Source organism: Lolium rigidum, chromosome 7 (genome assembly GCF_022539505.1).
Source record: "Lolium rigidum isolate FL_2022 chromosome 7, APGP_CSIRO_Lrig_0.1, whole genome shotgun sequence".
NCBI lineage: Eukaryota > Viridiplantae > Streptophyta > Magnoliopsida > Poales > Poaceae > Lolium > Lolium rigidum.
The window spans coordinates 118,587,229-118,659,317 of record NC_061514.1 but is presented as its reverse complement, the minus strand read 5'-3'; the positions used below and the strand labels follow the sequence as shown (position 1 = coordinate 118,659,317).

At 43.7% G+C, this 72,089-nt stretch overlaps 4 protein-coding genes across 5 annotated transcripts in view; 2 read left to right on the top strand and 2 right to left on the bottom strand.

Annotated features, from left to right (window-relative positions):
* The window catches only part of LOC124674674 (agmatine deiminase-like), a 4,151-nt gene extending 1,931 nt beyond the window's left edge, over positions 1-2,220 (bottom strand). Inside the window, exons 1-4 of the mRNA XM_047210720.1 lie at positions 2,016-2,220; positions 495-608; positions 309-404; positions 130-214 (exon numbers count right to left, since the gene is read on the bottom strand). Coding sequence (XP_047066676.1) covers positions 130-214; positions 309-404; positions 495-608; positions 2,016-2,108 — 388 coding nt within the window. The 5' untranslated portion in view covers positions 2,109-2,220. The remainder of the gene's footprint in view (positions 1-129; positions 215-308; positions 405-494; positions 609-2,015) is intronic.
* Positions 2,221-6,441: 4,221 nt separating this feature from the next.
* On the top strand, positions 6,442-9,013 carry LOC124669402 (omega-hydroxypalmitate O-feruloyl transferase-like). The gene is made up of 3 exons (XM_047206019.1): positions 6,442-6,533; positions 6,651-7,121; positions 8,022-9,013. The coding sequence occupies exons 1-3, from the start codon at positions 6,531-6,533 to the stop codon at positions 8,886-8,888; spliced, it is 1,341 nt and encodes a 446-aa protein (XP_047061975.1). The 5' UTR covers positions 6,442-6,530; the 3' UTR covers positions 8,889-9,013.
* Positions 9,014-38,281: 29,268 nt separating this feature from the next.
* LOC124677072 (probable inactive ATP-dependent zinc metalloprotease FTSHI 3, chloroplastic) lies at positions 38,282-43,467 on the top strand. Of its 2 annotated transcripts, none has more exons than XM_047213067.1 (5): positions 38,282-39,312; positions 40,274-40,597; positions 40,682-40,982; positions 41,343-41,555; positions 43,021-43,467. In XM_047213067.1, the coding sequence occupies exons 1-4, from the start codon at positions 38,416-38,418 to the stop codon at positions 41,537-41,539; spliced, it is 1,719 nt and encodes a 572-aa protein (XP_047069023.1). In that variant the 5' UTR covers positions 38,282-38,415; the 3' UTR covers positions 41,540-41,555; positions 43,021-43,467. The 2 variants fall into 2 exon arrangements, with proteins under 2 accessions (XP_047069023.1, XP_047069022.1); XM_047213066.1 differs by having other exon boundaries at positions 42,967-43,467.
* A 4,221-nt stretch (positions 43,468-47,688) lies between these two features.
* Positions 47,689-48,241, bottom strand: LOC124670352. Its single transcript, XM_047206863.1, has one exon. It carries the CDS (start codon positions 48,114-48,116, stop codon positions 47,892-47,894), a length of 225 nt encoding a protein of 74 aa, XP_047062819.1. The 5' UTR covers positions 48,117-48,241; the 3' UTR covers positions 47,689-47,891.
* Positions 48,242-72,089: the final 23,848 nt, after the last annotated feature.

Below are 72,089 nucleotides of genomic sequence, written 5' to 3'. Positions count from 1 at the left end.
GTCCTCTATTGCTTTTGTTAAAACTATGGAACCGTTTGCAAATTACTACTGAGCCATTGGTATGGGTTGATAACTATACAATGTTTGTAAAGTACTGAACAGATATAGATATAACCTAAAACAACATACCTCCCCAGGCGTTAAATTCCCAATCAATTCCCGCTATTGTTTGCTCTGTGAGTCCTGGTTCTGGTCTGCCTTTACGGATAATAAACTTAAAAAAACAGGGATAGTATTAGCAACCCCAGACGCCAGACTTGAAATGGGTATAGAAGAAAAACATATACAAGAATATTTAAGTTACACACAGTGGGACCAGTATCACGAAACCAGGAATCATTCATGCTCATCTCGACCACCCTGATGTTCGGCTGGTGTTCCATCAGTTCGTGGACATGAGGATACTGCCAGAGACAGAAATGTAGAGCTGAATATCCTTGTGTCACACATGATCATGCATCAGTCTATAACATAGCTCATGTGAAGTGTGTCACCTGTTCGGCACTCGCACAAATGGTGACGGGCTCAAACTTTGATATGGCAATTGCAGTTCTTGCAAATACTATTCGAGCTGGACCAGCATTCTCCCGCCAGTTGTCTGGGCGCTCCTAAGATACAAACAAGTGGCGATGTTTATTATGATTATGTACTTTAAATTTTCAAGGCATGCTGAGGAGGCAGGAGGATACACAATGACAAAACGAAACTACAGAATGCTTCTAAGAAACTAGTACAACAATCTAATGTGCTTTCAAGTTTCAACGAATGAAAGATCATCCACATTAATAGTAAATGTATGACATGTTTCTGGTTCATAAGGGAATAAGATATCTTATAAATAGTTTATGACAACAACAACAACAACCATTCCAGTACTGTAGTCAGAAGGAAAGGTAAAGTTGAGTCAACACAATATTGATAGCTATAGATCATTGATAAAAGCACACCATGGAACTAGATATCGTGAATTGTGATAACTTTTCAAGTGTTGTGCTACATGACCCCAACATAGACAGATGGATAACTATAGATCATAGAAAACCAGGAGAAGCAATTGTGGTCATGCTCGACATATTGAGTTATTCAGGGACAAGAAAAATACAGTGCATAGTAGAGATTGAAGTTGAATGAAATTTGTATTGACAGCAAAATTACATTTATCGAGCTATACACAACCTTGCTGATACTTGTGGTTCTGAGTACAAATGCAACCTATACATGATTTACTCATAACCATCGTTCCTGCCCATTCTAAAGGAGAAAAATGGCGTCTCCTTGGAAGAATTTGTCTGCCTAATGAAATATAATCGATGTGCTAGGTGGTTGAACTGATATAAATGCTACGCGAGTCCAAATTAAGCATATATATTAATATATAGTACTGCCCCGGTTCAAAGATTCCACACGATAAGGAATAGACTATAGAGTAAGCTGACAATTAATCCAATATTGAATAACTTAACAATTGTTCATGCTGGCTGCTGCTGGATGCACCTACCATGGATCATACAGTTATCTGATGGAAAAATAATTTGTTTACCACCCTTTGGCTCTCTGCCATGCGCGCCCGGGACCCACTCGTCGGTGACTAACAGACAATACATCGGTTCTAGTGTGTTAATCTGGATATTTATTTGTCAGAATGTTTTCGTTGATAGCGGGGCGAAAGCCTATTTCGAGGAGAATGTTTTCGTTGATCGGTTCATCAGCAACTTCATGCCGAGATGAATCTCGGGGTGCGCAAACAACAGATGCAGCGGCAAGAAAGAACAGTGGAACCAACGGATGAACCGCCGCCGCCGCCGCCGCCGCCGCACCGAACAAGCCCCATCAGGCAACCGAACAAGCCAGACAAACCAAACATTTGCCTAGGTCCGATCGAAATCAGAAACTCCCGTACGGAATAAACAGAGTTAAGCTAGGACAGAGTAAAGCGAAGAACGCGGTGGGGACGTGTGGTCACGGAGGATCCAACCAAACAGAAGATCGAGGAGAGGGGAGGGAGGAGTACGTACGGGCCAGCCCATCCAGCACTGCTCGTGCGGCTCCCATTCCGCCGGCATCCGGAACCCCATCTTCGCCGGGCACCCCGCCATGACCTTCACCATCCTCCCCTCCTCCCTCGCTAAACCTGATTAATCTGACGGTGGAGTGAGATACCGATAAAGACCTACAGCCTAGGCGCCCCCTGCTTCAGATTTCACTGATGAGATGAGAGTCCGCTTATGTGGGAAGGGGAAGGGAGCGAGGGACAGAGTTTGGTAGGTCGGGTCTACCCAGAAAATCTCCTCCCAACCGAGAATTTTGGGTCATCCAGTGTTTGTTAGGTCGGGTCGGTCTATCTGGGCAGTGCCCACCTCATACGAAAAACGGCTTTCAGCCCTGCCCGGTTGCGAAGCCCGAATCGAGCTTCTCACCTCAGCTCGGTTGAGCTCGTTCCGCAAAAAACTGTAGCAGGCCACTGCCCCACCCCCGCACCCCCCCAACCCCCACCCGCTCTTCTCATTTGCCCCCCATCCTCCTCTCGGCCAACCAAGCGCACGGCCAACCAACCGCCGCCGGGGAGCGCCACGGGGACAGAGCGCCGCCTGCGAGGTCAACCACCCACGGCCCGACGCGCCGGAGCTCCTCTCGGCCAACCAAACGCACGGCCAACCAAGCGCTGCCGGGGAGCGCCGCCGGGGAGCGCCACGGGGACGAGGCGCCGCCTGCGAGGTCGACGCGCCGGAGCTCCGCCTCGGCCCGACGCGCCCGAGATCCGCCTCTGCCCGACGCGCTCGAGCTCGGAGACCAGCGCCGCCGGGGAGCGCCACGGGGACGGGCGCCGCCTGCGAGGTCGACGCGCCGGAGCTCCACCTCGGCCCGACGCCGGAGCTCCGCCTCGGCCCGACGCGCTCGAGCTCGGAGACTCGCGCCGCCGCTCTAGCTCGGAGACCTGCACTCGTGGCAACGACGCCCACTCCGGCCAGATGCGGTTGTCAAGGACCCGATTGCTTTTTTCTTTTTCTGTTTAGGGAGCTCTGTGTAAAATTTTAGATCTTGTTGTAATTTTATATCAGCACTAGGATGTAGATTGCAAGGAAACATATCTCAGGTCATACAAGTGCTACCAAACAACATCTTACCAGAGAATCTCTCAACATATACGGGCTACCAAACATGGACAAAATCTCACCTCATCCTATCTGAGCTCAGCATGTCTCTGGTGGGAAGAAGATGTTGGGGTGACCCGGGCTACCAAACACACCCTCAGTGACTGCTTCAGAAAGTCACAAGACGTGACTTCGCCTCGCGACCTTTAAATTATTCAAAAAAATTGAACAAAATTCATTAAACCATTATTTTCATCGTGTATTCTACGTAGGAAAGTTTAGCTTTGCAAGGTACATATGATCAATTATCTAAATAAGTTCTACCTTATATCCATCACTAAGTGTTGCTAATATTTTTGGCAATTGGTTTAATATATAGGTAGACTATAGGTTTAAGGTATTTATCAGCCTGGGAGCACTTGCCGTTATTTGATCATTTTAACTATGTAGCAATGATAAAGTGTTTAATGATAAAAATTATTCTCTTATGCAAGTTATTTATCGGTGCATCTGTTCTTGATTGTCTCTTCAGCATATGAAGAACCGCGACATGTTTACGAACATGTCTACACGGTTAGAGGACACAACGAGAAAGTTTATTACCTAACAAGGATACCAGCAAGATCTAAGATTGGTTTGTTGATACCTTAGGGGCCGATACAACAACTTGTTGTTTTATGTATCAAATCCTTTTTTTATCTTTTCAATGGATTGTGTGCGGCTGGGTGCATCTTAGTTATGCAAAGATCGGATGCTATGCTTAAGACTTTAAGTAATAAAATATTCTTTACCGAAAAAATTGGAATGAAGCTTTTTTGGAATACACAATGAAATGTACTTCCTCCGATCGATAAAAAAAATATTAGGGAGATACATTTTATGGATCAGAGGAAGTGTATGATTTATTAAAAGTTTTTCAATTTTTGGACTATTTGGATATAAAAATTTGTATCAACCTTGTCCATTATATTTTGATTGGATGACCTAGGCGAAGAAGCGCCAAGTCCCACCGTAATTTTGTTTCACAAAGTTCACAAATATATATCCTATAAATGTAGCCGGTTGAGAATTTCTGATTTGGAGGCTTTTGGGTGACTTTGAGTCGCTGATAGATGGACTTATTACTTAGTGGCTTGAACACCTCGCTTTGTAGCCTGCAAAGTCAGAAAATCCGTGCCGAAGGAGTCTGCTAATGCTTAGCCCCTATACCTTGTAGCGATGTACTATGACTTATCATATTTTGAGCTTACACCGGAAATAAAAAAACGATTTAAACGACCAAGATTATGTGATAAGTTAATTATTTTTTTTCTTAAATAGCGAGCTATTTTTATTTTCAGATATATAGCCTTTTCATATCATTCATTTTTTGTTTAGGCTATGTCAATTTGGTCCTGTGTTCTAATTGACCTATTGTATATCCACAAAACAGGGATAATTAAGAAAACCAATGCTTTCTAAACACCCTTTTAGCAAGACTTTGATCACAATGAGCAAATGTCAATAGTTCCAACCGAAGGGAAAGCATAAAAAGGTAGGTCTGACAACTCAATCAGATAACCTGACAGGATGTTCTTCAAATAATGTTTCCTCACACCACACCCACAATCTCTTCAATGACTAGGCATGATGAGACCCAAGAAAATTGTGATTCTTCAAGTGAAACAAGCATAGAGACTGGGTTTATATGATCTTTCACCACAAATGAGATAGCAAGGAGCCTGAAGTATGTAACTGTGAATCTTGATGTGCTGTTGTGTTTCCATTTTCCAGATTCTATTTAGGAAAATGATTAGATTCCCCCGGGGGCTACCACGCTCTGATCCCCCGGGTGCGTGGCCTTCCGATCTCCACGTCCAGACTAATCTGTTCCACTCGTTTTTCTCATCACGTGGGTAGGGACCACCTCTGTGAGCTTATCTTCTTACCCGTCGCGAGGGACGCCGGCCGGAGCTACCCCCGGAGCTCCCGAGCTCGTCCCCCACGCGCTCTCCGTCCCAAACTCCGCGCGCCTCCGCGAGGTTTCGCCATGGCGCCGCCGACGGCGACCTCCGATTCCACCTCTCCGGGAGCTCCACTTCGCCGGCCGCCGGTCAACCTCCATAGCGCCGCCTTGTTTCCTGGGGGGCCTCCGCCGACTTCCAGCAGTCGAGCTCCGCCTGGCTCGCGGACGTCCTCGACGTGTGCCCGCACCCGCTCACCTCTGGCCAGCTCTGGTTTCTCAGCGTCTTCCCCATGGCGCCCTCCTCCATGCCCCACCTTTGCAACGCGGGCCGACTGCTGCTGCTGCAGCTGCATACGCTGGTATGCAGTGCTGTCAGCGGGGAGCGGGGAGCGGGGTGCTGCAATTGTACTTTTTTTCTACAAGATTTCCGGTGATGTACTGATGTCTTCTCCGGCGAGTTTGATTTGAGCGGAGCTGGGATGATCTTGCTACATATTAATTTACTGTTTTGCTACATATTCATGTTTTTTTGCCACAATTATTATGCAATGTTTGCTAAAAAAGCATAAATATTTTGCTACAAGGTTTCCGGTGAGATCTCCCTTGGTGTCCTCGACGAGGTCTAGGTTCTATGGATTTTGCTACATATAAATAATTTTTTTGCCACAACTTTTTTGCTTCTTTGCTACAATAGCATAATATATTTGCTACGAGGGTCTCCGGCGAAGTTTTTCGGTGAGTTCTCCGGCGATGTCTCCGATGATTTTTATGTTTGCTACAACAACATAACTATTTTGCTACGAGCTCTCCGGCGAGGTCTCCGGCGAGATTCCGGCGAGCTCAGACGTTTTCTTTTATTTCATGGGGCGAACCGTTTTTTGCTACATGCAGTTGCTGCCGGGGTGTTTATTTTGCTGCCGGAGATATTTTTTTGCTACATGCAAATCTGACCGTACATGATGTTGATCTGACGGCTGGGGACCCGGGGGCTGGGGAATCAGATCCCCCGGGGGACGCCCAGCACTTTCCTTCTATTTATGACCAATTTTTCTACACATAACTATTGAACTTAGCAAGCGCGAGCTTGCCTAGTTTCCACTAAGAATGAATCTCGACATAATATCCACGAGTCATGTTGATGTACTGAAGCGTCTTTCATATGTTGGTAGGAGGACAAGCTGATTAAGAAAACAGATAGTGTTGCCTTTGTCCAGATTCTCCGTCACTACAAGTCAATTGATTAATTGAAGTCCCAGGCAAAACAACACTGGTTGTTAGGCAACCCCTCCAACCCCAACTGTTCTTGCATCAACCCCTCCTAACATTGACAACCTGAAGCAAGCTCCCCTTTCCTATATAAACACTTCGCCGCAACCCCATCTCTTCAGAACACACACAAACCCCACTCTACCCTCTCCGGTTTTCTCCGTCTAAATCCATCAATCTCTCTTCTCTTTCTCTCTGTCATCGCAACACCCAGAGAGATCATCAACATGGTGAGTGTGCAACGCCAACTTGATTGCTCCGTTCTGATTACATAAGCATGCATATGCTTGTATCTGTGCAAGTTGTGACATTTGTTGTTGCGTCACGCTATGCGTGCGCTCGTGCAGGGTGCGGAGGCAAAGCATATCAGCGTGGCCATGGCGGAGAGCAAGGCGCAGCTGATGTCGGTGAAGCGCGGCGAGCCGACGCTGGTGGCGCCGGCGTCGGCGACGCCGACGGGTGAGCAGTACTACCTGTCGAACCTGGACCAGAACATCGCGGTGATCGTGCAGACGGTGTACTGCTTCAAGTGCCCGTCGGGCCGCGGCCACGAGGGCGCCGCCGACGCGCTTCGCGCCGCGCTGGCCCGGGTGCTCGTGCACTACCACCCGCTCGCCGGCCGCCTCGGCATCAGCCCGGAGATGAAGCTGACCGTGGAGTGCACCGGCGAGGGCGCGCCCTTCGTGGAGGCCGACGCCGCCTGCGACCTGGCCGACGTCGGCGACCTCTCCACCCCGGACCCCGCCGCCCTGGGCCAGCTCGTCTACTCCGTCCCCGGCGCCAAGAACATCCTGGAGATGCCGCCCATCACGGCTCAGGTACGTGCGCCACAGGCATTCACTGCGTTCTGAGCGTCGCCCTCCATGATACGTTGCGCGCGTTGCATCTTTTTGGGGCGCTTTCCGGTGCCCGAGGCGGCCTTGCCGATCCCTGGTTGGGTTGCCCTGAGCTGCGCGTTTAATGGCGGCATGGTGCAGCGCGCCATTCCCTTTTGGTGAAAGGGAGAAGATAAAAGTTTTGTGGATGCACGTTGCACTATTCACTCCCTCGTGTTACTGTGCGTTTGCCTTGCACTAGCATGGAACGTTCGTGAGTCGAATAATTGGAGTTTGGAATTGGTTGGGGGTAGAGTAGTGTTAAGAGAGAATTGACCTGTGTTTGAAAAATGAATTCAATGCGGCACCTAAAAGATAATAATCCTACTACTATTAGCAACAGTAGGATAATAATTGACATTTCATTTCATTGAGATGAAATAAAATGATATAGTTGCCAAACGAGCTCTTAAAGAAATCAAAATATGCGTTTTTTCTTCATAGTTAGCCCAACTACTTCTACCTATAAATCAACCAAACCATCACCATCCGTTTTTCTTCTAGCAACCTCATGACATCTACATGTCATTCACCAAGTAATCCCATCATCCAGCATGTAGTACCAGTAGCTAGGATCCAAATTTCAGATCAAGATCAATTGTACACCTAATTAGCAGTTAAGCTCTGTACATCAAATTAGTCAAAGAGCGCTGCTACAGGTTCGACAAATATGTCCGATCTTTGAACAGGAACCCTAGACTGCACACCTAGGATGGCCCATCGTCTCGTCGTATACCAAAGTTGGACGGATACACATCTGCTGAAAATTTAATGAACTTGACTGCTCCAGTCAGTAGCACTAGCAATAACTAACTTCATTTACCTGGTCAATTTAACTCGCAGGTGACCAGGTTCAAATGTGGCGGCTTCAGCCTCGGGCTGGCCATGAACCACTGCATGTTCGACGGCCTGGGCGCCATGGAGTTCGTCAACTCCTGGGCCGAGATGGCGCGCGGCGCCGCGGAGCTCACCGTGCCACCATTCATGGACCGCACCGTGCTGCGCGCGCGCGACCCTCCGGTCATCTCCTTCCCGCACCGCGAGTTCGACGAGATCGCCGACGTCTCGGGAATGGCGGCGCTGTACGGCGGGCAGGAGCTGGTCTACCGCTCCTTCTGCTTCGACCCGGACAGGCTGGAGCGCGTGCGCGCCCTCGCCCTCGCCGGCGGCGACCTCGAGCGCTGCACCACCTTCGAGGCGCTCTCCGGCCTCGTCTGGCGCGCGCGCACCGCCGCGCTGGGGCTCGCGCCGGAGCAGCAGACGAAGCTGCTGTTCGCCGTGGACGGGCGCCGCCGCTTCGTGCCCCCGCTCCCCAAGGGCTACTTTGGGAACGGCATCGTGCTGACCAACGCGCTGGCGACGGCCGGTGACCTGCTGGCGTCGCCGGTGTCGCGCGCTGCCGGGATGGTGCAGGAGGCCGTGCGGATGGTGACCGACGAGTACATGCGGTCGGCGGTGGACTACTTCGAGGCGACGCGCGCGCGGCCGTCGCTGGCGTCGACGTTGCTCATCACGACGTGGTCGAGGCTCGCGTTCGACGGCGCCGACTTCGGCTGGGGAGAGCCGGCCATGTCCGGGCCCGTGATGCTGCCGGAGAAGGAGGTCATACTATTCCTCGCGCACGGCAAGGAGAGGAAGAGCATTAACGTCCTGCTCGGCCTGCCGGCGTCCGCCATGGATGCCTTCAAAGAGCTCATGGACGAGATATGATGAACTGCTGTGTCCGTGCCATGTTGGTCTTGGGGGCTTCGTTTATGTGTTAGCTGATTTGTGTGATACCGGTCAATGATTTTCTAAGTTTGCTTGCCAAACCAGTGATTTTACAGTCATATTGTAAGAAGAATTATTAATAGTAATCCATACTCTATTGGCAAAACAACTTATGAGTGACTAATTCTCCTTATAGTTAACTTTTTTAAAACAAAAGGCTTGAGCATAGCCCGGTTTTAAGAGATAACACATAAATCCAGCTAGTGCCCCAACACCTACCTGAACACCTAAGGCTGGTGCCAATGCACCGCCCCACTCTAGCCTCGCCACGTCGCACTTTTTCCTCACTCTCACCCCACTCTCACCCCACTCTCATCCCACCTTGCCAATGCATGGGCTATAGTGAGACCTCTCACTTCTCTCTCCTCCACATCAGCTTTTCTCTCTCCTCAACATTAGCTTTTCTTTTTCAGATTACAACATTAAAAATAATGCAAGGAAATTATTTTATTGAACTAAAATTGTAACCGATTACATCATAAAAATAAATTACATAAAAATTTGAAAAAATTATATAATCTATGCACTATGAGCCCACACATGCTCAATCAAATCTTGCTGGAGCTGTGTATACACCGGTGAGTCCCTCATTTCGTTGTCCATCTGAATCCTCGCTGCTAGGCTTGGTGGTGCATGGTGGTGTATTGCAGGGCCGACATTGGACTCAACGGTCTCATAGTTGTGCTCCAAATTTGTACCACGCTCATCGTCGATGATCATGTTGTGCAGAATGACACATGCACGCATGATCAACCCAAGAGTACGCCTCGAGAAGGAGCGTCCGGAAGCTGCTAGAATGTTGAACCTAGCCTTCAGCACTCCAAAGGCACACTCCACATCTTTGCGCCAAGCCGATTGAGCAGCAGTGAACATTCGCTGCTTTTCACTTTGTGGAAGAGTAACACCTTTCATGAACACCGGCCGGGAGGGGTAGATGCCGTCGGCAAGGTAGTAACCATAGTTGTACTCGTGTCCATTCACCGTGAAGTTCACTACGGGTGCTTCTCCCTAAGCACATCCGTGAACAACGGCGACTGGTTGAGTACATTGAGGTCGTTGTTCGACCCGGCCACTCCAAAAAAGGCATGCCAGATCCAACGATCATACGACGCAACGGCTTCTAAGATTATGGTAGGGTGTTTGATGTCTCCCCTTGTGAATTGACCAAGCATAAGCCACTCGGGCAGTTCCTCCACTGCCAATGCATGCAATCGATGCTCCCTAACATGCCCGGAAAGTCACGCTCCTCGGCTTTCGCTAACGGACGCCGAGTATCCTCGACGGTTGGTCGACGGTAAAACGTCTCCCGTAACGAGGCAATGATGCCTTCACGGAATCTATCTAGACAATCTGATGTAGTTTGTCTAGCTAACTTAAGCCACTCATCTATCGTATCTGCAGAGGCTCCATAAGCTAACAGACGCAAAGCCGCAGTACACTTTTGTAGGGGAGAATGACCAGGACGGTTGAGAGCATCAAATCTTTGGGTGAAATACGGAGAGTATTCACCCAATCTATCCACAATGCGCAGAAAAAGGGATCGCCTCATCCGATACCTTCGGCGAAAGAAGCTCGGAGGGTAGTTGCGGTCGTCGGCGAAGTAGTCCTCGAACAGCCGATCGTGGGCACCAAGACGATCACGTCCGATGACCTCTCGGCGGCGTCGCGGCCGTCTTGGCTCCTCCTCCTCCTCCTCGTTCAGCATCTCCTCCTCGTACTCCGCCCGGAATGCGACGATCAGCTCACCCTCTATTCCGTCGCTCGAACTGCTGGACGAAGACATGGCGTTGAGAGGGAGTGGAAATGGAGAGTGGAGGAGATCAAATGGGTGTGGAGTGATTGAAACCAGATGGAGGTATTTATAGAGGGGGGGCTGAAATTTTAGGGTTTTTTGAAGTACCAACGGCTACCCCAACGGCTAGCTGAGGTGGACGAATCAGATCGCGCCACTGAAAGAACATCTCTTGCATTTTGTTTTGTGTGTTTGATGTCAATATATGTGATACACTAATGTTTGATTAAGTGGTACAGGGATTACATAGTTTCATATTTGCGTGTGTTGGATTTGGTCGGTCTGTCAAAAGTTAACAGGAAAAGCTTGGCCAGGCCGGATAATCCGGGCCGGATATTCTTGAAATATCCGGCCCCCTGTTTTTGGCTAAGTCTTCGAGGAAAAGCAGCTCAGTAGGTGGGCCGGACATTTGGCCGGATAATGTCCCGGTATTGTATCAGGGCCGGATTATCCGGGCCGGATATTTTGGAAATATCCGGCCCCCTCGATTTTGGCTAAGGACTGGAGGAAATGTGAATCAGTACATGGGCCGGATAATTGGCCGGACAATGTCACACTTTTGTTCCGTAGGCCGGATTATCCGGGGGCGGATTATCCGGCCCTACTTACACCGGATTATCCGGCCCCCGGAAGCAACAACGGCTCAATTTCGAGAGGGGTATAAATACCCCCTTCTTCTACCTTGGTTGCTTGCTCAATCATTACACAAGAAATCTGTCAAGCCACCTCCATTAGAGCCACCTCAAGAAAGTCAAGATTTGCAAGATCTCCTTCCTCCCCCAACCAAAGCTCTTGATCTTTGGGGATTCGAAGGAGAAGACACCGATCTACATCCTCACCGAAGCGTTATTCATTTCCCCCTCTCTTGTTTGAGGGATCTCATGCTAGTGTTCCTATTTGGTTCCCTAGTCGATTTGTTGTTGATGTATTGTTGTTGATTGTTGTATTGTTACAGATTTGGGAGCCTCCAATTTGGTTGTGGATGTGTGCCCCAAGAACTTTGTAAAGGCCCGGTTTCCGCCTCGAGGAAATCCCTTAGTGGAAGTGGGCTAGGCCTTCGTGGCGTTGCTCACGGGAGATCCGAGTGAAGCCTTCGTGGCTGTTGGTTTGGCTTGCGTAGCAACCACACTCCTCCAAACGTAGACGTACCTTCTTGCAAAGGAAGGGAACTACGGGAATCATCTCCGTGTCATCGCGTGCTACACTCTCGGTTACCTCTATCCCACTCTATCTCCTATTGCGTAGCTATACCTTGCTTAGTTGATATCCTTGTCATATAGGTAAATTCACATAGTTGCATATCTAGAGAATTTACCTTTCGTGTCAAGCCTAAATTGAAAAAGAACTAAAAATTGGTTAGCACCTATTCACCCCCCCCTCTAGGTGCGGCATACGATCCTTTCAATTGGTATCAGAGCCTCGGCTCTTATTTCGGGCTTAACCGCCTAAGAGTATGCTGAACGAGGAGCCCTCGGAAGGGGCCGCCACGACGGTCTCCATGGAAGACTTCAATTCGTTGAAGTCCTCCATGGAAGCCCAAATGGAAAGCATGAAAAAGATGATAGCCGAGCTTTTGGCTCCGGTCCTTCCCAAGGCTCCTAGTCTAGAGGTAAAAGACACGGGTGCGTTAAATGAGGGAGAGGCTTCGGACTTACCCTCATCTACCAAACCCGTAGAAGGTGACAACTTAAACACTATCAAAGCTACAAGTGCATCTCCCAAGGGAACTAGTGAAAGTGAGAGCTACAATCGAGTACCTCCACCTTTCCTATCACCCGATATACCGGTTCCCATGCCTCATTTGAACATTCGGGTGACCCACCTAAGTTTTCCGTTGATAATTTCGATACTTGGAAATTTGAGTTCCGCTCTCATGTTTGTAGTGCCTCCAATGAACTATGGAGAATCATCTTGGAGGGATTCAAGCCATACAACCCCGACAAGTTGACTAGAAGAGAAGCAATTGATAGTCAACTCAACAACACCGCCCTACACATGATTCAAACTAGTGTGGGGACACCGGAATTGCATCGAGTCCGGAACTACACCACCGCCAAGGAAGCTTGGGACGGCTTGATCGCTAGTTGTATTGGAAGTGAGAGCACAAGAAGGAACAAGTATAATGCTCTTAAGAATAAAGCCGAAGGGTTCATGAGGCTACCGGATGAAGATCATGAACTCATGTATGGAAGACTTGTCTCGGTTGCCGATGCCTTCCGGCTTATTGGTGCCTCCCACATCAATGACTCTTGGATCAAGGAGAAGTACATTGAATGCATGATGCCATTTGTTCCCATTGATGTCAAGACTCTTGTGGGAAGGGAATGCTATTCCTCTCTTACTTCTCAACAAGTCGTGCACGAGATGCAAGCTCTCAAGGTGCTTGAAGAAACCTCTCATGATTCTCGCAATCGTGCTCTTGGAATGGCAAAAGGTTCCAATCTTGCCTTGGTGGTCAACTCCGGTGAAGAAGTGATTCCTCAAGAATCTTATAGGGCATTGATAACCCACAAGTATAGGGGATCGCAACAGTCTTCGAGGGAAGTATTACCCAATTTATTGATTCGACACAAGGGGAGACAAAGAATACTTGGAAGCCTTAACAACGGAGTTGTCAATTCAGTTGCACTCGGAAACAAACTTGCTCGCAAGAGTTTATCGATAGTAACAGCTTTTATAGCAGATAGCGATAGTGAAATAACGAGCAGCAGAGTAACAACGACAGCAGTAGTGATTATAGTAAACAGCAGGATTAAAATACTGTAGGCACGGGGACGGATAACGGGCGTTGCATGGATGAGAGAAACTCATGTAACAATCATAGCAGGGCATTTGCGAGATAATAATAAAACGGTGTCCAAGTACTAATCAATCAATAGGCATGTGTTCCAATTATAGTCGTACGTGCTCGCAATGAGAAACTTGCACAACATCTTTTGTCCTACCAGCCGGTGGCAGCCGGGCCTCAAGGGAAACTACTCGGATATTAAGGTACTCCTTTTAATAGAGTACCGGAGCAAAGCATTAACACTCCGTGAACACATGTGATCCTCACATCACTGCCATTCCCTCCGGTTGTCCCGATTTCGTCACTTCGGGGCCATCGGTTCCGGACAGCGACATGTGTATACAACTTGCGGGTAAGATCATAAACAACGAATATCTTCATGAATCAATAACATGTTCAGATCCGAGATCATGGCACTCGGGCCCTAGTGACAAGCATTAAGCATAACAAGTTGCAACAATATCATAAAAGTACCATCTACGGACACTAGGCACTATGCCCTAACAATCTTATGCTATTACATGACCAATCTCATCCAATCCCTACCATCCCCTTCGGCCTACAGCGGGGGAATTACTCACACATGGATGGGGGAAACATTGCTGGTTGATGGAGAGGCGTTGGCGGTGATGGCGGTGATGATCTCCTCCAATTCCCCGTCCCGGCGGAGTGCCGAACGGAGACTTCGGCTCCCGCGACGGAGTTTCGCGATGTGGCGGCGTTCGGAGGGTTTACGGCGACTTCGACTTCTCTCCGTGCGTTTTTAGGTCGAGGCGAATAAGTAGTCCGAAGGAGGGCGTCGGAGGCCGGCCGAGGGGCCACACCACGTGGCCGCGCGGGCCCCCCCGGGCCGCGCCGCCCTATGGTGTGGGGCCCTCGTGCCTCCACTTCAATTGCCCTTCTGGCTCCGTTAGTTTCCTGGGAAAATAGGACCTTCCGCATAAATTCCGAGGTTTTTCCCGAAAGTTGGATTTCTGCACAAAAACGAGACACCAGAGCAGCTTCTGCTGAAAACAGCGTTAGTCCGTATTAGTTGCATCCAAAATACACAAATTAGAGGCCAAACAATAGCAAAAGTGTTCGGGAAAGTAGATACGTTTTGGACGTATCAACTCCCCCAAGCTTAGCTTATTGCTTGTCCTCAAGCAATTCAGTTAACAACTGAGCGATAAAAGAACTTTCACGAACACATTTGCTCATATGATGTATATATTCTCATGATATGGCTAATACTTGAGCAGTTCATGATGAGACACATGCAAATAAGATCATCTAACAGCTATGTCAATCATGGAGAGGTACCAACAATTAATAATAAGCATCATGAATCATGTATATAAGCAGGATTGCAATGTTCATAAGAGAGCATGATAAAGTGGTATCTCGCTTGCTCGTATTTGATTGGCAAAACATAAATGCCCGGGCACCTTTGAAGTTCATAGAAAGACTAGAAGTAGTGATTGTCAAAGATAAAAGCATCAAAGTTATACCACAATCAATCATATTTTGAGACAAGCATATTATACTAAGAATGACAGTTGTGCTCTCAAGAAAGTACTCGAAGAAATAATGGAGACACAACATAAAAGTAAAAGATTGACCCTTCGCAGAGGGAAGCAGGGATTAACATGCGCTAGAGCTTTTCATTTTCATAAATCAGGAGTAAAATTATTTTGAGAGGTGTTTGTTGTTGTCAACGAATGGTAATGGGTACACTAACTACCTCGCCAACCGGACTTTCAAGAGCGGCTCCCATGAATTATTGCATATTTATTTGGCACTCCTTCCAACCTTTCTTACACAAACCATGGCTAACCGAATCCTCGGGTGCCGGCCAACAATCTCATACCATGAAGGAGTGCCCTTTTTATTTTATCTTTATTATGATGATGACACTCCCCCCAACCTTTGCTTACACAAGCCATGGCTAACCGAATCCTTCGGGTGCCGTCCAACAATCACAAACCATGGAGGAGTGTCTATTTAAGTTAATTAATTCGGGATCGGGAATCCCATTGCCAGCTCTTTTTGCAAAATTATTGGATAAGCGGATGTGCCACTAGTCCATATGAGAGTCCGTCAAAAGTAAATGACAAGGTTGAAAGCTAAACACCACATACTTCCTCATGAGCTATGAAACATTAACACAAATTAAGAAGCATTTTGAAGGTTTTAAAGGTAGCGCATGAGAATTTACTTGGAATGGTTTGAAATGCCATGCATAGGTATTTATGGTGGACACTTTTGGAACAACTTGGTTTTAGGTGTTTGGAAGCACGAGCAGCGTTCCCGCTCAGTACAAGTGAAGGCTAGCAAAAGACTAGGGAGCGACAAATCAAGAGAGCAGTAACTGTCATAATCATGCTTGCGGCAAAATAAATTAACCGAGGCATAAAAGTGATACAAGAACTCTGAAGCAATGTAAATCATTGAGGCTTAATTGACTCTTGTTCAGTCATATGCATGCGTGAGCATGTGCCAAGTCGATATAAATGAATTATTCAGAGGAGGATACCACAATGCCATACTTACTTATGAATAAAACAATGCAAGCAAACACCCATGACATGCTACTCAAATTAATAGATTGGAGCTAAACATGAGAGATCATAAACTACTAGACTTTCTCAAATAACATATACCTCACATGAACCAACTAAGCATGCTCACATGGATGAGTATATGTACAAAAATGAAAACAAATAGAGTTCATACCAGCCTCTCACCACAATCGGATTGTCGTAGATCGTCATTATTGCCTTTTCACTTGTGCAGCTTGGATAATATGAGATGAAAACCACGCTCCAGCCACCGAAGACCATTGAACTCATAAAGAACTTTACAAACCAAAGAAGAACATCAAATATTTTTGGTGTTTTCAAATTGCAAATAAGAACAAGAGGAAACAAGCAATCAAAGCAAAATCTTTTTGGGTTTTCTTATAGCAAACTAGCAATAGCAATTAAAGCGAAACAAATGCAAGAAACCAAAGCAAACAAATGGTGAAGAGAAACAACAGAAATATTTTTGGTCTTTTTGTGTTTTGGGAAAGAAACAAAGTGAAAGCAAGAAATAGCAAACTAAAAGAAACACGTAGAAAGCGAGATGGCAGAAATCTGCCAAAACTTGACAGCAGTACAGAAATCGATTTTTACAAAAATCTTACGTTGCTCAGTTCGAAAAGTGTTCAACTAACGAAAGTTAGATAACAACCTGGGTAACATGCACAAAAATTTGCAACTCAAAATACTGTTCTGGCTGGGCACACGAATTTTTACGGTAACAGCCCAGAATCTGTTTTCAGGCAGCACTTCCCCAAATATCATCTTCCTCTCATTAGAAAACCACTCAAAGAGACTAAAGCAAGTATATACAAGTATCCAGCAATCATAATATGCAAAGAATGAGTGATGCCGGTATACCTCCCCCAAGCTTAGGCTTTTGGACTAAGTGGAGTTCAACCCCATCGAGGGTCCGGGTTCCACGCCGGTGGATCATATGTGGAATAGTCATAATAAAGCTCCCGCGTAAGAAAAGCGTGGAGGCTCCGCATATCCATCATGTTGGCGCGAGGAACTTGCTGCATCGGATGATGAGTCGAGGTGCTCCTCGACCTCTATGTCGTCTCTTGCATGTTGGCCTCCTCTCTCTATATGTGCATCTAGTGCACCTTCCGTGACCGACCAATCTCCCCGGAATCAAGGTTAGACAAAACAGGCGCGAGCAATCTTACTAGTTTCTCGCTTTTCTTAGTTATTCTCCAAACTTTCTTATAAAATATCATCTTATAATACAGAGTTACCCAAGTTGGAGGAATCTGAAACAAATTCATGTTTAATCATAGAGGCTATGTCAAGTTTTTCCATGGGGAACGGAATATCAAAATGATGAGGTTCTATATTATGAAAAGCTAGTAAACGGGATGCGATGAGACCTCCACAAATTCCACCTTTCTCACGGTTAGTAGCAAGTCTATAAGCTATTAATGCCCCCAAATTATAAGACCTACTATTTTGCAAGTGCTGCAGCTAGAAAAGCCAAATCCGGGATAGAAAGTTTACCACCAATCCTTTTAGCGAGAACGCATTTGGTAATAAAATAGGCAAAGTAGCGGATGGCCGGGAGCTGAATACTAGTGATTTTACCACTTTCACTCGAGAAACTCCTTCCATCGCAAATCATCTTGTAAAGATCCGAGAGTTCTTGCGGCGATCCCCTTATCTTCTCGCACGACCCCCATTGCGGTATTCTAATTGCCGCACAAAAAGCACTAAATGGCAAGTTGACAGCTTTATTGTAAATTTTATACTCGGACCGTGGGGTTAGATCGCGAACAATTAAACTTGAAGTCCCGCACAAAAGCCATAGTTAATTTTACATATTGTCTTGGCTCTCCTTCAACAAAGTCACTCAGCCCTGCACGAGAAATTAGAGTTTGAACATCTTCAAATATCCCCGCGCTTCTCATGAAATCCGCGCATGGGTAGTAAGAGGGGTATACTCCCTCTTCACGATTGACTACCATAACTTGTTGGACTTCCAATTCTTGCTGGTTCAAGTGATATCTATTCCATTCCATTTTCTGAAATTTCAACAACCAATATAAAAGTTTGATTTGGTGACATATAATTGAGGGAAACTACCATAGGAACTTGCTAGAGTACTAATCATGCATCAAAACTAATTTCTACCAATTAGAACAAGCATGCAAGCTCACTAAACATGTTACCTACAGCAGCAAAATATTCAAGATATACTCAACCAAATGAAATTCTACTTGGATGGGTGGAGGAGTCACATACCGAAGAGCAAATGTGCCAAATTTCAGACAGAAATCTGGGCTGAGCAAAGAGATCGAAAAATCTGGAACTCTGGAGCAAAAACGCGAAAGAGATGAACTTGGTACGAGTTTTTTCGGGAGAGAGAAGGTTCTGGGCGAAAGAGATGACAAAGTGGGGCAGAGGGGAGCCCACACCACATGGTGGCGCGGCCACCTCCTTGGCCGCGCGGCCCAGTGGTGTGGCGCCCTCCGGTGCCCCACAGGTCATCCTCTCGGTGCTCCCGTGTGCCTCGTCGAAAAATAGGACCAACGGTATAATTTTCGCGAATTTTTGAAAACTTTAAAAAATGCACATTTTCTGGGTATTAAGTTTATTATTACTGGCCAGGAAATTTTTTGAAATCTTCAAATAACTAAAGAACTTTGCAAATTAAAAATGCTACAGCAACTAGAGCAAGTGGAAGAAAGAAAGAGATGTTGTTTACCTCCTCTATGCATATAAAAAGTATTTGTTAACAAGGTTGATCAAGTCTTGCCACCAAATAAATTTTATATAGCATATGAAGAAATAAACCTCAAATCAATCATGTTACCTTGAATTGTATTGATATGGATCCAATCACAAGAGTTTGATATTCTTCTTTAGGCTCATATATGGGACAATCAATAGTTCCCACTTTGATAGTTCTCACATGAGAGATAGTATTAACTCCGCACGCTTTTTCAATCCTCTTGGGGAAATAGACGGTGTGTTCCTTATCATCAACATTGAAAGTAACCTTTCCTTTGTTGCAATCAATAACAGCCCCTGCGGTGTTAAGAAAAGGTCTCCCAAGAATAATAGACATATTATCATCTTCAAGCATTTCCAACACAACAAAATCAGTTAATATCAAGCAGTTAGTAGTAACTTGAACAGGGACATTCTCACATATACCAACAGGAATAGCAGTAGATTTATCAGCCATTTGCAAAGATATATAAGTAGGTATCAACTTATCTAAGTAAAGTCTCTTATAAAGAGAAAAAGGCATAACACTAACACCGGCTCCCAAGTCACATAGAGCAGTTTTAACATAATTATTCTTAATAGAACAAGGAATAGTAGGTATACCTGGGTCGCCCAACTTCTTTGGAATTTTGCCATTAAAAGAGTAATTAGCAAGCATAGTAGAAATTTCCTCATTGGGGATTTTCCTTTTGTTAGTAACAATATCTTTCATATACTTTGAATAAGGAGGCAATTTAATAGCATCAGTTAAAGGGATTTGCAAGAATAAAGGTTTCATCCAATCACAGAATTTATTATAGTGTTCCTCTTCCTTTGATTTTAGTTTCTTAGCAGGAAAAGGCATTTGCTTTTGCACCCAAGGTTCTCTTTCATTACCATGTTTCTCAGTAATAAAATCTTCTTTAGTATACTTTTTATTTTTAGCATGCTTTTCAGGTTCTTCTTCAACCTCTTCTTTATCAGGAGTATCAATCTTATCATTATCTTTATCATTATCATGTTCATTACCACTTTCAGTTTCAGCATCAGAAATAGAAATACTATTAGGATCATTAGCAGGTTCAGAGGATTCTATAACATTTTTATGTTTCTTTTTCTTTTTCTTCTTAGAATGAGCACTAGTATCAATGCGTTGAGAATCTTGTTCAATTCTTTTGGGATGCCCTTCAGGATATAGAGGATCCTGGGTAGAGACACCACCTCTAGTTGTTACTTCATAAGCATGTTTCTCTTTAGAATTATTCCCTAACAAGTCATTTTGCACTTTAGTGAGTTGATCAATTTGAGTTTGAATCATTTGAAAATGTTTAACAAGCATCTTAACATCATTGGAGGTTCTCTCCACAATACCATGCAATTCACTAATAGCTTGAGAATTTTCCATTAAATGATTCTCTACTCTCATATTAAAATTTTCTTGCTTAACAATATAATTATCAAACTCATCTAAGCATTGCGCAGGAGGTTTCGAATACGGAATATCTTCCCTAGTAAAGCGTTGAAGGGAGTTTACCTCAATCATGGATGAAGGGGGAATTATCTCACATATATCTTCTATAGGAGGTAGATTTTTCACATCTTCAGATTTAATACCTTTCTCCTTGAGAGACTTCTTGGCTTCCCTCATATCTTCATCATTCAATTTAATTAAACCCCTCTTCTTCACTATTGGCGTTGGAGTTGGTTCGAGCGTATTCCAATCATCATAATTCCGGCCTATTTTAGCCAATAATTCTTCAGCGTCGTCCGGAGTTCTTTTCCGAAAACACAACCAAGCACAACTATCCAGGTATGCCCTAGAATCAATGGTTAGTCCACTATAAAATATATCAAGTAATTCATGCTTTTCTAAATCATGGTCGAGCAAAGCTCTAATAAGAGAGCAAAATCTTGCCCAAGCCTCGTGCAATTTCTCTTCATCTCCCTGATCAAAACTATAAACTCTTTGCAAAGCAGCATGTTGAGCACTAGCAGGAAAGTATTTGCGAAAGAAAACAGCAAGCAATTCTTTTGGACTTTTAATAGAACCAGGTGGCAAACTATTATACCAAGTTTTAGCGTCATCTTTCAATGAGAATGGAAATATTTTAGCAACAAAGTAAGTACGCTTCTTAACATCATCAGAAAACAAGCTACTCAAAGTAGATAACTCAGTCATGTGTTCAACAGCACTTTCTTTTTCGGTACCACAAAAGGGTGTTTTCTCAACAATAGCTATATGAGATAGATCAAGAGAAAAATCATAATCTTTATCCCTAATGTTTATAGGAGATGTGGCAAATTTAGGATCGGGAGACAGCTTTATATCTAACAAGTATGTTCTCGCAAGCAACTTTTTAATTTTTCTTGCATCAGTAGTAGCATTGCATTTTTCAATAAAATCATCATCAAGTTCCACATAATCTTCATCAAGATCATCACTAGAGTATTCAAGTTCAGGTGAACTAACAGGTGTAGTAACATCAGGAATTTCAGCATTTTCAATTTGTCTAGACCTAGCAATGGAAGCATCTAGAAAAGTTCCCAATGAACCACTATCATCAAGCACAGCAGAAATATTATCAGTATTATGAGAGTGTTCGGATTCAGCAGATGTACCCGCATGCGAAGCATGTGGCGGTGAAACAAGTTTATCAATCACAGATGGTGAATCAAGTGTAGCGGAGGTACTCGGAATTGTACCTTTTCTTGTAGTGGATGGTAATATGGCGATCTTAGTATCGCGAGGTTTACCCATGATGGAGAATTTGCAGCGAACAATATTAATCCAAGTGAACTTCCAAATAAAGCTATGCTCCCGGCAACGGCGCCGTAAAATAGTCTTGATAACCCACAAGTATAGGGGATCGCAACAGTCTTCGAGGGAAGTATTACCCAATTTATTGATTCGACACAAGGGGAGACAAAGAATACTTGGAAGCCTTAACAACGGAGTTGTCAATTCAGTTGCACTCGGAAACAAACTTGCTCGCAAGAGTTTATCGATAGTAACAGCTTTATAGCGATAGCGTAGTGAAATAACGACGAGCAGAGTAACAACGACAGCAGTAGTGATTATAGTAAACAGCAGGATTAAAATATCGTAGGCACGGGGACGGATAACGGGCGTTGCATGGATGAGAGAAACTCATGTAACAATCATAGCAGGGCATTTGCGAGATAATAATAAAACGGTGTCCAAGTACTAATCAATCAATAGGCATGTGTTCCAATTATAGTCGTACGTGCTCGCAATGAGAAACTTGCACAACATCTTTTGTCCTACCGTACCGGTGGCAGCCGGGCCTCAAGGGAAACTACCGGATATTAAGGTGCTCCTTTTAATAGAGTACCGGAGCAAAGCATTAACACTCCGTGAACACATGTGATCCTCACATCACTGCCATTCCCTCCGGTTGTCCCGATTTCGTCACTTCGGGGCCATCGGTTCCGGACAACGACATGTGTATACAACTTGCATGTAAGATCATAAACAACGAATATCTTCATGAATCAATAACATGTTCAGATCTGAGATCATGGCACTCGGGCCCTAGTGACAAGCATTAAGCATAACAAGTTGCAACAATATCATAAAAGTACCATCTACGGACACTAGGCACTATGCCCTAACAATCTTATGCTATTACATGACCAATCTCATCCAATCCCTACCATCCCCTTCGACCTACAGCGGGGAATTACTCACACATGGATGGGGGAAACATTGCTGGTTGATGGAGAGGCGTTGGCGGTGATGGCGGTGATGATCTCCTCCAATTCCCCGTCCCGGCGGAGTGCCGGAACGGAGACTTCGGCTCCCGCGACGGAGTTTCGCGATGTGGCGGCGTTCGGAGGGTTTCCGGCGACTTCGACTTCTCTCCGGGCGTTTTTAGGTCGAGGCGAATAAGTAGTCCGAAGGAGGGCGTCGGAGGCCGGCCGAGGGGGCCACACCACGGGGCCGCGCGGGCCCCCCCTGGGCCGCGCCGCCCTATGGTGTGGGGCCCTCGTGCCTCCACTTCAATTGCCCTTCCGCTCCGTTAGTTTCCCGGGAAAATAGGACCTTCCGCATAAATTCCGAGGTTTTTCCCGAAAGTTGGATTTCCGCACAAAAACGAGACACCGAGCAGCGTTCTGCGAAAACAGCGTTAGTCCGTATTAGTTGCATCCAAAATACACAAATTAGAGGCCAAACAATAGCAAAAGTGTTCGGGAAAGTAGATACGTTTTGGACGTATCAGGCATCTTGGAGTATGTCCTATCCGGAAGATTTGCAATGCCACTACCATGATCACATGGCCTTCCATGCAAAATCCTTTTGGGTTGATCCCTCCAAGGCCAAGGAAGACAACATCAAGAGGAACAACAAAAGTGGTTTCACTAGCTTTGGTCCAAAGACAAGATCTTGCTACAATTGTGATGACAAGCGCCACTTCATTGCCGAATGCCCCTATGAAAATAGAGAGCTTCATAATGGAAGGCTCATTCCCAAGGACAAGAGCAAGGACACCAAGGGCAAGTATTCAAAAGCCCCCAACAAGAAGTTCTACAACAACAAGACCAAGAAGGGCAAGAGGCCCTCAAGAGTTGTGCTAGTAACAAGGGAAGAATACTCTTCCGATGAAGTTGAAAGTTCTAGTGGTGATGAAGATGAAGAAAGCTCAAAGGAATTGGCCGCCATTGTCACCACCAACATACCCTCTTCATCCCTCTTTGAATCTCCCAATGAGAACCCTCCTATCAAGAATGCACATTGCTTCATGGCAAGGTCCTCCTTGGACACATCTATCGTGCTATCAACTCAAGAAGAGTATACCTCCGGAGATGATGATGTTGATGATGAAGAAGATGCATCTTCCAATGGATTGGTTGCTCTTGCCTCCCTCTCCACTAACTCTTCATCACCAAGTGAATCCCCCAATGAGGTCATCCTTGTGGAGGAAGAAAGTTGCCTCATGGCTAAATCCTCCGAGGTATCATCTCCTAACCCCTCTATGCCTAACATATCTAGTGAACTAGGGGTTGATGATGCTAGTCTAAAAGTGAAACAAGAAATGCTAGATTTTGATGATTTCATTCTCAACCTACAAGGTAACACTAAAAAGCATGTTTCAAACCTCATGATTCGTTTAGCTCAACAAAGTGCTATGCTTGAGAAAAAGGGTCAAATAGAGAGAGAAGACTCTCTCGAAATCCATGCTCTTAAAAATGCTCTTGAGGAATGTCAAGAAACCATATCTTCTCTTGAAGAGAGGTTAGAAAATATTGAAGAGCCTCAAGATAAAATTAACAAGCTCACTAAAGCTAGAGATCTTGCTAGGGCTAAGAATAAAGTGTTTACAAAGGAAAAGGCCCAATTTGGGGTTGATCATGAGAAACTTGTGAAGGATCTAGATGAACTAGACAAAGCTCACAAAGCTTTGAAGAGTGAATACACTCTCCTATCCAAGTCGTTTGAGCAACTTCAAATTAGGCTTGCTTCATATGATGTGCCTAGTTCCTCTACTCCTCTATGTGATCATGCAAACATTGTTGAGGAAAATGCTAGGTTGAAGGATGAACTTGCTAAGGCCTCCTCTCCCCAAAGTAAACTTTCTTTGGATGATCTTTTGAGTAAGCAAAGATCAAACAATGGGAAGGAGGGCCTTGGTTTTAATGCCAAGGCAAAGAAGGCAAACAAGCAAAAGGCCAAGCCCGCACAAGAAAAGAAGAAAGTCGTCACTAATGGTGAAGCCTCCAAGGGCAAAACCATGAATGATGATGATGCGGGAATTGCTAACCCTCACTATGTTTTATTTAAAGATTATTATGGTGATGTTTATGCTAAATATGTTGGCCCATATGATGGTTATGTTGCTTGGTCTATTTGGGTCCCAAAGACCCTTGTTGCTAACAAAAGAGGACCCATTGCAAAATGGGTACCTAAATCCAAGAATTGATCTCATGTAGGACTATGCCGCCGGAGGTTCAAAATGGGTACTTGATAGTGGATGTACAAGTCATATGACCGGCGGCAAGAACCTCGTCAAGGAGTTGAGGCCTAACATTAATGATATCACCGTCTCCTTTGGCGATAATTCTACATCCGAGGTATTGGGTTTTGGCAAGGTTGTGGTTGCACACAACATTACTCTTGTGGATGTCATGCTTGTCAAAACCCTTGGTTACAATTTGCTTTCCATTTCCGCCCTTGGCAAGATGGGTTTCGCCGTCTTTATTGATAATGATATTGTGGTCCTCTTGTGGAGCAAGACTCTAAAAGTCGCATTCGTTGGGTATCGCGAACACAACTTGTATGTGGTGGACTTTTCGGGGGCCACCACGTCAAGTGCGATGTGCCTATTCGGAAAGGCGGACGTGGGTTGGTTGTGGCATCGCCGCCTAGCCCATGTCAACATGAGAACTTTGCAAAGTCTTCACAAGGGGAACCATATTGTGGGACTAATGGAAAATGTGTCTTTTGCCAAAGATCGTGTTTGTAGGGCTTGTGTTGAAGGCAAAATGCATGACTCTCCGCATCCAAGCAAGACCATTATCTCTTCCAAGAGGATCTTGGAGCTCCTTCATGTGGATCTCTTTGGTCCCGTTACTCATGCAAGTCTTGGTGCGAAGAAACATTGCTTGGTGATTGTCGATGACTACTCAAGATACACTTGGGTCTACTTTCTCAAGACGAAAGATGAGACTCAACAAATATTCATTGACTTTGCTACCGAGGTGCAACGCCAACACAACCTCCTCATTATGGCAATAAGAAGTGACAACGGCTCCGAGTTCAAGAACTACACACTCAATGATTTTCTTAGTGATGAGGGGATTCGTCATCAATATTCCGCTGCTTACACCCCTCAACAAAATGGTGTTGCGGAGAGGAAGAACCGGACTCTTATGGATATGGCAAGGTCTATGATGGCGGAGTATAAATCCCGCTATAACTTTTGGGCCGAAGCCATCTCCACCGCTTGTCACTCCTCCAACCGGCTCTATCTCCGCAAGGGCTTGAACAAGACTCCATATGAAATACTCACCGGGAACAAGCCTAATATCTCATACTTCAAGGTGTTCGGGTGTAAGTGTTTCTACAAAATCAAAGGAGTTCGTTTATCTAAATTCGCTCCTAAAGCTTTGGAGGGTATATTTGTTGGTTACGGTGCCGAATCTCACACTTATAGAATCTTTGATGTATCCTCCAAGATTATCATTGAATCTTGTAGTGTGAAGTTCGAAGAAAATGATGGCTCCCAAGTGGGGCAAGTTGATGTTTGTGCAGGTGATGAAATACCTCAAGATGCCATAGTAAGAATGGGTGTGGGATTTTTCCGCCCCATTGAGGGACACGGTGTGGCGTCTCGGGAAGAACTATGCTCTACCACGGTGGAGCCCTCATCTTCTCAACATCAACAAACCTTACCTTGTGAAGCAAATGATGCACCAACCCAAGAACAAGAACAAGACTCTCCCTCTTATGTGCAAGATCAAGGACAAGATCAAGGTCAAGATCAACCTATCACTCACAATGCCTCCAATGAGGAACCAATCAACTCTTGCCCTTCTCCAAACATTGTTCAAGATCAAGCACATGAGATTGAGCAACCCCAAGCAATTGAGGAAGCTCAAGTTCAAGGTCAAGACGGGGACCCAAATGATCAAGTTGATCAAGTGACACCTCCAAGGCCTAGAAAGACCAAGGAGGAGATCGAGGCCCGTCGTCTAGCAAGGAGAGATAGGAACCTCGAGCTACGTGGACACACTCATGACAAGGTTCTTGGTGATGTTAGGGCAAAGGTTTCCACAAGAAGGCAATTGGCGAACTTTAGCCATCATCATGCTTATATCTCCTTAGTGGAACCCAAGAAAGTTTTTGAAGCCCTTGAAGATTCGGATTGGTTGGAAGCTATGCATGAAGAACTCAACAACTTCAAGCGCAACAAAGTGTGGACTCTAGTAAAGAAGCCTAAGGAGTGCCGCAATGTTATAGGCACTAAATGGATTTTCAAGAACAAGCAAGATGAGTTTGGAAATGTTGTGAGGAACAAGGCAAGATTGGTGGCTCAAGGGTTCTCTCAAGTGGAGGGTATTGACTTTGGAGAAACCTATGCTCCCGTGGCTCGCCTTGAGTCCATTCGTATCCTTCTTGCTTATGCTTCGCATCATAACTTTAAGTTACAACAAATGGATGTGAAAAGTGCTTTTCTTAATGGTCCTTTGCATGAAGAGGTTTATGTTAAGCAACCCCGGGGTTCGAGGATCTCAACTTTCCTAACCATGTCTACAAGCTTGATAAAGCACTTTATGGTCTCAAACAAGCTCCTAGAGCTTGGTACGAGCACCTTAAGGAATTGTTGGTAGACCGTGGGTTTGATGTTGGGCTAATCGACCCCACTCTTTTTACTAAGAGGGTCAATGGGGAGCTTTTCGTTTGCCAATTATATGTTGATGATATTATATTTGGATCTACTAACAAAGCTTTCAATGATGAATTTTCAAAGCTTATGACCGATAGGTTTGAGATGTCTATGATGGGAGAGATGAAGTTCTTCCTTGGTTTTGAGATCAAGCAATTGAGGGAAGGAACCTTCATCAACCAAGCAAAATATCTCCAAGACATGCTCAAGAGGTTCAAGATGACCGAGATGAAGGGTGTGGCCACTCCTATGGTTACCAAATGTCATCTTGCACTAGATCCCAATGGTAAAGAGGTGGATCAAAAGGTATATCGCTCCATGATTGGATCCTTGCTTTACCTTTGTGCATCTAGACCGGACATAGTGTTGAGTGTTGGTGTGTGTGCAAGGTATCAAGCTTCTCCTAAAGAGAGCCACATGATGGCTCTCAAAAGAATCTTTCGATATTTGGTTGATACCCCAAGATATGGTATTTGGTACCCCAAAGGCTCAAGTTTTATTCTCAATGGTTATACCGATGCGGATTGGGCGGGTGATAAGGATGATAGGAAATCAACTTCCGGGGCTTGCCAATTCCTTGGTAGGTCCTTGGTGTGTTGGTCTTCTAAGAAGAAAAATTGTATATCTCTCTCCACCGCCGAAGCCGAATATGTTGCCGCCGCAAGTGGATGCACTCAATTGTTATGGATGAGGCAAACTTTAAAGGAATACGGTGTCATTTGTGACAAAGTGCCTCTATTATGTGACAATGAAAGTGCCATCAAGATTGCCTATAATCCGGTGCAACATTCAAGAACGAAGCATATTGAGATCCGGAATCATTTCATTAGGGATCATGTTGCCCGTGGTGATATTGAGCTTATCTATGTTCCTACCAAAGATCAACTTGCCGATATATTCACGAAGCCTCTTGATGAAGCAAGGTTCTCTTATTTGAGGAATGAGCTAAATATCATTGATTCAAGGAGTATAGCTTGACCATCTTGCAAACACACTTTCGTCTCAAAACTTTATTTGGTTTAGATGTGGGCATGGAAATAGGGGGAGTGCGGTTTAAATTATTGAGCTATCCCTCCCCCCATAATGCCAACATTAAGAAATCATTCTCTTTATATCATATGTTGATATGTGAGCTTAAATGATGAGTAGTGGTTTGGACCCAAGATATATCTTCGCGGTGCCATGCCACAACACTCATATATGGTGGTCTAGGCCACCACACTCTTCTTTGTGAAGAGTTGGAGTTATTTGGATCTTATTGCCTCTTATTTGACAACTCCATGTTCTTATGGGAAATCACTCAAGTTTGGCCTTATTTGCTCATATCTTGCAAACTTGAGTGATCATGTACCATTAACAGCTTGAACCCTCTAAACCTAAGCCTAATCTCTCCAATAAGCCACTTCCATCTTGCTCATTTGTCATGTTTGGTAAAAACTTGGAGTTTGAGGTTTTTCGGTCGGATGATCTAGGGTGCTCCATCTTATTGGTAAATTTGCACCTTATATGTGACATGATGCTTTATTAAGTCATATATGGGTATTGCAAATAACCAACGAAAGATGGGCCGGATTCCCGTGATTCCGGAATTTTCCAACCCCGGATAATCCGACCCCGAGCCACCCCGGAATATCCGGCCCGGCCGGATTATCCGCCCGAAGATAGGGCCGGATTATCCGGCCTGGGCAGACCTTGAAAGGGTTGAGGTCGAGGGCGCAAGAGGCAAAACGGTTCGAACCCGCCCCCACGCGCCCCTCTCCTCTTTCTCCTCTCAAGGCCGCCGGATCTCCTCCTCCTCGCCGGAGACGCTCCATCCGCCCCTCTCGGAGTTCTTGGGTGGATCGGGTGGATCCCCCCCTAGCTACCTTCTCCTCCAAGCGGTTTCCACAATGGATGTGGGTATGATTCACAATCTCTATCCCTAGATGTTGTGTTTTATATGTGCTATTTTCTTGGTGGAATTGGTGTCTAGTTGTTCCAAATCGTGTGTAGTGTACTCCTCTTGCATGCTATGAGGCCGATCTAGTCTTAGACATGTTTTTTGATTGGAAATCTGCACATCTCGAAGGGCCGGATTATCCGCCCCCCGAGCCGGCCGGATTATCCGGCCAGGCCGGATTATCCGCCCCTAGGGGACCCCGGATTATCCGGCCTGGAGCTTCATCGCCGCTGCAGTTTGCTTCAATCTGTCATGTCTAGATTTGTACCGACTTATTTGCATGCTTCTCGAGTGTATTACTGTATCTTACATGACTTATGAGCATTACCTTCTCTTTGCTACCCGCCTTTGCTTCTCACAGGTGGTGCTTCTCGGGGTGGTCGGAGACGCCAGAGGCATGATCGATCTAGTGACGAGTTTGCACCCAATGCACCTCGCAAGTCCGTCTCCTCAAGGCGGAAGAACAAGGAAGCGAGGGAGAACTACAAGGCCATGGATCCTATTTCTTATTCAGCTATCCGCTTGAAGAACCGGTATGAAGACGTTCCAAGGGATGAAGAGATAGAGGGCAGGAGATATTGGTGCATGGAGCAAATGTACATCTACAAGGACATCTATGAACCAATGAAGAATCTGAGACCCATGCAAGCCATTGATGTGGACATTCTAGCTGAGAACAATCATTTTGAAGATGCTATCTGGGTTGTTGGAAGAATGGGCTTGAAAGATATCATGAAGATTCAATGTAACTATAGCCCAGATTTGGTGAAGCAATTCTTTGCCACTTTGGCAATCAAGACTGATGAGGAACGCACTATGGAATGGATGTCTGGCTCCACACACTGCACCGCCACTCTGCGCCGCTTTGCTGGTATCCTTGGAGTTTCTATTGATGAGGGTCGTCGTCTTCATGGACCTCAACAGACTGACAAGAATGCTCTTGCAAATCTCTATACCTCGACTGGAAGGATTGGTTATACTAAGGGGCTGCTCTCCATATACGTCAGCTGCTTCGGTTCTTTCGGGCAACCATTTGCCCAAGTGGTGGTAACAATGATGCTATCCGGGGAGTTCTTGTGGATCTTATGCACCTCGGCTATAAGTGTGCTCGTGATGGTGATGAGGTGCGGGACTACACTCTTGATATCATGGACTTTATCTTCCATGAGATCCGTGATGCCATGGTCTCCCGGACCACCATACCTTATGCCCCCTACATCCAGACTTCTCATCAACAACTCGTGTCCGTGAGTGAAGATTTGAGTGGGTATCCGTTAGTGCAGCACCATGTCAAGAAGGCCTACAAGCTCAAGCCAGCTCTCTTCAGCCGTACCCGCACCCGACTCTTTCATGCATGATGCTCGTTCTAGTGGTGTTGCTCCCGCTCGTCATCCTGATGTCCCGGCTCTGAGGAAGGAAGTGACTCGGCTTAGTTGGTTTCAGCGTCACATCCTTTGCATGAACGTTGAGATTCACAAGGAGAACTATGCAGCTAGCCGTGAGCGTTCTGAGATCAAGCATACTCAGGCGGTTATTCTACACAAGCTCAGTGGTGATCAAGGTCCCCCGCCTCAGCCTCCTGCTCACCCGGGTTACACTAGGTGGCACTCTGCACGAGTTCCATGGAGTGATCTTGATGATTGCCTTCAAAGGTCCAACACCTCTCGTCGCTCTCCGGATGCTCCTGACACTGATGAAGAGGAAGAAGAAGAAGAAGAGGTGCAAGAGTCTGATGATGATTATGCCTCCGAGTGATTGCCATGGGACGTGTAGCATCGCGCTTGTCCCCTTTTTGGCGTCTCGATGCCAAAGGGGGAGAAGTGTTCTATTAGGATTCTCCGGGATTTGCATGGTTTGGGCACAAGCATATGCGTTTATCATTCTTATGTTGCTTGTGTTCCCCTTTTAGTTGAACTATTTGGTTTGTTTGTGTGCCGTTCAAAACTATGTGCTATGTGGTGTGAGACATTGTTATGGTTTTCGGATTTCTATTTGTTGAGTTCAAGGATATTACATTGTGTGTGATGCTATATCTCCGCATTATATATCTACACATGGGTATGATTTCTTGCTTCCTATCTCAACTTCATATGTGTCAATGTCTTTTGTTAGAGCTCATGTTGGATATCTTTTATGTTGAGGCACCATACTCCTATGTGTTGTGTATTTGTATTCAAATGCAAATTACTTATATGCACACATGTAGGGGGAGTGCCTCTATGTCTTGCCATCATGCTTGTCTCTATTTGTGATTCCTTGGCAAATCAGTATATTGTCATCAAACACCAAAAAGGGGGAGATTGAAAGAACATCTCTTGCATTTTGTTTTGTGTGTTTGATGTCAATATATGTGATACACTAATGTTTGATTAAGTGGTACAGGGATTACATAGTTTCATATTTGCGTGTGTTGGATTTGGTCGGTCCGTCAAAAGTTAACAGAAAAGCTTGGCCAGTGCCGGATAATCCGGGCCGGATATTCTTGAAATATCCGGCCCCCGCTTTTGGCTAAGTCTTCGAGGAAAAGCAGCTCGGTAGGGGGCCGGACATTTGGCCGGATAATGTCCCGGTATTGTACCGGGGCCGGATTATCCGGGCCGGATATTTTGGAAATATCCGGCCCCTCGATTTTGGCTAAGGACTCGGAGGAAATGTGAATCAGTACATGGGCCGGATAATTGGCCGGACAATGTCACACTTTTGTTCCGTAGGCCGGATTATCCGGGGGCGGATTATCCGGCCCTACTTACACCGGATTATCCGGCCCCCGAAGCAACAACGGCTCAATTTCGAGAGGGGGTATAAATACCCCCTTCTTCTACCTTGGTTGCTTGCTCAATCATTACACAAGAAATCTGTCAAGCCACCTCCATTAGAGCCACCTCAAGAAAGTCAAGATTTGCAAGATCTCCTTCCTCCCCCAACCAAAGCTCTTGATCTTTGGGGATTCGAAGGAGAAGACACCGATCTACATCCTCACCGAAGCGTTCTTCATTTCCCCTCTCTTGTTTGAGGGATCTCATGCTAGTGTTCCTATTTGGTTCCCTAGTCGATTTGTTGTTGATGTATTGTTGTTGATTGTTGTATTGTTACAGATTTGGGAGCCTCCAATTTGGTTGTGGATGTGTGCCCCAAGAACTTTGTAAAGGCCCGGTTTCCGCCTCGAGGAAATCCCTTAGTGGAAGTGGGCTAGGCCTTCGTGGCGTTGCTCACAGGAGATCCGAGTGAAGCCTTCGTGGCTGTTGGTTTGGCTTGCGTAGCAACCACACTCCTCCAAACGTAGACGTACCTTCTTGCAAAGGAAGGGAACTACGGGAATCATCTCCGTGTCATCGCGTGCTACACTCTCGGTTACCTCTATCCCACTCTATCTCCTATTGCGTAGCTATACCTTGCTTAGTTGATATCCTTGTCATATAGGTAAATTCACATAGTTGCATATCTAGAGAATTTACCTTTCGTGTCAAGCCTAAATTAAAAAAGAACTAAAAATTGGTTAGCACCTATTCACCCCCCCCCCTCTAGGTGCGGCATACGATCCTTTCAGCCACCTCAGCCACTACCGCCCCTCTCCCGCCCCACTCCCGCCCGCTACCGCCCCACTCCCGCCCCACTCCCGCCCGCCTACCGCCCACTCCCGCCCGCCCTCTCGCCCGCCCCCCTCCCGTCCCGGCCCGCCAACGCGCCGCCCCGCCTCCCGCCCCGCTCCCGCCTCACTCCCGCCGCCAATGCGGGCGGTAGCGGGCGCTACCGCCGGGCGAGCCCGCCAACGCCTGCCGCTCCAGTCCCGCCTGCCTCCCGCCCGCCTCCCGCCCCGCCGCGGGCGGTACCGCCTCCACTCCCGCCCGCGTTGGCACCGGCCTAACCGAAGGTAAAAGACCCAGGTGAAGTGCAAGTCTCTATTGCCAAAAAATCTTGTGAGTGACTAATTCTCATTATAGTTAACTTAACTGTTAGTTAGTGACATCATCAAATCCAATTGCAACACATTTTACAACGGGAAAAGTGTGAGAGAGCAGGTGCGCTCTGCGCACCCTCACACTTTTTCCTTTTCTCTTTTTTATATCTCTCAAATTATGTAATATTTTGATTTGATTTTTTTTCAATTCACTAAAAAATATCAAATGGAGTGAGACAAAAATAGCTCGGAATTTTTTTGTGCAATTTCAAATTTCAAATTATTTAAAATTCAAAATAAATTCTTGAAATATATATTTACACAATGAAATAAAAAATCCAAAATATTTTTCTCATGTTCTAATTGTTATGTTTAAGTGATCTGCAAAAAGTTTTGTTCAAACAATGTGTGGTGCGAGAGATACAAAAATGAGAAATTGTTTGAGAGGGGAACAAAAAGAATTTGCACGAATCTTAATGCAGTATACATGGTATGGATACGGCTGCTCACCAAGCACCTGCTCCAAAAGTCCACTCTCTTTTACAACTTATAACTAGAACGAATTACTAACTAATAGTTAGTGACATCATCAAATCTAACAACTTGTGTTGTCTTTCTTAGTTGCAACGGATTTTACAATTCAAGAATATCACCACGAATCAATACATTAGCCCGAAGGCATTTTCCTCAGCTACAATTCTGCATGCAAGCCGGACCGGGAAAAACCGGGGCCATGTGCGAAACTTTATTAATGGCCCCTTTATCTCTAGGAAAATAGAACTAATAAATAATTATATGGTGTGTATATGTCTCTTATGCCTCTTATAGACGTTTAAATTGAAAAGCTAATGTCTAGATTCTAAACTTGTGGTAAGTTCATCTTAATATCTATTTTAATATGAACACATAGTTTCCAAAGCAAGTCTGACCACATCTAATGATTTTGATACAGTAAAACTGTTTGAATTTTAAAAGTAGAAAAAGAAATTTCTAGAATCTCAAAAGCTTATAGCATATAAGGCCATTCCAATAAGTATGTGTACATAGATAAATCTATTATAAGAACTATCCCCATAAGATCAATAAAATCAAATTTACATCACCCTCTGTAAATTAAAATGGCAGCTATTATTATTTAGATATTTCAAGTGAAGTGCAATTTTGGGATCACACACATCAATTAGAATTAGCAAAAAACTAAAGAAAATAAAATACACGAGCCTACAAAAGCAAGAATCGAACCTGGAATCACATGGTCAGAAAACGCCCATTCATTAGGTGGCAACCGACTGGGCTGTAATTTGTGTTTATGTTCCATATTTCAGCTATATAGAGAGAAATTCCAATATTTTGGGGTCCCAAAAAATTGTGGGCCCTGTGCGACCGCACGGGCCGCACTCCCATGGGCCCGGGCCTGAACTGTTTGTAAGTCATGTTACAACTCACTCATCTAACAATTAGCAAAACCGATAACTTGGCACTTTTTTTGCTCCTATTTTTTATACTCGTAATTGGGCGTAATGTTTTTTCTTTATTAACGTACAAGTTGTTGCCTCATTTTGATTGTCCATAATCATGCTGGCAATCATGGAATGAGGCTAAATGTTTGAACTTGAGCAAGTACGACACTTATCATGTTTTGTAAATATCTTTTTATTAAAGTTTTGAAAAGGCGCTAAGCGTAGACGAGGTGCTTGACATTCACCTAATGGCTAGGTTGTGCTTAAGCGCCCTACACGTGGCATAGGCGGAAGCATATTTTTACCATAGTGTGTTTCCGGTATATGGGTTATTATATGTAAATAAATATTAATTTATAACATATATTAATTTATACACTGAAATATGACTCATCCGGCTCATCAGTGCGATATGGCATGATTTCTTGTTGGAGAAGATATTTTTTAGTTGCCATGCTTAGACTTTCGCTTATGTCCTAGGCGAGACGTTTGTCCACCACCTAGTGTCTAAGCATGCTAAAACGTTACCTAGGCGTGGTCCTGTCCAACAAAGATTGATTATGAAAAAATTCGCCAATAATTATGAACTAGAACTGCTAGTTGTAAACACTGAATTTGTTCTCTTGTCATTCTCTTGAAACTCTCTCATCATGTTGTCTTTACCACATGTTTTAAAAATCTTACCACTTTAATTTGAAATCATGCTTATTTTTGAGCTGTGTCCTACCGTCGGTGTCAATCAACACCGGCCATTACATTGTAGCTCCGCCTCAGAAAGTATTATATTTTATAGCTTTGTTTTATACGTTTTTTTGAGAAAGCAATTACATCCAGCCTCTGCATAACCAGGATGCACACAGCTGTTCAAAGAGTCTGTAACCAACAATATAAAGGAAAACTAGGCGAAATACATATCGGAACGATGAATCATAAATCGCCTAAGGTGTGGGTGGTTCTGCAATCCGTAGACTATGCTGCCACTCATGTAGGGAAAAAGTATCCCTCGCCGTATCCTCCAACCGTGTACAGACCTCCGTAAATAGGTCTCGGTTCTCCATCCGCTGAAGAGGTAACCACAAACGGAGAATACCTGTACATCCGTAGATGACCCGCAACAAAGAACAATTTTTATCATTAAAAATCTTGTCATTTCTACTTAGCCGAGTGCCCGGATAACCGCTAGCGCCCCCACCCTAAGAAGCAACTTAAACCTTGAATCGATACCGTGGAGCCAATTGCCAAAGACATTGGCTACACTAGTCTGAGGATACGAGGTAGAAGCAACTCGGGATGACCGACCAAATAGATCTCGCAAAATGGCATTGAAAAAAAAGGTGTTTAATAGTTTCATCTTGTTGACAAAAAACACACCTAGTACTTCCATGCCAATTCCGCTTGACAAGATTATCTTTGGTAAGAATAACTCCTCGACGAAGATACCATCCGAATTTTTTTATTTTTAGTGGTATTTTCATCTTCCAGCATTTTCTTGTTATTATCAACCGGTATATCAGAATGGAGAATCGCATTGTACAAGGATTTGACTGAGAAAGTGCCATCTACATGAAGATTCCATCTAAATTCATCCGGTTCAGTTGATAATTGAATATCCCCCAACCGTTGAATTAAATCATTCCATGCAACAAGCCTTTGTCCAAGCAAAACCCTTCTAAATGTCACATTTGGGGGGTGAGGTAGCCATTACTGTGGCAATGGTATCACCTTTGCGACGAACAATACTATACAAGGCAGGATACTGCTCACTCAAGGAAGCATTGTCTAACCAAACATCTTCCCAGAAGCGTATCTGTTCTCCATTCTTAATAGAGAAAGTACCATGACGAAAGAAAACATTCTTAGTCGCCATTAGACCAGCCCAGAAGTGGGAATCCCCGGGTTTCCAAACCACTTAGGATAACGCCTTCGAGCCAATGTACTTTCTACGAAGAATAGTTTGCCAAATTCCATCCTCAGTAAGAAGCTTAAAAAGCCATTTACCTAGCAGAGCTGAGTTCTTAACCTCAAGGTCATGAACTCCAAGTCCACCTTGATCTTTGGGACTACAGACTACACTCCATTTAACCAGTCGATATTTCTTTTTCTCGCTGTCCCCTTGCCAAAAGAATCTGGATCGATAATAATCGAGTTTATGCAGAATTCCTTTTGGCAGCAGGAAGAATGATAACATGTACAGTACCATATTTGTCAAGATCGAATTAATGAGAACCAATCTCCTCCGAGGGACAGCAATTTACCCTTCCAACTACTAAGCCGTTTTTGTAATCTTTCTTCCACAATTTTCCATTCAGCAATTGTTAGTCTCCGATAATGAATCGGAATACCCAAATAGCGAATAGGAAATTGGCCTTGCCCACAACCAAACAACTCTGTATATAGAGTCATATCGTTTTGGGCCTCACCGAAACAGAACAATTCACTTTTAAGGAAATTGATTTTTAATCCCGACAACTGCTCAAACGCCGTCAAAATTAATTTGAGATTGCGAGCTTTTTCGAGATCATGATCCATAAAAAAAATTGTATCGTCGGCATATTGAAGGATAGATAAACCCCCATCAACCAAATGTGGGATCACACCTTCAATCTGGCCATCAGACTTAGCTCGCTCTATGAGTATTGCCAACATATCCGCTACAATGTTAAACAACATCGGTGATAACGGATCCCCTTGGCGTAACCCCTTTCGTGTTTGAAAATAGTGGCCGGTGTCATCATTAACCCGGATAGCCACACTACCTCCATACACAAAATCGTAAATTAGAGCGCGCCACTCAGGAGAAAAACCTTTCATCCTAAGTGTCTGCTGCAGAAAAGACCACTTGACCTTGTCATACGCCTTTTCGAAATCTAATTTTAAAATTACCCCGTTTAATTTCTTAGAATGCATCTCATGTACCGTCTCGTGCAACACTGCCACTCCATCAAGGATATTCCTTCCTTGCATAAAAGCGGTCTGTGAAGGTTGAACGACATGATCCGCAACCGTATTAAGTCTAATGGTGGCCACTTTCGTGAAAAGTTTGAAACTGACGTTTAAAAGGCAGATAGGTCTATATTGTTGAATCCTTTCTGCCTCATTAACCTCCGGTAACAAAATTACTTCACCAAAATTTAGACGAAATAATTCTAGTTGTCCTGTGTGGAGATCACCGAACAAATCTATTAGAACGACTATACATTAAAAAAAAGGGGATAAAACCTAACCACTGCATCGATTGCTGTATATAGTTGCATTATTTTAGTTCAGGTCTCAAAACAAGTACAACTTCTAAAAGCTATACACAAATATATATGACATGGCAATACAGTTAATTATACAATTGTTCTTACTCTAAGATGTTTGTGTATGAAAGACGGTGCAAAAGTCAAGCATTTGATTTTTTTTTTTTGCGAATCATATGCAACTTTGACTTTTATTCGTCCAATAAGTGACTGCTGCAGGAATTCGGTACGGCTGCTTCCTGGTCTAACGATTTCGTCGGTGAAGAATCAAGATACAACAACTCAGCAAGTCAGGGCATTTTTTTTTTGAGAATTCGCAACGAGGCCATGTACAACATGAGAGATTTACCAAGGCGCATGCACAAATATTTCGTGTCACAGGCCGCCCCAGTCGGCCTCTGTTTGTAACTATCAGAGCCCATTCTCATGGGGCAGCCAAAAGCCCATGGCCAGCAATTGCCCTTCCAGGATAAAAAAAAATCTGTTCGGCCATCCTCCGTCCACGCATCATCACCAGGCCAAGCCGGCACCACGCCAGTTCAGTAGTAGAGTACAGGCCAAGCTTGCTGCTTTCTTCTCCGACCAATTCCCTCGAGCACCTCGCGCGCGCGGTCGCTTCCGGCCGAATGGCGGCAACGAACTGAGCGAGGAGACGGGTCCGCGGCTCCCTCCAATGGCGTCTCTCCCCACCTTATCCGCCTCCCTCCCGCGGCCCCACGTCCGCTTCATGTTCAGGACCCCCGCTCCCTCCTGGGGCTGCTTCGCCGAGCACAATGGCCGCTGCGGCGGGTCGCTCGACACGAGGCTCCGGCTCCGGCTGCGGTGGAGGAGCCCGGTCCGCGCCAAGGCCGGCGAGGCGGACAAGGACAAGGGCGCCGCCGATTCGGGGCTCCGCGTGGACCAGCAGCGCAAGACCCTGCGGCGCCGCCTGCGGCTGCGGCTCCGGCCCCGGCTGCGCGTGCTGCGGTGGCGGATCCGGCGGCTGCTGTCGCCGCGTGAGCTCGCGGGCGACGCGGCGGCGGCGCTGCGCCGGGCCGCCCGCCGCGTGCCGCTCCCCGCCGCCGCGTCCGTCGTCCTGGGCGCCCTCCTCCTCGCCGCGCGGCTCGCGGTGCCCAAGAACGCGGCCCGGGAGGTCGCCTACTCGGACCTCCTCGCGGGGCTCCGCGCGGGCGCCGTCACCGCCGCCGCGTTCGAGGAGGACTCGCGCCGCATCTACTTCAGCAAGGCCGAGGACGTCGGCGACGACGAGGAGGAGCGCGAGGCCGGCGCCGGTGCGACGAAGTGGGCCTACTACGCGAGGAGGGTGCCGCACGACGAGGGTTTCCTGCTGGGCCTGATGCGGGACGGCGGGGTGGACTACCGGTCCGCTCCGAGGCCGGCGGGGAGGCTGCTGGTGGACATGCTCACCACGCTGCTCACGCTCTGGTTCTCGCTGCTGCCCATGATGTGGTTCATACAGAGGCAGATGTCCGCTGCGGGCAGCGCGGACAAGCGCCGCAAGCCCCGGAAGCAGCGAGTGGGATTTGAAGATGTCCAGGGCGTGGATGAAGCCAAGGAGGAGCTTGTTGAGGTGAATATGCCTTCTCTACTGCTTACTCGCGATTGTTTTTCTCTGATGTTGATGACATGCTGGCCACTAGACACTACACACTAGACATACTGGAAGAGGAACGGTAGAGTACATTACCATTGCAAGTTAGCAACACATCAATCAAGTACTATCAGGAATAATATCCAACTCAATTGTACTCAGGGTCTCACACTTGACTGCTCAACGGAGCCGTTGGATTGGATGGTTTAAAAAGGAAATGGAAATGAATTGATTATTTACTTTAGAGCTATACATAGAAAAATCGTACTCATGTATGGATCTTAGAGCATGGTCCAGTTTGGACTTAGAGTTAAGGAAACCTCTGTGGACTAAGAGTTAGCAGTTCTGTTATGAACATGCCAAAAACGCTCTATTCTTGCCAAGTAAACTTTGGTTGCCTTACCTCATGGCATTCTATTGAAAATGCAAATAGCAAGGGTATGATGAGGAATTTGAAATTCTACAATAAGATTGGATCAAAGTTTCATTCAGCAGCACTTAAGCGGCAAGGCTGCTTACCCTATTGAATCATTGTGGAATTACAGTGTGGTTATTGTAGGAAATCGTATGTTAGCTATGCTTTTACTTACAAAGCCCCATTTCAAGAAAATACCGGGAGCATGTCTGGAATATGAATACATATATGGTGGGTACTACCACACTGGAAGTCTAGGAGTAAGCATAATAATTGGTACTTTTATCTATCAAAGTATTTATTCTGCAGTATTGACATCTGAAGTTTGTCGGTACTAGGAATTATATTTGTTCTAGCCTTCCCCAACTTGCTTGGGAAAAAAAGGCTCTGATGTTGCTGTTGTTCACAAGTGTTTTGTTTTTATTCTTCATACATAAATTACTTCTGTAATCTGTACTTGTGTTGACTGAATATCAATATAAGACTAATAAGCTTTTTGTACAATATGAAAATTTCCTAATGTAGATAGTGAGCTGCTTGCGTGGTTCACTGAACTACAAGAAGCTGGGAGCAAGATTACCTAGGGGCGTTCTGCTTGCTGGTCCTCCAGGAACTGGGAAAACTCTGCTGGCCAAGGCAGTTGCAGGAGAGGCTGGAATTCCATTCTTCTCTGTTTCTGCTAGTGAATTTGTTGAAATGTTTGTTGGAAGAGGAGCAGCACGTGTCAGAGATTTGTTCAAGGAAGCAAAAGAAGCTGCCCCATCAATCATTTTTATTGATGAACTTGATGCTGTTGGTGGAAGCAGAGGTAGAAGTTTTAATGATGAGAGGGACCAAACTCTAAATCAGGTATTACTTAGCTCTCTCACTATCTTTTATTTTTTGTCAATTCATATTAACTGATGAAGATATTATTGCTTTATCTATGAACAGCTGCTTACTGAAATGGATGGTTTTGACTCAGACGTGAAAGTTATTGTCATGGCTGCTACTAATAGACCTAAAGCTCTTGATTCTGCTCTTTGTCGGCCTGGTCGTTTCTCAAGAAAGGTTTTTGTCGGTGTGCCTGATTTGGAGGGCCGCAGAAAGATTTTGGCTGTTCATTTCAGAGAAGTTCCTTTAGAAGAGGATTCTGAAACAATTTGCGATCTGATTGCTAACTTGACCCCAGGATTGGTTGGTGCAGATCTTGCAAACATTGTCAATGAGGCTGCTCTACTAGCTGCTCGAAGAGGTAGGTTAAAGTCATCTTATATCATCAGATACATACAACTACAGAGCAAGTCAGTTGGTTCCTTATGCTTAAAATATCATGTGTAATGCAAGAGAACTTAATTATTTGCTATTCTAAGGAATACTTGGAGTTCAACGTTGAGTGTAAAAACTGCCAATGCATTCTCCTACCATTGCCTTGACTCCACCATCTTATAAATTGTTACTGGGAAACAAACCATAATGTTACATACATTTACATTTTGTATATTTCCGTCTTTTTGAAAGAGAGTTCTTCTTTAGATGGTTAAGTTGATGAAATGTATGTTAATTAAGAAGTTATGTTAATGCAAGATTCTGAGCATGATTGTGATCTGTCCAGGTGGCAATACTGTGGCTAGGGAAGATGTTATGGATGCCATTGAGAGGGAGAAATATGGGGTCAATGGTAGACAAAAGAGTCCTGATTCTGAAAGACAAGGCCTTACCAAATTATTTCCATGGTTACCTAAACCTGCAAATAAACCACCAAACCCAGATGATTTCCAGGGACTTATGGGTTATCATACATTAAGCTAACTGGCGTTTTTGCAAGGTATCCTCAGATTTTGCCTATTCTGCCGATTTTGTTCATCAAATTGTTCCTTACAAATTCCAATAAGTAGCTTCACAAGCTGGTCACCTTTTGACTGAAACGGTATATGGCTAAAGGCAACAAAATTTAAGGTTGCTTCATTTTGCTGTCCTGCCGCCCGCTGTATGTCATGTTAAGCAAAAACATAAAATTGAATATCAAGTGGCTATGGAATAAATAAAATCTTCCTTTGTCTAGAAAAGTGCCACGGAAGCTATCATTTCGTTTTTCTCTAATGCTGAATTTAAGAGGACCCATTCAATTGATGCTTACATGGAAATGGAAGGTGTGAATTAATCAATAGGTTGGACATTTAGATATTTTATACAACAAGAAACTTATCCTTCCACTTGTCCTCTCTTAATGTGGGAAAATATTTCAATGATTAAGTATGTGTAGATACACATCATGTACCCAATATCCTCAAATTTACTCATTTTGTTTGTTCATGAAACTCTTCATGGTATTGAAACTTAGAGTTCTCAGTTTGAAATACACCTGACATGTTTTCTGAGAAAGTGATTTCTTGCACTCAATGTAAGGTATTGTGTTGAGATCTGGAGGTAAGGAGGCATCCAGATCCTGCCCGATTGCACGCTGTAGTTCTGGTTGATCCTATTAGTGAGGACACTATGAAGTAGGAGTAGATTCTCTCAACACATAATAAAGCTTTTGACCATGTTTTTGCGTGCAACTCAACATGATTCAGAATTGCTTGACATGTCAGAGTGAACTATTTAGAGTAAATTTTGGAATTATCCATTCCCATGCAGTGCACATATCTTAATTCTTCATACGGGTGGACCTGTGATTATGTTAACTTTGAGATATTATAAGACACCACACCATCCTGATATTTTCTATACCAAGACATTCAAGTTGGAACAAGTCAAATGTTCCTGCCAATTTTATACTAAAAGAACAACTTATGATGTTTCATAGTATCTTTTCTTTCCATAGAAAACTCGTAATATTCCATCTGATCAAATCTTATTGAATTAGTGAATTTCGCAACATTACTAGTTCAATATACAAATTATCTGAAAATTGTAGGTTTTGAAAAATAATTTCATAGAACTGCGGGCGTAAGGCCAATCATATATTCATACATCACAAAACTACATATTTAAAGACAATATCAAATTACAAGTTTAGGGACCAATAATATCACACAACTAGAGTTTGTGAATTCGGATGCATTTTCACAAAACCCAGGCCCTCCTAGCAAATTATATGATTGATCATAATATATGTGGACAATGTGGTTCTGTGAAAGTATATGTAGATTTGTGGTATTTTCAACATTGATTTTTTTCTATCAAAACTGCAATGTAACTATTTTTCATTTTGTTTACTCTTTGTTGATTCATAGGGGAGATAAGCATCAACTGACATGGTATTAAAATTGTCCGTGTACGAGGTGCAGGGTACAATTGTAAGGCAGCAAATATACAATTCAACTCTTACCTGTGAAGGAGACTGCACTGTTCACTAAGTGGGGCAGGGAACTGTGACGCATTACTTGATGAATTTTGATGCAATTCGATCAGCAGAAATCTGCTACAGATTATAATAGCTTCGCATGTGAATGTGCAACACAAGGTCCACGAATTTTCTAGTGACTCGGATTAATCTCGCGCTCCGTAATTTTGATACAAGCACTTGAACATGGTTTTTTGGGTAGCTCATATTGTTAATAGAATAGTCTGCGTTAGTTTACAAGATAGGGTCAACCCTGATTCTGATGTACATGAATTTGCCATTTGGTTCATTTTTTAGCATACATGAGCTCTGTGGCAGTTGGATCCACAGCAATGTGTTAGATTGGAAGTAGACATAATTACTTGGCAGCTCAGCTATTTTTCATGCCGTACCTCATTTCTGGTCATGCTATTTTCGTTGTCTGTTGCTTAGTAAATTCACTGTTATGGATAGATTTATTAGCTTTCAAATATGACAGCTTTCATCATGTTGATATCCCATGGTATAGTTATTTTTCTTCAACATTTGCCTGATGAGCCCTTGCTTGATTTGAAGAGTGAGGATTGGGCAAGAAGCCTGCTTGGTGCAGTAGTAAGTGGATTCCCTGACAGTTGGTCGGAGAACGACCTTGTCTGCTTGACCCAGAAAAGCAGCCTGCTGTCCGAGACACACATCCTGTCGCAAGCTCGCAACGCTGATATGACCTTAATAATTGGAAAGCCATACAGGGGCTGCAGAATCAGGACATATACCCGTTACATAGGGGAAGTTTCTTCTGCTCTTCTCCAGCAAGAGACTGGTTTGTCTTTTGGCGTTCCTTCTTCTGGGCTCTATGTGGTGTTGTGACCATGTTCTGCTTTGACGTGCTTGTCTGCGGGACCAAATCTCAGGCTTAAAAAAGGAAGGAAAGAAAGTATTTCTCCAACTGATTTGTTGCCTTCGCTCGTTTGTTCTTAGCATCTGTAGCTCTTGATGAATTTTACCTTCTGTTTCAAGGCAGTTTTGTGTCCGTCTCAGTTTGCAAAACTGGCGCAGTATGCCTGCTCGTCATATTCTTGCTGATAGCTAGGCGCATCATTAGAAATTCACAATTAAGGCTAGTAGTTGGAGAAGAGAGTCAATCTGGTGGTTAATACTGTAGTCTTTAGCTATGGCTTTTGCAGAACGGTTCCTGATAATGTCTTCGAACATTTACCCAGGTAGTTTCATGTTAATTTGCGCAGTTGCGCAGAGGAGCCGGGGAAATGCTTCTACGAACCCAGTATAGAGTAGATGCTACATCAATTACTCAATGAAGAGACTCGTATAAGTAAAGGTGATGCGTGTCATGTCACTTTTGCACTCCCAAGTTGCAATGCGCATGCTATGGATTTAGGATATGACCTGATGCTGCCACCATGGATGAGCACGATGTAATGTTAATTTCTGCAACTTCTCTCAAGCAATCGGAAACACCCAGAGGTCTCCAACCGAGGAAGGGCTTATAGCGCATGTCGCTAGGGTACAATACCAAATAGTATCTTACTAAAAGGACGTACCCAGTGCTAAGAGCTCCCGCACTGTGCGGGGTCTGGGGAAGGTGTTAGTGGCAAGCCTTACCCTCACGAAGTGCAATGTGAGGAGACCGCGACTCGAACCTGGGACCAAATAGTATCTTACTAGTTTGGTATATTTTGCACAGAATATCCAGACAAAAGACATACACACATGAATGACTATGGTCTCTGTTTCGTATCACATTACACCGAAAAGGAGGAGAGAAGAGATCGACGAGAATAAGGAAAAGACGAAGACGAGTGAGATGACGAAGAATATTTTCGAGACAACAAGATAAAAGCTAGAAGAAAGCATTGCATGCACTGACAAGTGACTTTCAGGAGCTGATCGAATAGTTGTAGCCTTATAGTTGAGTTGCTTTCCTAGCAAAAAAAAGGCTCATTCTCCCTATGTAGACGCCATTTGAAGTGATGTTCTCTCATCATCAAATCCTGGACCGATAGTCAGGCATAGGTATCGATAGCTGACGACGCAATTACGCACCAAACGCATGTACTAATTTATGTGTTTAGCTGTACCGTTCGAGCATGCGCCGTCTAGCCGTAGGAAAAATTCCCAATGATCAAATTCTAGAAATCAAACGACATGTACATATGAAACATTCCTAAGGGCTAAGGATCCAAAATGCTCCAAAGACCTGTGGAGTTCTTTTGAATTAATTGAAGCCTTACCAACTGAGATTAGCATGTTTATGCTTCCAACCAGTCTGTGGATAAAGTATCCGAGGGATAATCATGAATCATGGGTAGTTGTGTATCTGTACACCAAGAGTAATCATGCATTTGAGCTGAATCTACTGATCTCTCTTATTAACTCACCATGATAGGTTCATGGTTGTTGAACTGTGATACGTTGAACTCGTTTTGATTTAGTTTTGAGAAAAAGAAGTGCGATAAAAAAAAGTGTTGACCTGCCAAATGGAAAAACAATCAAAATAACTTCATACAAAACACGACAATTGTAACCCATCCCAATGCCGGACCATATATTTAGAGATGATGAACTCCAGAACACACGACACGTCCACGAACTAAAGCATATATATATGTAAGGCATATGCAAAGGCATGAGTAGTGTAACATCGGTTGGCTCTTCCTTTTGCCACACAGAATTACTGTTGGTGCGTGAAGGATATTGAATATAACCGGCTTAAGAGTTAGACTCTATGAATGAGAGAATCTTAAGAGTGGACTTCGGTGCCTTCGTACTCCATTTCATTTAATGCCAAATTGTTTTTTTTTGTAGAATTAGACACAATACACTGTTGTAAAAATAGTTTACTATTCTCTACATGGAGTGGAGACCGTAGAGTACATGAGTTCATGACTTGCTCTACTGGTCTACAGGTTATAAACATGACAAGCAAAAGAAAGAAGACCGAACAAACCAAAACACATGAGATACAAGCATTTTAATGTGGAAAACCCCTACATCAAGAGGAAAAAACCACGGTCATCAGCCATCAAATCTTCACTATACTGAGAGTGCTTACACAACACTGGGTTTTCAATGAAGCGATGAACCGTAGCCAACGTCTTACAAAAGCTATTTATAAACATGGGCAACGACCCATATACCGACGGGGTGGAGGGACCGCAAACATAGGGGGTAACATGTTCATAAAGAAAACAAGTCTTTAACGGAAAGCCACTTTTGATCTTAGGTGCATATGTTTCCTTTAACTATAAAAATGTTTAAATGCAAAAAAATCCAGAGAAAAACTATTTCACACATATCGACTTCTATGTGCACACACAAAGTTTTATGAAAAATTGACAACTTTATTGCCCCGCGTAAAAAGACAAAAAGTGTCACTTGTAAAAAGCCTTATTTTAGCACTGAATTTTATCTTTCTCACACAGACCACATAATGTTTTTCTTCATGAAACGACTTGGTGCACACAGAGTTTGTGAAGATGTCCAGTGTTATTTTTTTGGAACTTTTTAGCATTTCAAAATTAGTTGAAAATACATTTTAAACAAAAGGGAGCATATGCACCTAGAACCAAATCGTTGTTCCCTTTCTTATCTAAGATGCGCAACACAACAAGACACCTGCCATTTTATTTTAACAATGTGAACTCACAAAATTTACGTAGAAGTTGCAAACCGTCAAACTCTTAAGCCGGTATATATGAGTATATGACAATATGAGAAAGCATACTTCTAGTGTGATCGCAGAATCTCAGGACAAGATTGCATATCTGCCATTGCAAAAAGTGCACTTGTTCACTTAATACTGCAAGGGTCAAAATTGTTACGATAAATAATGCAAAAAGGAAATAAGTTTTGGTTGTTGCTGTTGTTCATGATGACACCATCATTCTGCTAGCCCAAAATTTGAAAACAGAAGTTCAGGCAACCTTTTTTTTAATTTGGAAGGGAAGTTCAGGCTACCTTTAAATGAAAAAAATGATGAGATAAAGTATAAGAACATATTAAAGGAGTTATGGAACTTTGCAAACATCCTGGATGTGCAAATTTCGAGATGAATGATGGACTCTGAATTTTGGGCAAAGGTGTGGCACAAATTTATACAAGACCGGAGCCGTAGGAGAGCTAAAAGCAAATGTGCATAATGTATGCAGTTCCTTTATTTACAATGCCGAAATGGATATATTTTTTCCCCAGACCTTCCATAATCTTACTTCGTTTGACAATCTGGACCTGCAATTTTTTTTTTCTAAAAAAACTTGGAGGTATTATACTGCATTATTGAATATCTTAAAACACACATTTTTGTGAAGGCAGTATAACCATGTTGATCATGGCCAAAAACTCTTCTCATAATCACATTCATTCCTCTACAATAAATTGTATCACATGTTCGCGTTGACAAATATACATTATACACCTTCTTTGCTAACTGCAAGTAGAGGTAGACGTGCAATACTTTTCCCTAGAATTTTGTTACACAAGAACTGAAGAACGCTTAAGCAACCACATGTATTTCAAGTCATACTCATTCATATATACGAATACAGCTCGTGCTACAGAAATAGTATCTCATCCCCGGCATGCATTATTTCACACATACGTACTCGTACACTGAACATATACACATACCACACAGCATACTGACACACAATGACACACTTATATATATGAGTCTACATAAATACTAGTTCATCGAGCAGAAGCTAGCTTATGTAGCTCCGGCCGATAGACCTTATTACGTACTATACGTAAACTGACGTACGTATACGTACGCCGGAAATAGCTCGTGGCAGCAACTCGGTTGTCGTCGTTGATACCGCTTCAGGCGACGAGGCTCCTCTGATGGAAGCTAGCGATGAAGTCGGCGGCCTTCTGGTCGACGTCGCGCTCGCCGACCCACCACCCGGAGTCCTCGTCGCTGGACCTGACCTTGCGCAGCGCCGGCGCCGGCGGCCACTCCCAGTCGCCCTCGTCGTCGACCTGGAACCGCCTAGACTTCCGTGAGAAGCTGAATATGGCGCAGAAGAACGACGATTTTCTTCCCATATACTAGCTAGCTCTCTCTTGTTAATTTAACTTGTTCTAGAGATAGAGAGGTATTGAGAATTAGCTAGAGAGGTATAGAGAATTAACTAGCTAGCTCTAGCGCTTAAGCAGTGGTTGGAGAGTGGCTGTCTCGCTTGGGCTTAAGGAAGGTGAGAAGCGGCCACACCTCTATTTATAGCCGGAGAGGCGACCTTGCATGCCATGGTGGCTTGTGCGTTTGCGGGGAGAGCTAACCCTAGACTGGTGGTTGCGAGTCCGCATGCGAGCTAGCTAAGGTTCTTCTGTTCTTCGCGATATAACCTAAAGGCCACCCGATCTCAGGAGATCGAGACCGGACGGCCCGGATTTACCTAACCCGATCGAGATCGAGATCAAACGGCCCAGGCTGCGCGATGTGATAAGATGCTAATATAAAGCGTTGTTCGTACATGTTCCATCTGTAGCGCATGATCGTGGTTGGTGAAACACTGAAACCGTCCTTGCAAGGGAAAGCGATGTGGGTTTGATCCCTCGACTCGGGGTATACGTATCTTTCCATCTCTACCTACACAAGGGGTGTTTGGTTAAGTACGTCACTACAACAGCATATCCCGCATGGGAGTACATGGTGTTTAGTTGTTGTTTGGATTCGTGGAAGACTGGGGTTATCGTACGGAAAGGTTTTAGGAGGATTTTTAAGAAGACTACAGGTTTGTTTGGTATTATGCCCGGTCTATGCATAACTAAGATGTATACAGCCGCACAATATCTAAAGTACAAATACGGAAAATACAAGAAATCGTGATACACTAAAAGAACATGCAACTGTAATGGCTCCTAAAGCGGTGGAGGTCCAGTCATGAGATCAGGGACGGAGACAAGGGGGACGAGGCGGGCAGCCCCCCCCCCCCCCTATGCTCATGATTTTTCTCTGAACATAAGCCATGACAACTTCTTATTTGTGTAATTTTAGCTTGTTCTGCCCCCCTCATATTAAGATTGCCCCCCTTATACTTCATTCCTGGCTCCGTCCCTGCATGAGATTATGTTGCCACCTATGTTGGATAATAAATTTTTCGTTGTATCCTCTAACCGTGTGGACACCTTAGTAAAAAGGTCGTTGTCCTCCATACGCTGAAGAGACGACCATGAATGAAGCAAAGTGGTGCATCGGTAGATTATCTGCATAAGAGAGGATATTTTATCATTAAAAATCTTATCATTTCTACATATCCAAAGCAACCAATAACGGGAAGCGTTAATTTCCATCCTAATAAGTATTTTAAACCTATAATCCACCCCATTAAGCTAATTGACAAAAATATTGACAACGCTATGCGAAAGTATCTTTACTATTAAATTGCAATAGGTGACCGCCTGGTGTCACAAACGGGCCAAATAATTTTTTTCCCGTCGGCCTATTTAGAATCTCATAGAGGCCCAGGTCGCCCTCGCACAAAACCATGTTATTGGAGGTTTCTCACACAAAACCATGTTATTGGAGGTTTCCGTCCGCTTCCTTGGATTTCCTTTTTCCGGGTGGTACATAGATTCACTTCAGGCACCTCGTGCGCTCCCCGATCACCCGCGTAAGGAAAAGCCCGAACGATGTGCATCCCGTCGTCCATCGTACAAGGTGACCATGCAATAAATTAGGCATGGAAACAAATTCATGGCCTGCCAGCCAGCAAAGTTTTCTTCGTCCTTCCAATCGAGTAGTACTGTGGTGGACGAGACCGGTCAAACTTGAGTCTCCCAACCAGACCCGACCAGGCCTCTTCTTGCTTCTCCAAGCCTTTAAATATGGTAGCCAACGATTTCCCTGCATCCTCAAATCGATTCATATACGAACGAAATCAACCATATGTTCGTCAATGCCGATCCTTCTCCAGGTCGTCGTATATGTGGGCGACAACAGCGATGCCGCAAGACCATCGAATCCGCCGGTCCCAGCCTAGGTGCTGCCTGATCCTACAGACGATCGTGTGAAAAATCAGGGAGCTTTTTCAGACATGAGCGAAAACGGCCATGCCGCTAACCATCGAATAAATCCAGTCTGATCAAGACAATGAAACCTCCAGTGAAGCTTTTCCAGATCGTTTGGGGTGGAGCGATACAGTGGAGAAAGTAGAATTGAGAAAGATGGCTCTGTACGCACGGAATCCCCGATTCTTCTTCAGTTTAGTTGCCTTCGTTCGGTTGGGTGCCAGCATATATATGAGCTAAAAGGAGGTGCTGACAGGGGAAAGAAACAACATAATCAAGCTGGGATTGTGTTCTCAGCGTGAAAGAATCAAGTTGGAGCTAACTTGAGCAGAACATGGACGCAATCAACAGCTAGGAGGCTGTGGCTCTTACACTCAATCACAAAAGGGAAGAGAAGTAAAGCTCAGTCATGTGATTTTGTAGGCTGAATCACGCAGCTAAGCACAAGCAAGAATTCTTAGTCACGTAGTACAATTTTTAAGGAGGACAAACAAACAGACCATCCAGTCGAATCTTTTATGACAAAGTGAAGAGTAGACTTCCCTCGGATCTTTTGCTGGCCAGCAACGATTTCTCTCTGAGGTCCATAGAGTCAACATGAAGCTACTTAAATAAATCATTTAATTATTTGTCAGCTAATTGAGTTTTTACACTCCGTCTAGAGTCATAATCAGTTGTTGTGCTTTTAATTCAAACTGGATCTGAGGGAGTATTTTTTTACTATAAAAAAGTAAACATGGACGTGATTTTTATATGAATAGAAGTAATTTTACCTCGGAAATTTTCTGAAACACCAATAAAAAGGACCTCAGAAAGCTTATGAAAAACTAAAAGAAAACCTCTCTACACTCTCGAAATTAATGTTTTGTGATTTTAAATTAATACTTGTGTGAAACTATAAAAGGTTGCACATTTGATTTGATTTTGCACCGTAGCAACGCACGGGCTTTGTGCTAGTAAGGTATAACATATTTAGATGATTGACCATATAGATCTTGCAAAATGACAATGAAAGATTAAGTGATTAATTGTCTCATCGTGATGACAAAATACACACTTGTTTACTTCCTTGCCAGTTATGCTATGCAAGGTTGTCCTTAGTGATAATAACCCCTCAAGGAATATACCATGCGAAAACCTTCATCTTCAATTGTATCTTCACCTTCGAATTCTTCTTATTATTAGCTACCGGCTCAATATGCTAGATCAATTCTCTATACATGGAGTCCACAGAGAATTTACCATTCTTGTTTAGGTTCCAACGAAACTCGTCCGCCCCTTGCGCCAAATGGACAAAAGCTAAACACTTAAGCAATGCATTCCATTATACAAGATAGGGTCCGACAAGGTCTCGTATGGACGCCAAAGTTGAGATGACTCCATCGCCTTAGCTAAGGTATCACCTTTGTGATGCACACTATTATACAAAGCTAAATATTGTTTCCGGAGCGTGGTATCTCCTAACCACTTATTCTCCCAGAACCTTATCTCGGATCCATCCTTAATACAGAAATAACCATATGGGAAGAAATATTTCTTCGTCGCCATTAGTCCAGCTCAAAAATGTGAATCCATAGGTTTCCAATAAACTTGGGATATCGCACGTGAGCCCACATGTTTTCTCCTAAGAATGGTTTGCCAAGCCCTCTCTTTGGTAAGCAGTTTGGCCAGTCATTTACCCAACAAGGCCATGTTCTTAGCCTCAAGATCATGAACTCCAAGTTCTCCTTGATCTTTTAGGTGGCAAACAATCTCTCTAGTAAGACGATACTACCTTTTCTCACTATCCTCTTGCCAAAAGAATTTTAATCGGATGTAATCCAACCGATGTAAGACTCTTTTGGGTAATTAAAAGAAGAAAATCATGTACGATACCATATTTGTAAGCACTGAATTAATGAGAGTCGTCTTTCACCCAAAGATAGTAATTTGCCTTTTCAGCTACTCGGGCATTTTTGCAGTCTCTACTCGACATGTTTAAATTCAACATTTGTAAGCCTCCAAAAATAAATCGGAATGCCTTAATAACTAACTGAAAACTGATTCAACCCACAGCCAAAAAAACTCAACATATAGGTTGACCTACTCTTAACCCGAAACAGAGCAATTCGAACAATTCACTTTTGTGGGTATTTAACACATGAGTGGGACGTTGTTTGATTTGGGTGCCTGCGTCAAAGTGCAGTTACTTGTGGCCTAGATACCAGCTAGCGGAGTGAGCTTGACCGTGGTGTGTGTAAGGCTGGCAATGGGTCGGGTTTGATCGGGTTGGACTTTCCCAGACCCATGCCTGAACACTATATCGGGTCAATCGCTTACCCACGACCCTACCGATGGGTTTATAATCAGACCCACGCCCAAACCCATTGGATCACCCTACCCTATCGGGTGCTCATTGGATCTGACATAACTCTTTTTTTTTTCTGCTTAGTTGTCCCTGTAGTTTTTTTTTGACAATCAATACCACGTATATTCATAGCAACAAATAGTACATGGTAGAGATACATGAACTGACTTCAACGATTACAAAATAAAGTCTAAAAGATAGTAACAAATCTTTGAGGTCTTCAATTTCTTTCTTCTTCCAGAACACAATCTTGTACTCTTCTGAAGGCAGCCAAAGATAGATAACGAACCATAAACCTATAGATACCGATGAAAGTTCTCCCATAATTTTTTGAGCCGCAATGCCAAGGCTGCGTGCACGCACGCAACCATTAAAGCAGTCATACAACATCGGCAAGAGTACCAACACCAGTAAGTCAGGGAATAATAACCGACTAGCTTTGTCGTCGTCGATGGAGAGCCGAGAGTACGAATCACCATTGTCGAGGACGTAGCAGCCGGGACAAAAACTGCAAGGATAATCCTCCTCGCGGCAACAACGACAAAAGATCCAAAATCGATCTGGCGAAGCAAGATCCGAAGGCTCATACCTAAAAAATTGTGATTGTTCAACACCACCATTGACGCCGGGAAGAAGATCTCGTCGTCGAACGAAAGGCCGAAGATCACTTATTGCAGATGATGCCATCTCCATTGAGGGGAAACCAACAAGAAGCGGCTACCAAAATTCTAACATAATCTAATGAAAACAATACTTTTATTCGAAATTCCACGCATAGATCGGGTTCCCCACTCCTCCCGACGCCGGCGAAGCCGACCGGAGGAGGGGGAACCAATCTATGGAGGAGGATGAACTGGATGCGGCTAGGGTTAAGCGGCGGCTGAGAGGAGAGACGGGGGGGAGATACGGGGCTAACTCTTGATATTCCAAAAAGTAATTTAGTTGTCCCTGTAGTTGCTTTGCACACTTCAAACTGGCTGCACGTCGGGGATCTCTACTCTTTTTTATAGGCAGAGCTTCGCCCCACTTTGCTTGGCTAGCCGAGGTGGTACTAAAGAACTGGCTCGTTTGACTCGTCGCGTACAAAAGGTAGCTCACGTCGTTGTTGTGAACCTTTACAAGCCCGATAGGCCATACATTGCCATGCCAAGTCCACTTAGGCCATTACTTGGTTAACGTGCAGGCCAAATCAATTCGCATCGATCAGCAAGAACATGATCCACATAAGGAATTGCATCAAGGTACATTAATATGCCCTAGTGTATTTTTTCCCTCTGGTTAGGGTTTTCGTATCTCTCCCGGCGACACCGTGGTTGAGCACTTTTGCCGATCTACCGCCTGTCTGTTGGTCTGCTTTCGTTCTCGGGCTGATCAAGGGGCGATCCTAGATCGCTGCCCGGCCTTGGTTCGTAGTAGAACGGAGGGAAGTAGGTTCGGGTTGATCGAGGGGAAACTCTAGATTGTCTGATTCCGATCATGGCGACAGATCCTGTCCAAGAGAAAACTGGAGGCAAAGAGGTTGGAGTTGAGGCAATGATGAAAAGGCTTGGGATCTCTGAAGATGATCTGGATGATGTGGTGTTTGAAGAGGAGGGGCCGCCTCCTCCGGAGGCCACTAGATGGCCGGAGATAGTGAAGGTATATACGGAAGGTGAATATTCCAACTTCTGGTTCTTCAAGAACATGCGTTCGGCCTGGGACCTTGCACATGATGTGAAGACCCGAACGCTCGAGGAAAATGTACACACGTTCCAGTTCGCGTGTCTGGGGGATTGGGAGAAAGTAATGGAGGGAGGGCCATGGAGTTTCCGAGGCAACCCTGTACTAATTGAAAAGTATGATGGGTTCACAAAGCCGTCATCTATTGAGCTGCATAAATTTGATATTTGGATTCAGATCCATGATCTTCCAACGGGCTACGCGCCGATGCTCAAGTCTCTGGCATCGAAGGTGGGACAGTTCATTGTTTCTGAAGGTTGTTCTAACGACTGTGAAGGCAACTTCTATGGGGTGAGAGTAAAGTTGGACGTAAGGAAGTGGCTGAAGATAGCAGTGTCCATTGTTCGCGAAGGCAAACGTGATCTTTTTCTGGTAAAGTATGAGAAGTTTCCTAATTGGTGTCAGGTTTGTGGGCATCTTGGACATGAGTACAAAGAGCATGGCGATGGCATTCACCCTCCTCAAGATTTAGTATTCAAAGATCTGCACTCTATACCTGGAGTTTGCGTACGAGTGTCAGGCCAAATAGGGGAAGAGGGCGTGGTCGTGGAACTGGGAGAAGTGACTTTGGTCAAGCTAGGGGAGGCTGTTTGGGACCCCTATATTCAACTCTGAGTTCAGAGATGAGGATGTGGACATGTCAGGGGATGAGTCCGAGGGAGGCAAAAAAAGAGGCGCTTCAAGCTCAGAGGTTGGTGTCATAAAACCACCGCTTCCGCGCATGGAGGGTGCTATCATTCCTATTGAGAAGGGAACTATGGTGGGAGAGATGGTCAATCAGTTTGAACCACTTGCTCCACCGAGCCCAAATCCTGTGAGAGACCCGAAGAGGAAGAAGACTGATGAAGAAGAAGTAAACAATGGTGCATTGGCGGGCTCCGCTCCGGGGCTCCGCCAAGCCCAATGAGTCTCTTCAGTGTGAACTGTCGAGGAGCGGGCAATGCCTCGACAGTCAGGGAGCTACGTGATTTTGTAATAAAGTTTGCCCCGTTAATTTTTTGTATTCTTGAAACTCAAATAAGTAAGGATAGAGCTGAGTCTTTAGCTGGTACATTAGGCTATGATAGAGCTTATGCCGTTGGCAGTAGTGGAAGGAGCGGAGGCTTATGTTTATTTTGGAACAATGAAATAAAAGTTGACATTTTAGGCTACTCTCGGTATCATATTGATGCTTCTATCCAGGGAATTGGAGACAGCACGTGGAGATTAACAAGTGTGTATGGGGAGGCTAAAACCCAAGAAAGATTCAAGACGTGGGATATGTTAAAGGACATAAGCATCACAAGCATGTTACCTTGGCTCTGTATAGGGAATTTCATTGAGGTGCTCCGGCCTGATGAACACAAGGGAATTGGGCATCGAAGCCAAGCACAGATACAGGGATTCCGAGATGCGGTGGATATTTGTGAGCTTATTGATCTTGGTTTCAAGGGCCATTTTTGGACTTGGGAGAAAAAAGTAACAGGAGGTTCTTACACGCGTGTTCGTCTGGATCGTGCTTTAGGCTCGACGGAGTGGGGCGCTCAGTTTCCTCTAGCATGTGTAAGCCATCTGGAGGTGGCCACTTCTGATCATTCAGCTCTACTTCTCAAATTGTCTGACGATACCTCAACGAACACCAGTTCAGGACATCAATTTCATTACGAAACGATGTGGGATACACACGCATAGCTGAAATCAACGGTGATCTCTGGTTGGACTGAGGACGGTCCTGCACATTCAGTCCAGGATGTCTGTAAAAAATTATTGTCTCTATCTGATGGACTGGGTAAGTGGGGGAGAGATACTTTTGGGAGTGTCCGAAAAGAAATAAAACAACTAAAAGCTGATCTTGAGGTAATGATAAGTCTACCAGGGCATGTTGGTCCTAGCCATGCTGAGATAAAAACAAGTGAGAGGCTGGTTGAACTCTATCATCGGGAGGAGATAATGTGGCGCCAGAGATCGAAAATTGAGTGGCTTTCTGCGGGAGACAAAAATACTAAATTATTTCATCAGCGGGCCAGTATGAGAAGGAGGAAGAACTTGATTAAAACATTAACATGTGCTGATGGCCGGATCACTGAGGAAAAAGGGGAGATGCAGAATATGGCTTACAATTTCTACAGGAACCTTTATACTTCAGAGGGCGTCCAAAACATGAATGAAGTTCTAGATCATGTGACTAGAAAGGTAAATGCGGAGATGAATGCAATCTTAACAGCACCTTATGAGCCAGCTGAGGTTAAAACAGGGTTGTTCCAAATGTTTCCACCCAAAGCACCTGGACCCGATGGTTTTCCAGCTCATTGATACGTCTCCAACGTATCTATAATTTCTGATGTTCCATGTTTATATTATACCAATTGCTACATGTTTTATATACACTTTATATTATTTTTATGCATTTTCCGGGACTAACCTATTAACAAGATGGCGAAGTGCCAGTTCCTGTTTTCTGCTGTTTTTGGTTCTAGAAAATTACTTCTGCGAATATTCTCGGAATTGCGCGAAACAAAAGGCCATGTCCCTATTTTTCCAGAAGCTTCACAGAGTCCGAAGGAGAGACGAAGGGGGGCCACGAGCTGGCCACCTCATAGGGTGGCGTGGCCCCACCTTCTGCCGCGCCGCCAGGTGGGGTGGGCCCCTCGGGACTCCACCGACGCTGCCCCTTCGCCTATATATTGCCCCAGATGCGAAAACCCTAAATAATCCAGTCATATTCCACCAAGGGTTCCGCAGCGCCGCCGCCATCGACGACAAGTTTCGGGGGACAGAATCTCTGTTCCGGCACGCCGCCGGGACAGGGAATTACCCCCGGAGTCATCTCCATCGACACCACCGCCATCTTCATCGCCGCTGCTGACTCCCATGATGAGGAGGGAGTAGTTCTCCCCCGAGGCTGAGGGCTCTACCGGTAGCTATGTGGTTCATCTCTCTCTCCCATGGTGTGATCTTTATGTGATCATTGATGTCTACGTGTGCTTCTATTCTTGTAGACAGTGTTGGGCCTCCAAGAGCAGAGGTTTGTAGAACAGCAACAAGTTTCCCTTAAGTGAATCACCCAAGGTTTATCGAACTCAGGGAGGTAGAGGTCAAAGATAGTCCTCCCAAGCAACCCTGCAATTAAGATACAAGAAGTCTCTTGTGTCCCCAACACACCTAATACACTTGTCAGATGTATAGGTGCACTAGTTCGGCGAAGAGATAGTAAAACACAGGTGGTATAGATGGTGGTAATATTGCAGGAAGTAAAGATGCGATAAAACAAGTAAACAAGCGATGTTTGCGGTATTTGGAAACAAGGCCTAGGGATCATACTTTCACTAGTGGACACTCTCAACATTGATCACATAATAAATAAATAACTTCTCCTCACTTGTGCTACATACACTCTCTTGTTTGATAACAAACACCATTCATTGTGTAGGGCTACAAGAGCTTCCTCAAGCCGGAGTTAACAAGCTCCACAACATTCGGCATTCATATTTAAGTAACCTCTAGAGCATAATAGACCGTTGCAATTTAGACCGAGTACTAACATAGCATACACACTGTCACCTTTAAGCTATGAAAGGAGGAATAGATCACATCAATACTATATTAGTAATAGTTAACTCCATAATCTACAAGAGATTACAATCATAACCTACGCCAAGTACTACATGATGCACACACCGTCACCTTTACATCATGGAGGAGGAATAGACTACTTTAATAACATCACTAGAGTAGCACATAGATTAATAGTGATACAAAGCTCATCATATGGATCTCAATCATGTAAGGCAGCTCATGAGATCATTGTATTGAGGTACATGAGAGAGAGATTAACCACATAGCTACCGGTAGAGCCCTTAGCCTCGAGGGAGAACTACTCCCTCCTCATTATGGGAGACAACAACGGCGATGAAGATGGCGGTGGTGTTGATGGAGATGGATTCCGGGGGCAATTCCCCGTCCCGGCAGCGTGCCGGAACAGAGACTTCTGTCCCCCGAACTTGACTTCGCGATGGCGGCGGCTGCGTAACTTTTCTCGTCCCGTGGCTTATGTTTTTAGGGTTTTCGAGGCGGAGAGACTTTATAGGCGGAAGGGCGGCCTCGGAGGAGCCAGGGGTGGCCCCCCATAGGCTGGCGCGCCTAGGGGCCAGGCCGCGCCGCCCTGTGGGGTGGGGCCCCCAGGGCTCCCCTCTGGTCCCTCTCTGGCTCTCTGGAAGCTTCCGTGAAATATAAGATCGTGGGCTTTTGTTTCGTCCAATTCTGAGAATATTTCCTGTGTAAGATTTCTGAAACCAAAAACAGCAGAAAATAGGAACTGGCGCTTCGGCATCTTGTTAATAGGTTAGTGCCGGAAAATGCATCAAAACATCATAAAGTGTGAACAAAACATGTAGGTATTGTCATAAAACTAGCATGGAACATGAGAAATTAAAGATACGTTGGAGACGTATCAAGCATCCCCAAGCTTAGTTCCTACTCGCCCTCGAGTAGGTAAACGATAACAACAATAATTTCTGAAGTGACATGCTACCATCATAATCTTGATCAACATTATTGTAAAGCATATGAGATGAATGGAGTGATTCAAAGCAATAGATTGCTAACAAAGAGATAATGACTAAACAACTGAATCATATAGCAAAAACTTTTCATGAATAGTACTTTCAAGACAAGTATCAACAAGACTTGCATAAGAGCTAACTCATAAAGCAATAGATTCAAAGTAAAAGGGTTGAAGCAACACAAAGGATGATTAAGTTTCAGCAATTGCTTTCAACTTGTAACATGTATATCTCATGGATAATTGTCAAAATAAAGTAATATAACAAGTGCAATAAGTAAACATGTAAGAATCAATGCACACAGTTGACACAAGTATTTGCTTCTAGGATAGAAAGAAGTAGGTAGACTGACTCAACATAAAGTAAAAGAAAGGCCCTTCGCAGAGGGAAGCATGGATTACTATTTTTGTGCTAGAGCTTTTATTTTGAAAATATAGAAACAATTTTGTCAACGGTAGTAATAATTCATATGTGTTATGCATAAAACTTCCTACAAGTTGCAAGCCTCATGCATAGAATACCAATAGTGCCCGCACCTTGTCCTAATTAGCTTGGATTTGCATGGATTATCATTGCATAACATATGTTTCAACCAAGTGTCACAAAGGGGTACCTCTATGCCGCCTATACAAAGGTCCAAGGAGATAAATTGCATTTGATTTCTCGTTTTTAATAGATCTCAACTTAGGACATCCATACCGGGACAACATAGAAAACAGATAATGGACTCCTCTTTAATGCATAAGCATTCAACAACAGATAATATTCTCATAAGATATTGAGGACGAATGGCCAAACTGAAAACTTCCACCATGATACATGGCTTTGGTTAGCGGTCCAATGTTCTTCTCTAACATATGCATACTCAAACCATTTGATCATGATAAATCACCCTTACTTCAGACAAGACGAACATGCATAGCAACTCACATGATATTTTAACAAAGGTGTAAAAAGTTGATGGCGTCCCCAGAAACATGGTTACCGCTCAACAAGCAACTTATAAGAACTAGAACACATAGCTACATATTCATCACCACAATAGTTTTTAAGCTATTTTCCCATGAGCTATATATTGCAAAGACAAAGGAATGAAATTTTAAAGGTAGCACTCAAGTAATTTACTTTGGAATGGCAGAAAAATACCACATAGTAGGTAGATATGGTGGACACAAATGGCATGGATTTTGGCTCAAGGTGTTTGGATGCACAAGAAGCATTTCCTCTCAGTACAATGCTTTGGGCTAGCAAAGTTGTTTCAAGCAAACACAAGTATGGACAGGTACAGAAAAACTTACACAAGAACATATTGCAAGCATTATAAGACTCTACACTGTCTTCCTTGTTGTTCAAACACTTTTACCGGAAAATATCTAGATCTTAGAGAGATCAATCATGCAAACCAAATTTCAACAAGCTCTAAAGTAGTTCTCCACTAATAGATTTAAACTACATGATGCAAGAGCTTAAACATGATCTATGAGAGCTCAAAACAATTGCCAAGTATCAAATTATTCAAGATCATATGAAGCATTTTCTGATTCCAACCAAATAGCAATCAACGAAGCAGTTTTTAGCCTTCGCCATGAACATTAAAGTAAGACTAAGAACACAAGAGTTCAAATGAAAAAGCGGAGCGTGTCTATCTCCAATACAAGGATTGTGGGATCCAAATTTATTAAAAAAAACAAAAACAAAAACAAACAGACGCTCCAAGTAAAGAACATAAGATGTGACGGAATAAAAATATAGTTTCACTAGAAGTGACCTGATAAGTTGTCGATGAAGAAGGGGATGCCTTGGGCATCCCCAAGCTTAGATGCTTGAGTCTTCTTAAAATATGCAAGGATGAACCACGGGGGCATCCCCAAGCTTAGACTTTTCACTCTTCTTGATCATATTGTATCATCCTGTTCTCTTGACCCTTGAAAACTTCCTCGACACCAAACTTAAAGCAAACTCATTAGAGGGTTAGTTCATAATCAAAAATTCACATATTCAGAGGTGACATAATCATTCTTAACACTTCTGGACATTGCACAAAGCTACTGAAAGTTAATAGAACAAAGAAATCCATTCAACATATCAAAAGAGGCAATGCGAAATAAAAGGTAGAATCTGTCAAAACAGAATAGTCCGTAAAGACGAATTTTTCAGAGGCACTTAACTTGCTCAGACGGAAAAACTCAAAACTAATGAAAGTTGCGTACATATCTGAGGATCACGCACGTAAATTGACAGATTTTTTTGATTTTTTTACAGAGAGATCTACGTAAATTCGTGACAGACAGCAATTCTTTTTCTGCGCAGTAATCCAAATCTAGTATCAACTTTACTATAGAGACTTTACTTGGCACAAAAACATGATAAGGAGAGGTTGCTACATTAGTAACAACTTCCAAGACTCAACAATACAGTAGCAAAATAAAGACATGGGTTATCTCCCAAGAAGTGCTTTCTTTATAGCCATTAAGATGGGCTCAGTAATTTTAATGATGCTCGCGCAAGAAATAAGAGTTGAAGCAAAAGAGAGCATCAAGAAGCAAATTTAGAACACATTTAAGCCTAACCCGCTTCCTATGCATAGGAAACTTGTACGCAAATAAATTCAAAAAGAACAAAGTGACAAGCATAGGAAGATAAAACACGAGTAATTTCAAAATTCTCAACATAAAGAGGGGAAACTTAATATTATTAAGATGCATATAACCGTGTTTCCCTCTCTCATAATAACTTCCAGCAGCATCATGAACAAACTCAACAATATAACTATCACATGAAACATTCTTATCATGAGCCACATGCATAAAATTATTACTCTCCACATAAGCATAATCATTACTATTAATTGTAGTGGGAGCAAATTCAATAAGATAGCCATCATTATTATTCTCATCACCATAATCATCATATATAGGAGGCATATTGTAATCATAATTAATTTTCTCCTCAATAGTAGGTGGACTGAAAATATCATATTCATCATTGCAAACATCATATATAGGAGGTAAAGTATCATCAAAGTAAATTTTCTCCTCCATGCTTGGGGGACTAAAAATATCACGCTCCCTCCAAACCAGCTTCCCCAAGCTTAGAATTTTCCATAGCATTAGCAACAATGCTGTTCAAAGCATTCATACTAATAACATTGCCATTAGCATGCATATAAAGCTCCATAGTTTTTTAATTTTCTCTTCAAACACCTCATGTCCTAACTCAAGATAAATACTATAAAGATCTCTAATTTTTTTTGTTGTTTTCCATTAAGCCTAACTAGTGAAAATAAAAACAAGAAACAAAAAGATTTAATTGCAGAATCTAAAGGAGATAGCTTCGAGCACTCACACACCGGCAACAGTGCTAGGAAATAGCTTAGTAGTCGGAGGATGTGAATACCTTTTACCTTACCTCCCCGGCAACGGCGCCGTGAAAATAGCTTGATGCCTACGTGTGCTTCTATTCTTGTAGATAGTGTTGGGCCTCCAAGAGCAGAGGTTTGTAGAACAGCAGCAAGTTTCCCTTAAGTGGATCACCCAAGGTTTATCGAACTCAAGGAGGTAGAGGTCAAAGATAGTCCTCTCAAGCAACCCTGCAATTAAGATACAAGAAGTCTCTTGTGTTCCCAACACACCTAATACACTTGTTAGATGTATAGGTGCACTAGTTCGGCGAAGAGATAGTAAAACACAGGTGGTATAGATGGTGGTAATATTGCAGGAAGTAAAGATGCAGTAAAACAGTAAACAAGCGATGTTTGCAGTATTTGGAAACAAGGCCTAGGGATCATACTTTCACTAGTGGACACTCTCAACATTGATCACATAATAAATGAATAACTTCTCCTCACTTGTGCTACATACACTCTCTTGTTTGATAACAAACACCATTCATTGTGTAGGGCTACAAGAGCTTCCTCAAGCCGGAGTTAACAAGCTCCACAACATTCGGCATTCATATTTAAGTAACCTCTAGAGCATAATAGACCGTTGCAATTTAGACCGAGTACTAACATAGCATACACACTTTCACCTTTAAGCTATGAAAGGAGGAATAGATCACATCAATACTATATTAGTAATAGTTAACTCCATAATCTACAAGAGATTACAATCATAACCTACGCCAAGTACTACATGATGCACACACCGTCACCTTTACATCATGGAGGAGGAATAGACTACTTTAATAACATCACTAGAGTAACACATAGATTAATAGTGATACAAAGATCATCATATGGATCTCAATCATGTAAGGCAGCTCATGAGATCATTGTATTGAGGTACATGAGAGAGAGATTAACCACATAGCTACCGGTAGAGCCCTTAGCCTCGAGGGAGAACTACTCCCTCCTCATCATGGGAGATAGCAACGGCGATGAAGATGGCGGTGGTGTTGATGGAGATGGATTCCGGGGGCAATTCCCCGTCCCGGCAGCGTGACGGAACAGAGACTTCTGTCCCCCGAACTTGACTTCGCGATGGCGGCGGCTGCGTAACTTTTCTCGTTCCATTGCTTATGTTTTTAGGGTTTTCGAGGCGGAGAGACTTTATAGGCGGAAGGGCGGCCTCGGAGGAGCCAGGGGGTGGCCCCCCCATAGGCTGGCGTGCCCAGGGGCCAGGCCGCGCCGCCCTGTGGGGTGGGGCCCCCAGGGCTCCCCTCTGGTCCCTCTCTGGCTCTCTGGAAGCTTCCGTGAAATATAAGATCGCGGGCTTTTGTTTCGTCCAATTCCGAGAATATTTCCTGTGTAAGATTTCTGAAACCAAAAACAGCAGAAAACATTAACTGGCACTTCGGCATCTTGTTAATAGGTTAGTGCCGGAAAATGCATCAAAACATCATAAAGTGTGAACAAAACATGTAGGTATTGTCATAAAACTAGCATGGAACATAAGAAATTATAGATACGTTGGAGACGTATCAATCATGAGCTTTGTAATCTAGTTGAATATGTAGATGTTACTCTTGTCTATTATGCGCTCTAGAGATTACTTTAATATGAACTCCGGAGTCACTCTCCACGGTGTGATGGTGACAGTGTGCGCATCGTGTGTGATTCCTTTATGACGTTGTGGAGCTTGTTTACTCCGGCTTGAGGTGTGCTTTTGCAGCCCTACACAATGAATGATGTTTGTTATCCAACAAGAGAGTGTTTGAGAGTAGCATTTATTTATTCAATTATGTGATCATTGTTGAGAGTGTCCACTAGTGAAAATATGATCCATAGGCCTTGTTTCTAAGCATTGAAATACCGTTTCCAACAAGTTCTGCTACATGTTCGCTTACTGCCATTTTTATTTCAGATTGCAATTACTACTTATAATCATCCATATTACTTGTATTTCACTATCTCTTCGCTGAACTAGTGCACCTATATGACAAGTGTATTAGGTGTGTTGGGGACACAAGAGACTTCTTGTATCTTAATTGCAGGTGTCGTTGCCTAATCGACGATACCTCGGAGGAGGGATCCTCACGAGGGGGAGAAGAAGTAGGGGCCATAGGGCGGAGTGCACACGGGACGGTGGTACGCGAGTTACCCAGCTTCGGAACACCTGCTCGATGGCAGGGCCTACTGCTGCTTGTCTGGAATTATCTGGGCGCTTGCGCGTTGTTACAATGGTTGTAGTTGTGCCTCTAGGGCTCCCGGGATCCGGCTTATAAAGGCGCACGGATCTAGGGTTTACATGGAGAGTCCTAGCCGGAATACAAGTTGCCTAACTACGGTACAATATCTTGCCGTGTCCGTCAAGGATCCGCCTTCCTTATGGCCGTACTCGGATCCGGATACTTTATGGGCCTCCACGGATCCGGCCTCCTTCGTAGGTCGGTTAGGATCCGGCTCCGGGTTCCTGGGCTGGACTTCATCCTTCTTGATCAACGAGCAATCGGGCCGCCCGATGGGCCCCATGCCACCATCACCGCCTGTGGGCCACCCGGGCTTGCCGGATCTAGGCCATGTCGTTGATATACCCATAAAGTATACCCACAACAGCAGGGTTGCTTGAGAGGGATATCTTTGACCTCTACCTCCCTGAGTTCGATAAACCTTGGGTGATTCACTTAAGGGAAACTTGCTGCTGTTGTACGAACCTCTGCTCTTGGAGGCCCAACACTGTCTACAGGAATAGAAGCGTGCGTAGACATCAAGCTATTTTCTGGCGCCGTTGCCGGGGAGTTAAGGTAAAAGGTATTCACATCCTCCGACTACTAAGTTATTTCCTAGCACTGTTGCCGGTGTGTGAGTGCTCGAAGCTATTTCTTTTAGATTCTGCAATTTTATTTTTTTGTCTCTTGTTTTTATTTTCACTAGTTAGGCTTAATGGAAAACAACAAAAAAATTAGAGATCTTTATGAACTTTATATTGAATTAGGACATGATGTGTTTGAAGAGAGAATTAAGAAACCCATGGAACTTTGTTTGCAAAATAGTTGTAGCAATGTTTTTAGCATGAATTCTTTGAACACTATTATTTTTAATGCTATGGAAAAGTCTAAGCTTGGGGAAGCTGGTTGTGATATTTTTAGTCCCCCAAGTTTTGAGGAGAAAATTTTCTTTGATTATACTTTGCCTCCCATTTATGATGATTATAATGATAGTGGTATTTTGGTGCCACCTACTATGGAGGATAAAGTTTATTATGATTATACCATGCCTGCAATTTATGATGATTACAATGATGGTTGTGATAGTTTTACTCCCACTATTACTAATAAAATTGATTATGCTTATGTGGAGAGTAATGATACTTTTATGCATGTGGATCATGATAAGAATGCTTTATGTGATAGCTATATTGTTGAGTTTATTCATGATACCACTGAAAATTATTTTGAGAGAGGAACGTATGGGTATAGAAATCTTCATGTTACTAAATTTCTTCTCTTTATGATGAATGTTTTGAGCTTTCTCTTGATTTGCTTTTATTTGCTGGGTACTTTAAGACCTACTGGTCCTTATGAGAGAGGGAGACACGATTTCATATATCACAATAATATTAAGTCTCCTCTCCTTGTGTTCAAATTTTTGAAGTTACACTTGTTTTGTCTTCCTATGCTACTCACTTTGTTCTTCATTGACTTGTTTTCTTACAAGGCTCCTATGCATAGGAAGAGTGTTAGATTTAAACATGTTTTATATATGCTTCTTGATGCTCTCTTTTCAACTCTCATCTTTATGTGAGCATCATAAAAATCACTATGCCTAGCTAAAAGGCGTTAAAGAAAAGCGCTTATGGGAGACAACCCATCGTTTTTATTTTCTGTTATTTTTTCTTTTTTTTGATTCAAGGTGCTTGTTACTTCTGTAGCAATACCTTTGTATCTTTATTTTCTTGCATTGTTGTGCCAAGTAAAGTCTCTAATAGAAAGTTGATACTAGATTTGGATTTCTGCGCAGAAACAGATTTTTAGTTGTCACGGTTTTGAGCTTTTCTCTCTGTAGAAAAATCTAAAATGCTGAAAAAATTCATGAGTAATCCTCAGATATGTACGCAATTTTCATTCAACTGGAGCTTTTCCATCTGAGCATGTTAAGTGCCTCGAAGAAATTCGTCTTTACAGACTGTTCTGTTTTGACAGATTCTGCCTTTTATTTTGCATTGCCTCTTTTACTGTGTTTGAGTGGATTTCTTTGCTCCATTAAATTTCAGTAGCCTTGGGTAATGTCCAGAAGTGTTGGGAATGATTGTGTCCTTGCTGAACATGTGAATTTTTTATTATGCACTAACCCTCTAATGATATTGCTTTGAGTTTGGTGTGAAGGAAGTTTTCAAGGATCAAGAGAGAAGGATGATATTAGATGATCAAGAAGAGTTAAAAGACTAAGCTTGGGGATGCCCCCGTGGTTCATCCCTGCATATTTCAAGAAGACTCAAGCGTCTAAGCTTGGGGATGCCCAAGGCATCCCCTTCTTCATCAACAAACTTATCAGGTCATCTCTAGTGAAACTATATTTTAATTCTTTCACATCTTATGCGCTTTACTTGGAGCGTCTGTGTGCTTTTATTTTTGTTTGTGTTTGAATAAATTCGGACCCTAGCAATCCTTGTGTGGGAGAGAGACACGCTCAGCTTTTTCATTTGAACACTTGTGTTCTTCGTTTTACTTTAATATTCATGACGAAAGCTGAAAGCCTCAGCATTGATTGTTATTTGGTTGGAAACAGAAAATGCTTCATGTGGTAGTTGGTATATTGTCTTGAATAATTTGATACTTGGCAATTGTTTTGAGCTCTCAAGTAGATCATGTTTAAACTCTTGCATCATGTAGTTTAAACCTATTAGTGGAGAACTACCGTAGAGCTTGTTGAAATTTGGATTGCATGATCGGTCTCTCTAAGGTCTAGATATTTTCTGGTAAAAGTGTTTGAGCAACAAGGAAGACAGTGTAGAGTCTTATAATGCCTGCAATATGTTCTTGTGTAAGTTTTGTTGTACCGGTTTATACTTATGTTTGCTTCAAACAACCTTGCTAGCCAAAGCCTTGTACTGAGAGGGAATGCTTCTCGTGCATCCAAATCCTTGAGCCAAAACCTGTGCCATTTGTGTCCACCATAATTACCTATTATGTGGTATTTTCTGCCATTCCAAGTAAATACTTCATGTGCTACCTTTAAACAATTCAAAACTTTATTACTCCTTATTTGTGTCAATGTTTTATAGCTCATGAGGAAGTATGTGGTGTTTTATCTTTCAATCTTGTTGGGCATACTTTCACCAATGGACTAGTGGCATATACATCCGCTTATCCAATAATTTTGCAAAAAGAGCTGCAACGGGGTGCCCAGCCCCAATTAATTAACTTTCATTAATAATTCTCTTCACATGTTTTGCCCTGATTTATCAGTAAGCAACTTAATTTTGCAATAGACACTCCTCCATGGTATGTGAAATGTTGGAAGGCACCCGAGGATTCGGTTAGCCATGGCTTGTGAAGCAAAAGGTTGGGAGAAGTGTCATCTATAAATAGAACTAAAATACATGTGTAAACAAAAGAGAAGAGGGATGATCTACCTTGTTGGTAGAGATAACGTCCTTCATGGGAGCCGCTCTTTGAAAGTCTGTTTGACAAGGGGGTTAGAGTGCCCACTACCATTCATTGACAACAACAAACACCTCTCAAAACTTTATTTTTATGCTCTCTATATGATTTCAAAACTTGAAAAGCTCTAGCACATGATTTAATCCCCGCTTCCCTCTGCGAAGGGCCTTTCTTTTACTTTATGTTGAGTCAGTTTACCTACTTCTTTCTATCTTAGAAGCAAACACTTGCGTCAATTGTGTGCATTGATTCTTACATGCTTACTTATTGCACTTATTATATTACTTTGTGTTGACAATTATTCATGAGATATGCATGTTGAAAGTTGAAAGCAATTGCTGAAACTTAAATCTTCCTTTGTGTTGCTTCAAAACCTTGTATTAAGAATCTATTGCTTTATGAGTTAACTCTTATGCAAAGACTTTTTGATGCTTGTCTTGAAAGTACTATTCATGAAAAGTTTTTGCTATATGATTCAGTTGTTTAGTCATTATCTTTTTGTTAGCAAACTATAGACCATTGCTTTGAGTCACTTCATTCATCTCATATGCTTTACAATGGTATTGATCAAGATTATGTTGGTAGCATGTCACTTTAGAAATTATTCTTTTTATCGTCTACCTACTCGAGGGCGAGTAGGAACTAATATTGGGGATGCTTGATACGTCTCCAACGTATCTATAATTTCTGATGTTCCATGCTTATATTATACCAATTGCTACATGTTTTATATACACTTTATATCATTTTTATGCATTTTCCGGGACTAACCTATTAACAAGATGCTGAAGTGCCAGTTCCTGTTTTCTGCTGTTTTTGGTTCCAGAAAATTACTTCTGCGAATATTCTCGGAATTGCGCGAAACAAAAGGCCACGTCCCTATTTTTCCAGAAGCTTCACGGAGTCCGAAGGAGAGACGAAGCGGGGCCACGAGCTGGCCACCTCATAGGGTGGCGCGGCCCCACCTTCTATCGCGCCGCCAGGTGGGGTGGGCACCTCGGGACTCCATCGACGCTGCCCCTTCGCCTATATATTGCCCCAGATGCGAAAACCCTAAATAATCCAGTCATATTCCACCAAGGGTTCCACAGCGCCGCCGCCATCGACGACAAGTTTCGGGGGACAGAATCTCTGTTCCGGCACGCTGCCGGGACGGGGAATTGCCCCCGGAGTCATCTCCATCGACACCACCGCCATCTTCATCGCCGCTGCTGACTCCCATGATGAGGAGGGAGTAGTTCTCCCCCGAGGCTGAGGGCTCTACCGGTAGCTATGTGGTTCATCTCTCTCTCCCATGGTGTGATCTTTATGTGATCATGAGCTTTGTAATCTAGTTGAATATGTAGATGTTACTCTTGTCTATTATGCACTCTAGAGGTTACTTTAATATGAACTCCGGAGTCACTCTCCACGGTGTGATGGTGACGAGTGTGCGCATCGTGTGTGATTCCTTTATGATGTTGTGGAGCTTGTTTACTCCGGCTTGAGGTGTGCTTTTGCAGCCCTACACAATGAATGGTGTTTGTTATCCAACAAGAGAGTGTTTGAGAGTAGCATTTATTTATTCAATTATGTGATCATTGTTGAGAGTGTCCACTAGTGAAAGTATGATCCCTAGGCCTTGTTTCTAAGCATTGAAATACCGTTTCCAACAAGTTCTGCTACATGTTCGCTTACTGCCATTTTTATTTCAGATTGCAATTACTACTTATAATCATCCATATTACTTGTACTTCACTATCTCTTCGCCGAACTAGTGCACCTATACATCTGACAAGTGTATTAGGTGTGTTGGGGACACAAGAGACTTCTTGTATCTTAATTGCAGGGTTGCTTGAGAGGGATATCTTTGACCTCTACCTCCCTGAGTTCGATAAACCTTGGGTGATTCACTTAAGAAAACTTGCTGCTGTTCTACGAACCTCTGCTCTTGGAGGCCCAACACTGTCTACAGGAATAGAAGCGTGTGTAGACATCACTCATTTCTTTCAGCGACACTGGGATGTGTGTGGTGAAGAAGTTACTAAAGCAGTCCTCAGGATAGTACAAGGTAATGAATCAGCGGCGTGCATAAATGATACCATATTGGTCTTGATTCCTAAGGTGAAGAGTCCAACTCTCCTATCTCAGTTCAGACCAATTAGTCTATGTAATGTTCTTTATAAGATCGCTTCAAAGGTTTTGGCAAACCGTCTTAAGCAGATTCTTCCAGATATTATCTCTGAGGAGCAATTAGCCTTTGTCCCGGGGAGGCTTATAACTGACAACATAATTGCGGCATATGAATGTATGCATTTTATGAAAAGAAACAGGTGATACGTTGATACGTCTCCAACGTATCGATAATTTCTTATGTTCCATGCTACTTTATTGATGATACCTACATGTTTTATGCACATTATATGTCGTATTTACGCATTTTCTGGAACTAACCTATTAACAAGATGCCGAAGTGCTAGTTCCTGTTTTCTGCTGTTTTTGGTTTCAGAAATCCTAGTAACGAAATATTCTCGGAATTGGACGAAATCACCTCCCGGGTTCCTATTTTTCCCGGAAGCTTCCGGATCACCGAAGAGGGGCCGGAGATGGCCAGGGGGGCCCCACACCACACTTGGGCGCGGGCCAGGGCCTGGCCGCGCCACCTGGTGGTGAGGGCACCCTGGTGCCCCTCCGAGGCTCCCCTTTCGCCTATTTAAAGGTCCTGACCTGAAAACCCTTAGGGAGGAAGCCACGATACGAGAAAAGTTCCAGAGCCGCCGCCATCGCGAAGCCAAGATGCGGGGGACAGGAGTCTGCGTTCCGGCACCCGCCGGACGGGGAAGTGCCCCGGAAGGCTTCTCCATCGACACCGCTGCCATCTCCACCGCCATCTTCATCACCGCTGATGCTCCCATGAGGAGGGAGTAGTTCTCCATCGAGGCTCGGGGCTGTACCGGTAGCTATGTGGTTCATCTCTCTCCTATGTACTTCAATACAATAATCTCATGAGCTGCCTTACATGATTGATATTCATATGATGATGCTTGTAATCTAGATGTCATTGTGCTAGTCAAGTGAGTTTTACTTATGTGATCTCCGGAGACTCCTTGTCCCACGTGTGTAAAGGTGACAGTGTGTGCACCGTGTGGGTCTCTTAGGCTATATTTCACAGAATACTTATTCACTGTTATGAATGGCATAGTGAAGTGCTTATCTATATATCTCTTTATGATTGCAATGTGTTTTGTATCACAATTTATCTATGTGCTACTCTAGCAATGTTATTAAAGTAGTTTTATTCCTCCTACACGGTGTAATGGTGACAGTGTGTGCACTCGTGTTAGTACTTGGTTTATGCTATGATCATGATCTCTTGTAGATTGCGAAGTTAACTATTGCTATGATAGTATTGATGTGTATTATTCCTCCTACATAAGCGTGAAGGTGACGAGTGTGCATGCTATGTTAGTACTTGGTTTAGTCGTTTCGATCTTTCTTGCACTCTAAGGTTATTTAAATATGAACATTGAATTGTGGAGCTTGTTAACTCCGGCATTGAGGGTTCGTGTAATCCTACGCAATGTGTTCATCATCCAACAAGAGAGTGTAGAGTATGCATTTATCTATTCTGTTATGTGATCAATGTTGAGAGTGTCCACTAGTGAAAGTCTATTCCCTAGGCCTTGTTCCTAAATACTGCTATCACTTGCTTGTTACTTGTTTCTATCGCATTACTACTCGCTGCGTTACTACTGCATGTTTACTTCCCGCAATATTACTACCATCAATCGCACGCCTGACAAGCTATTTTACGGCGCCGTACTACTGCTCATATTCATTCATACCACTTGTATTTCACTATCTCTTCGCCGAACTAGTACACCTATTAGGTGTGTTGGGGACACAAGAGACTTCTTGCTTTGTGGTTGCGGGGTTGCTTGAGAGGGATATCTTTGACCTCTTCCTCCCCGAGATCGATAAACCTTGGGTAATCCACTTAAGGGAAACTTGCTGCTGTTCTACAAACCTCTGCTCTTGGAGGCCCAACACTGTCTACAAGAATAGAAGCACCCGTAGACATCAAGCACTTTTCTGGCGCCGTTGCCGAGGAGGAAAGGTAAAAGGCACTCATACTCCGGTTCCAGGTAACAGTACTTTTCTGGCGCCATTGTGTGTGTGCTCGAAGCTATTTCCTTTAGACTCTGCAATTACGACATTTGGTTTCTTGTTTACACTAGTTAGGCATAATGGACAACAATGAGCTTCTTATTCTATTTCCTGATTTAAGACATGGATGGTTTGATGCGAAAATTAAAAAACCCATGGAACATATTAATATGAATGCTTTGAACACTATTGTTGCTAATGCTATGGAAAATT

What these genes read in the sequence shown, in the direction of transcription:
- LOC124670352 (XM_047206863.1), bottom strand. Translation starts at nt 48,116, where the DNA reads ATGGGAAGAAAATCGTCGTTCTTCTGCGCCATATTCAGCTTCTCACGG.
- LOC124677072 (XM_047213067.1), top strand. Translation starts at nt 38,416, where the DNA reads ATGGCGTCTCTCCCCACCTTATCCGCCTCCCTCCCGCGGCCCCACGTC. An exon ending in GGGACCAAACTCTAAATCAG is followed by an intron (nt 40,598 to 40,681) that starts GTATTACTTAGC and finishes ATCTATGAACAG; the next exon opens with CTGCTTACTGAAATGGATGG. An exon ending in TCTACTAGCTGCTCGAAGAG is followed by an intron (nt 40,983 to 41,342) that starts GTAGGTTAAAGT and finishes TGATCTGTCCAG; the next exon opens with GTGGCAATACTGTGGCTAGG.
- LOC124669402 (XM_047206019.1), top strand. An exon ending in TGCCGCCCATCACGGCTCAG is followed by an intron (nt 7,122 to 8,021) that starts GTACGTGCGCCA and finishes TTTAACTCGCAG; the next exon opens with GTGACCAGGTTCAAATGTGG.